At 42.6% G+C, this 51,033-nt stretch overlaps 1 protein-coding gene across 1 annotated transcript; it reads left to right on the top strand.

Annotated features, from left to right (window-relative positions):
- Positions 1 to 28,908: 28,908 nt before the first annotated feature.
- On the top strand, positions 28,909 to 47,868 carry LOC141139616 (transmembrane 4 L6 family member 4-like). The gene is made up of 5 exons (XM_073625919.1): positions 28,909 to 29,226; positions 32,157 to 32,246; positions 33,624 to 33,769; positions 36,081 to 36,285; positions 47,445 to 47,868. The coding sequence occupies exons 1-5, from the start codon at positions 29,053 to 29,055 to the stop codon at positions 47,460 to 47,462; spliced, it is 633 nt and encodes a 210-aa protein (XP_073482020.1). The 5' UTR covers positions 28,909 to 29,052; the 3' UTR covers positions 47,463 to 47,868.
- Positions 47,869 to 51,033: the final 3,165 nt, after the last annotated feature.

The raw sequence follows: 51,033 nt of genomic DNA on the forward strand, positions 1-51,033 counted from the left end.
GGGAGGAGAGTGAAGAGGTGCACAGGACCTTGGCTACCTTCTGGAAGCATCTTTCACTGCACTGTGGCGACTAGGACAGAACCTCAGCACGGAGCCAATCAAAAGAAGGGTTGTGCCTCTGTAACCAAGGATAACCAGTAACCAGCGGAGACTTAGGTGAGGAAATAACTTAGAATTGGATTATCTCATGGTGAAGGGCCACTACGGCCATGGACAATGGAACAGTCTCATGAGTCACATGGGCAGGCTGTAGAGGTTTCCTGTCAAGAGCCTTAATGGCATGTGGAGTGTCATGCAGCTGCAGCGGAATTGAGTGCTTTGATACAAAGGCAGCATCAATGAACAGGCCTGCAGCCTGTATCTCGACGGATGACTCAGCCCAAGACAGGGTAACAGAAACCAGGGGCTTATCTTTCTGGGAAACTGGAGATGAAACAACGCCACCTGGCGTTCCCTGGACGGGTAGGACAAGACTTCAAAAAGTGACCAGCCTGGCCACAATAAAGGCACAATCTCTCCCTCCTCCTAAGGGCTCTCATCTGCAGAGAGACGCGTGAAGACCAAGTGCATAGATTCATCTTCACAAACCGACTCGGTACCAGGAGGCATGGGAGGTGAGGGAGGCAAGGGTGGGACTGCAAAGCTTGGAGACAAATGTACAGGAGACTTGCGCCAGCATTCCTTAAAAGAGAGTCTTTCTCTGAGTCTGGAGTCAATGAGGATGGCAAATGTGATCAACCTCTCCAGCTCAGTGGGTATGTAATCCTGGTCATCCTGGTCATCCAATCTGGAAAAAATATTACCAACAAGTGGACTGACTGCATCTTCTGAATTCATGGCCTTTGCCTACTGTCAGAAACCATGAATCAGACCGAGACAGAAGTACAGTTAATCACACTTGTTTAATAATAATAATAAAAAGGTAAAAAGAGTAAGCGTAATCAATACATAGCCAGAGTTCAGTAACCAGATCGGGTAGTCAGTCAAAGCCAATGTCAGAGAGCCAGAGATCAATGTAGTAGTACAGCAAGCAGGATCAAATCTCAGACATGTCACCAAAGGCGAAGGCAAAGATGAAGTGAACTGGACGGCTTTAAGTAGGCAGGACTGATGAGCACATCATCAACAGCTGAGTCACTGTGGAGAGAAAGGAGCTGGCAATTAGCCAACAGCTGAGCGGCCAGCTCAGAGAAGGAAGGGCTGAGCCCAGCCCTGACAGTGGTGCAGTATAGGTGTAGTATACTTAAAGTCCTGCCCCCAGTAACACAGTCCCTATTAGCAGTGTGAACAATGAGCAGTGAGCCCTCTTACCAGTTCCTGTGGTGCAACGGTATACTCTTTCCGTAGAAGGGGGCTCCCTCAGTCTCTCCACAGTATGCTTCTTGTGATCAACGGTGAGAACGCTGCTGCTAGTGCGGAAGATCTGGATACATGGGGAGCGGGGGGGGGGGGGCTGGCAAACATGTGTTTATCAGCCCCCTTCCTTTCCTGAAAGAAGTGATCACAGTACTGATTGGTTGCTTCTGTATTCATTAATCACTGACACATAATAAACTGTTTATTATTTGTCAGTGTGTGAATGAAATATAGTAAACACTGTTTACTATATTTAACTGTATGAATGAATAGGAGTCTCTATATACTGTACAGTGGAGGGAAAAAAGTATTTGATCCCCTGCTGATTTTGTATGTTTGCCCACTGACAAAGAAATTATCAGTCGATTATTTTATTGGTAGGTTTATTTTAACAGTGAGAGCAGTGGTGCATTTTGGTTTTATGCTTCCCTAGGCAGAATTAAAATTGGGCTCTCCCATCATCTAAATTTGTCTCACGCCTTCCTGTACGCTGACACCCACCACCACCATCCGATCCGATCCTGTCCCCCAAAAACAGAGGGATGGGAGATCCTATCCCCATCTTTTGGTGGATAGGATTGAATGGCAGTCTGTAGGAAATGGACTGGTTACCAGTTTCCATCCAACCGCCCCATAGTGTAGAGTTGGCTGTATACGTGTTCGGTCTGCATAGCGGACAGATCCCCCGCTGAGCAGGAGTATTTGATCCCCTGCTGATTTTGTACGTCTTCCCACTGACAAAGAAATGATCAGTCTATAATTTTAACAGTAGGTTTATTTTAACGGTGAGAGACAGAATAACAACAAAAAAATCCAGAAAAATGCATTTCAAAAAAGTTATAAATTGATTTGCATTTTAACCACTTCAGCCCGGAAGTTTCCCCCCCCCCCCTTGCTGACCAGGCTATTTTTTGCTATAAGGCGTTGCATCGCTTTAACTGACAAATGCGCGGTCGTGTGACATTGTGCCCAGACAAAACTGATGTCCTTTTTTCCACATAAATAGAGCTTTATTTTGGTGGTATTTTATTACCTCTGCGTTTTTTATTTTTTGCGTTATAAACAAAAAAAGAGCGACAATTTAGGAAAAAACACAATATTTTGTACTTTTTGCTATAATAAATATCCCCCCAAAAAATGTAAAAAAACAAATTTCTGCATTAGTTTAGGCCGATATGTATTCTTCTACATATTTTTGGTAAAACAAATCGCAATAAGCGAATATTGATTGGTTTGCGCAAAAGTTATAGCGCCTACAAAATAGGGGAAAGAATTATGTCATTTTTATTATTATTATTTTTTTTACTAGTAATGGTGGCGATCTGCGATTTTTATCGGGACTGCGACATTGCGGTGAGCAGATCGGACACTTTTGACCCTTTTTTGGGACCATTGACATTTATATAGCGATCAGAGCTAAAAATAGCCACTGATTATTGTATAAATGTCATTGGCAGGTAAGGGGTTAACACTAGGGAGCGATCAAGGGGTTAACTGTGTTCCCTATGTGTGTTTCTAACTGTGGGGGGATGGGAGTGACTAGGGGAGGAGACATATCATTGTTCCTACTTAGTAGGAACACACGATCTGTCTCTACCTCCCTGACAGAACCTGGATTTTTGTGTTTTTGTGTTTTCAATGCCCTGGCCGAGGGAGTTTCTCAATCAAGATTTGACGGTACATGGCCCCGTCCATCGTCCCTTTGGTGCGGTGAAGTTGTCCTGGCCTGTTGTCCTGTCCTCTTAGCAGAAACTTACCCCCAAAGCATAATGTTTCCACCTCCATGTTTGACGGTGGGGATGGTGTTCTTGGAGTCAGCATCCCTCCTCTTCCAAACACAGCGAATTGAGTTGATGCCAAAGAGCTCAATTTTGATCTCATCTGACCACAACACTTTCACCCAGTTCTCCTCTAAATCATTCAGATGGTCTTCAGACTGGCCTGTACATGTGCTTTCTTGAGCAGGGGGACACTGCGTGTTGTGTGTTACCAATTGTTTGCTAGGTGACTATGGTCCCAGCTGCCTTAAGATCATTGACAAGATTCTCCTGTGTAGTTCTGGGCTGATTCCTCACCATTCTCATGATCATTGAAACTCCACGAGGTGAGAACTTGCATGGAGCCCCAGACCGAGAGAGATTGACAGTTAATTTGTGTTTCTTCCATTTGCGAATAATCGCACCAACTGTTAACACCCTCTCACCAAGCTGCTTGGCTATGGTCTTGTAGCCCATTCCAGCCTTGTGTAGGTTGTCCCTGACATCCTTGGACAGCTCTTTGGTCTTGACCATGGTGGAGAAATTGGAATCTGATTGATTGCTTCTGTGGACATGAGTCTTTTATACAGGTAACAAGCTGAGATTAGGAGCACTCCCTTTAAGAATGTGCTTCTAATCTCAGCTCGTTACCTGTATAGAAGACACCTGGGAGCCATAAATATTGCTGATTGATAAATATTTATTTCACTCATTAAAATGCAAATCAATTTATAACTTTTTTATAAGGGCAGGACTTTGTGGGGGGCTGCAAGAAAGCACCCCCCCCGTATGCAAACCTCCCCCCGACCCGTCCTCCCGAGTCCCGGCTCCCGCGGCCTCCTCCCGCACAGATACAGCCTCCCGCGCAGTGGCGTATCATTCATGTGTGAGGTGCACATGGCCCCCACCAAGATCAAGTACAATTTTTAATGTGTGCACACACACGGTGTCTATAGATACGGCTGGCACCGCCTACAGCCACTGAGGTGCCTGACCAGTGGCGCAGTGATCTGCAGCCTTGTGTGCTGCGCCAGGGTCTGGGAGCCAAGACGTGTCTTCAGACAAGGGGAAATCCTGCCCACTGTCCCACCATGCAGCGCGACATGCCACCCAGACTCAGGTAGGACACCATTGTAAGGGGAGAATGGAGAGCAGTGTATGGCACCCAAGGATTGTCAGGGGGTGGAAGGCTGTGCAGTCTCCTAATGCTGTGTTTGGAGGACTGGTGGCAGCCGGCTCTGCTGGGACTTGTAGCGCCCTCTGTGGGGGCTGAGATATGGCAGCCTCCTATGCTGGGACTTGTAGTGCCCTAGACTGTGGGGGGACTGAGGAATCCTCAGTCCCCCACAGATGGCACTACAAGTCCCAGCAGAGTGGGCTGCCAATCTTCAGTCCCCTGTAGTGTAGGCCACTACAAGTCCCACCATAGGAGGCTGCCATATCTCAGCCCTCTACAGAGGGCACTACAAGTCCCAGCATATCAGCTCCGAAGGAGCTGGGAGGGGAGAGAAGGAGGCACAGGTTTGAGATGGGGGAGGATTTTTTCTGAGAGCAAGGATTTATGCTGGGGGGGAGATGGGGAGGATTTTTGCTAAGTGGGGGATTTTTTGCTGGGAGGGGGAGAAGGGGGAAAGTTTATTTCTAATGCCGCGTACACACGAGCGGACCTTACGGCAGACTTTGTCCTGCGGACTTTTCGATGGACTTTACGATGGACTTTCCAAATAAACGGACTTGCCTACACACGATCAACCAAATTCCGACGGATTCGTACGTGATGACGTATGACCGGACTAAAACAAGGAAGTTCATAGCCAGGAGCCAATAGCTGCCCTAGTGTCGGTTTTTGTCTGTTGGACTAGCATACAGGCGAGCAGGCTTTTCGACCGGACTCGAGTCCATCGAAAAGATTTGAAACATGTTTAATTTCTAGGTCTGTCAAACTTTTGGGGAAAAAAAGTCTGCTGGAGCCCACACACGATTGAATTGTCCGACGAACTTCGGTCCGCCGGACCAAGTATTGCGCAAAGTCCGGTCGTGTTTACGTGGCATTTAAGGGTGGATTTATGCTGGGAGGGGGAGATGGAAGAGGATTTGTGCTGAGCGGGGGAATTTATGCTGGGAGGGGGAGCTGGGGGAGGATTCTTGCTAAGAGGGGGAATTTTATGCTGGGAAGTGGAGATGGGAAAGGATTTATGCTGGGAGGGGCGCAGAGCGGCCGCACCTCTACTTCAGGGGTCCCCGACCACTGTTCATCTTCTGTGTGTGGCCTCATTGCAAGTCACTTGCTATAGGTTCACATGTGCAGGCTCGCGCCTAAGCCAGATTGTTTGCTCAGCCCCACCCCTCGCTTCCTCATCACAGGATTTGATTGACAGCAGCAAGAGCCCAGTGGCGGTCCATCCATAATGGGTGCAGGGGCACTGCCCCCCCAATACATGCGCCCGGCCCCTAATCTACATGCAGGGCGCCGTATGCATGGATTCCAATGGGGTTTATTTTTTATTTTTAGAAGCACATGATTAGAGCCAGGGCTCTAATTGGCTTCAAAAAAGGGTGGGCTCGGGGCACAGAGCACTGCGCCCCGAGCCCACCCACTTGTGTGACAGTAGCGAATTAATATTCGCTATTGTCTTCCTGATTCTCCTCCCGGCCAATCAGGATGTGGGTCCTGAGACCCGATTGGTCTGAGAGGAGGCCGCAGAGGAGGAGGAGACTCAAGGGAGGCCGCCATGAAACCGTGGAGGAGGAGACCCAGAGTGAAGCCAACGAGGAGAAAGCGCTGCCCGTGACTTAGATGGGGTAAGTGCGGGGGTGGGGGGTGGCGGAAATTTGGGCCTTAGGTGTTGTTGTGGCCTCAACACTGTAAGCCCTCACAGGGCCCTGCTGTGAAATATTAGATCAAGAATTGTAATTACATGCCCCTGTTGAACAGGGCCAGAAAAATTGGGCCTTTGGTGATGGTGGTGGTGGTGCTGGTGCCACAACACTGTAAGTCTTCACAGTTGCTCTTGGTGGGCGCTGGAACGGGCTCTGCTGTGAAATATTAGATCAAGAATTGTAATTACATGCCACTGTTGAACAGGGGCTGAAAAATTGGGTCTTTGGTGGTGGTGGTGGTGGTGGTGCTGGTGCCACAAAACTGTAAGTCCTCACAGTTAATCTTGGTGGGCGCAGAAACGGGCCCTGCTGTGAAATATTCAATCAAGAATTGTAATTACATGCCCCTGTTGAACAGGGCCAGAAAAATTGGGCCTTTGGTGGTGGTGCTGGTGGCACAACACTGTAAGTCCTCACAGTTAATCTTGGTGGGCGCAGAAACGAGCCCTGCTGTGAAATATTCGATCAAGAATTGTAATTACATGCCCCTGTTGAACAGGGGCTGAAAAATTGAGCCTTTGGTGGTGGTGGTGGTGGTGGTGGTGGTGCTGGTGCCACAACACTGTAAGTCCTCACAGTTAATCTTGGTGGGCGCAGAAACAGGCCCTGCTGTGAAATATTAGATCAAGAATCCTAATTACATGTCCCTGTTGAACAGGGGCTGAAAAATTGGGCCTTAGGCACTGGTGCTGGTGCCACAACACTGCAACCCCTCACATATACTCTAGTTGAAACGCAGGAACGAGCCCTGCTGCAAAAGAATTGCATCAAAAACTGTAATTACACGCCCCTGTTAAACAGGGGCTGAAAAATTGGGCCTTAGGTACTGGTGCTGGTGCCACAACACTGCAACCTCTCACAGATACTCTAGTTGGAGCGCAGGAACGAGCCCTGCTGCAAAGTATTTCATCAAAAATTGTAATTACACGTCCCTGTTAAACAGGGGCTGAAAAATTGGGCCTTAGGCACTGGTGGCGGCGCCCAGAACCAAAAATGTTCTTACAAGCTATCAGCATGATCATTGAGGAGGAAGAGGATAATTACTCAGGATAGTCACTCAGCATCAGTATAGGCAGTCTTTGAAGGGATCTGACATTTCAAAAAAAATTATTCAGTTACATCAGTATCAGGTGCTTGGTAACTGGTGGTGATCCAAGACTGATTCATTTTTATGAAGGTCAGTCGATCGACCGAGTCGGTGGACAGACACACCCTGTGATCGGTTACAAAGCCTCCAGCACCACTGAATGTGCGTTCCGAAAGAACGCTGGATGCAGGACAGGCCAGTAGCTCAATTGCATACTGTGCAAGCTCTGGCCAGTGATCCATCCTCAAGACCCAGTAACCCAGAGGATTTTCAGTGGGAAAGGTGTCCAAGTCAGATCTTGCCCCTAGGTATCCTGCACCATGTAAAACAGATGCTGACGATGGTTGCTGGAACCGATCATACCTTGGGGCTGCGGACTAAAAAATTGTCTGAACGCATCGGTCAGATGGCCACCTTCTCCACCGCTCCTTCTTTGACTGACCGAAGCCTCAGCAACACGTTGTCCAGAAACAGGAGTTTGTAATCTTCTAGTCTCTGGGAATGCGTTGCACAGACCTTTCTGCAAGGCCTCCCTCTGTGATGGCAAGATAAGGTCCGCAACCTTACCCTTGTAACGTGGATCAAGGTGGGTTGCCAGCCAGTATTGGTCCTTCTCCTTGATACCACGAATACCAGGATCCTTACGCAGGCTTTGCAGGATCAGGGAGGCCATGCAGCATAGGTTTGCTGAGGCATTCGGTCCAGAGTCTTCTGGGTCACTAAGGACGACATGGTCCGCAGCCACCTCCTCCCAGTCACGTACAAGTCCATGTGTTTCTTGGGACTGATCCCTTTGAGGACTGCTGCTGATGCTGAGTGCCAGGCTCCACCTCCATACTGACACAATCCTCCTCCTCCTCTTCCTGTGTGATCGGCGGGCATGCAGGAACACTGTCTGGATAAAGGGGGCCTTGAGAGCTAAGGAAGTCCTCCTCTTCCTGCCTCTGTTCTGCCTCAAGTGCCCTGTCCATTATTCCACGCAGCGTGTGCTCCAACAGGTGGACAAGGGGGACAGTGTCACTGATGCATGCACTGTCACTGCTCACAATCTTCGTGGCCTCCTCAAATGGTGACAGGACAGTGCATGCAAACTTGATCATGGCCCACTGGCGTGGGGAAAAAAAAACAAGCTCCCCTGACCCTGTCCTGGTGCCATAGTCGCACAGGTACTCATTGATGGCCCTCTGCTGCGTGTGCAGCCGCTGCAGCATGGCCAACGTTGAGTTCCACCTGGTGGGCATGTCACAGATTAGGCGGTTCTTGGGCAGGTTAAACGCCTTTTGGAGGTCTGCCAGCTGAGCACTGGCATTATATGACCGGTGGAAATGCACACAGACTTTCCTGGCCTGCCTCAGGACATCCTGTAAGCCCGGGTACCTGCCCAAGAACCGCTGCACCACCAAGTTAAGGATGTGAGCCAAACAGGGCATATGGGTCAGTTGTCCCTGTCGGAGGGCGGAGAGGAGGTTGATGCCATTGTCGCAAACCACCATTCCTGCCTTAAGTTGGCGTGGCGTCAACCACCTCTGAACCTGCCCCTACAGAGCTGACAGAACCTCTGCCCCAGTGTGGCTCCTGTCCCCCAAGCACACCAGCTGAAGCACCGCATGGCATCTTTTGGCCTGCGTACTTGCGTAGCCCCTTGAACGCCTACAGCGCACCGCTGGTTCCGAGGACAAAGCACAGGAAGAGGCCATGGAGGAAGAAGAAGAGGAGGGGGTGGAGGAGAGAGGTGTGTCACAATCATTAGTAGTGGCATTTTGGAGGCGTGGTGGCGGAACAACCTCCAACGCTACTGCACCTTGTCCTGCATCCTTCCCAGCTGCCAGCAGAGTCACCCAATGCGCGGTGAAACTTAGGTAACGTCCCTGTCCATGCCTGCTGGACCATGAGTCAGCGGTAATATGCACCTTACCGCTGACCGCCCTGTCCAGCGAGGCATGGACATTGCCTTCCACATGCCGGTAGAGAGCTGGAATCGCCTTCCGTGAGAAAAAGTGGCATTTGGGTACCTGCCACTGAGGAACTGCACATTCCACAAACTCACGGAAGGGGGCAGAGTCTACCAACTGAAAAGGTAGCAGTTGAAGTGCTAGCAATTTTGCCAAGCTAGCATTCAACCGCTGGGCATGTGGATGGCTGGGAGCGAACTTCTTTCGGCGGTGCAGCAGCTGGGGCAGGGAAATTCACCTGGTACAATCTGAGGTCGGTGTACCGAAAGCAGATTGCCCACAAGTACTTGGCTGTGACACACCTAATTCTACACCTTCATTCCTCTCAGTGCAGGTCTCAGAGAGGACTGAAGGTATAGTGGGATGGAGATCTCAGCTGATGAGGAGCAAGGAGAGGTCCTCTTTGTTCTTTGGTGTGGGTCTTTTAGATACGCTTGCCAACGAACTGCATGGCAGGTCAACATATGTCTGGTCAAGCATGTGGTGCCCAAGCGGGAGATGTTTTGGCACGCGAGAAACGCTTGAGACATATGTTGCAAATAGCAGTGGTGCGATCTGATGCACTCATCTCAAAAAAGGCCCACACCAAAGAACTTTTGGAATAACATGCAGAGACAGCAGCGCCCTGCACATGCGGAGCTTTGCGGTGTGATGCAGTCAGTGTGCTGCCCTTAGGCTGGCCCCTGGAGGGCGTCCTGCCCTGTTGGTGATGTGCCTCCTCCTTCTCTCTTCTATCAGGCACCCACGTTGAGTCAGTGACCTCATCATCCCCTCCCTCCTCATCACTGGAGCAAACCTGGCAGTATGCTGCAGCAGGGGGAGCATGACTGCCAGATTGCTGTCCTTCTTGGGCAGCCCCTCTGTCCATGCTCACGTTACTGCCTTCATCTAGCTCAGTATCATCATCAGAGCCTTCTAAAGGTTGGGCATCCTCCTGGAGCATGTACCCAACACTGTGGTCAAACAGTTCGAGGGACTCCTCAGGAGGACATGGTGGGGCTAGGGAAGGAGTCACTGATGCCATTGAGCTGAGGGAAGAGGCCGCGTTGGCAGCTGCTTTGCCAGACAAAGTACCCTGAGCATGGGTGAGAGAGGATGAGGAGGATGAGGACAACTTGGTCATCCACTCGACCAAGTCTTACGCATCTTGCGGCTCAACACGGCCAGCTGCCAAAAAAAAGGACAAGCGTGTCCCACGGCCACGTGCTGATGAGGATGCACCGTCTCCACGACCAGCACTGTTGCCTCTAGACACAGAGCCTGCTTGCCCTCTTTTATTGGCTTGTGACAGTCTGCCTCTCCTTGTTGGCCTTCCAGACATACTAATGGCCTGTAGCTGCATTAAACTGGGATATATATATATATATATATATATATATATATATATATATATATATATATATATATATATATATATATATATTGATACTGCAGCTAGCAAAATCAACTGCCTGCCTGTAGTATGAGAACACCACCAACCTTCTACAGGTAGCTTTAGCTGAACACTGTGCAGAGGTCGCAACTACACTAACGTGTAAATAATTTAGCTGCCTGCGGTAGTGATAGGATCAGGAAAACACCACCAACCTTCTACAGGTAGCTTTAGCTGAACACTGTGCAGAGGTCGCACTACACTAACTTGTAGCTTATTTAGCTGCCTGCGGTAGTGATAGGATCAGGAAAACACCACCAACCTTCTACAGGTAGCTTTAGCTGAACACTGTGCAGAGGTCGCACTACACTAACTTGTAGCTTATTTAGCTGCCTGCGGTAGTGATAGGATCAGGAAAACACCACCAACCTTCTACAGGTAGCTTTAGCTGAACACTGTGCAGAGGTCGCACTATACTAACTTGTAGCTTATTTAGCTGCCTGCGGTAGTGATAGGATCAGGAAAACACACCAACCTTCTACAGGTAGCTTTAGCTGAACACTGTGCAGAGGTCGCACTACACTAACGTGTAAATAATTTAGCTGCCTGCGGTAGTGATAGGATCAGGAAAACACCACCAACCTTCTACAGGTAGCTTTAGCTGAACACTGTGCAGGGGTCGCAAAAAGCGAACTTGTAGCTTATTTAGCTGCCTGCGGTAGTGATAGGATCAGGAAAACACCACCAACCTTCTACAGGTAACTTTAGCTGAACACTGTGCAGAGCTCGCAAAAAACTAACTTGTAGTTTATTTAGCTGCCTGCGGTAGTGATAGGATCAGGAAAACACCACCAACCTTCTACAGGTAGCTTTAACTGAACACTGTGCAGAGGTCGCAAAAAACTAACTTATTGTCAGGAAATCCCTTCCAGCAGACGTTCTGGCACTAGAAGAATTCCTGTGCATAGAAGAGCCGTCCGGTGCACGCGCATGTTCAATAGCGCGAATAGCGGCGCACAGGCACGCGCAGGAGCGCGCGCGCCCCCCTTGTGACAGCACTTGGCGCCAACATGGGGCTATTTAAAGGAGACTGATGCCTTGCTTCCTTGCTGTCCGGTCTACAGCGTTTCCTGAAGACCCCTGCTGCCTTGTTACCCAGTTTACCTGAATACTTGGCTTGTTCCTGACTTCCCTGTTTGCTGCCTGCCCTGATTCCGGCTTGGACTCTGACTATTCTTTTGGATTGCCCTTCTGTACCTGATCTGCCTGCCAGTACCTTGACCCGGCTTGTCTGCACCTCCCTGCTATCTGCATCCTGCTACAGGACTACAGTGCACCTCCCTGCTGTCTGCATCCTGCTACGGGACTACAGTGCACCTCCCTGCTGTCTGCATCCTGCTACAGGACTACAGTGCACCTCCCTGCTCTCTGCATCCTGCTACGGGACTACAGTGCACCTCCCTGCTGTCTGCATCCTGCTACAGGACTACAGTGCACCTCCCTGCTGTCTGCATCCTGCTACGGGATTACAGTGCACCTCCCTGCTGTCTGCATCCTGCTACGGGACTACAGTGCACCTCTGTGCTGTCTGCATCCTGCTACGGAACTACAGTGCACTTCCCTGCTGTCTGCATCCTGCTACGGGACTACAGTGCACCTCCCAGCTATCTGCATCCTGCTACGGGACTACAGTGCACCTCCCTGCTGTCTGCATCCTGCTACAGGACTACAGTGCACCTCCCTGCTGTCTGCATCCTGCTACGGGACTACAGTGCACCTCCCTGCTGTCTGCATCCTGCTACGGGACTACAGTGCACCTCCGTACTGTCTGCATCCTGCTATGGGACTACAGTGCACCTCCCTGCTGTCTGCATCCTGCTGCGGGACTACAGTGCACCTCCCAGCTATCTGCATCCTGCTACGGGACTACAGTGCACCTCCCTGCTGTCTGCATCCTGCTACGGGACTACAGTGCACCTCCCTGCTGTCTGCAACCTGCTGCCGAACTACAAGTGCACCTCCCTGCTGACTACAGGATCCAGCCCTCTACTCCAGTGTTCCAGTCAGGCACTTGTGCCTCTTTGCACTCTCGAGCCCCTGTCAACACTACCAGGGGTTCTCGAGTCAGAGGTATACGAGAGGCCATTCTCTGCATTCTGGGCTCTACCTACCAGGTACGTGACAGTACCGGACAGCCATGTCCAAGCCCCACGCAGGGAACGTCGCCTATGGAGGACTTATGCCATCATCTAGCTGGACTCACACAAGGACTTGCAAGACGGTTATAAACGACTAGAAGAACGTGTCCAAGTTCTCTCTACCTCAGCTCCGGGCCCATCCACTGCTCTTTCAGTAGTAGTGTTGCCTCCAGAACCCAAAGTTCCCACACCAGAAAGATTCTCCAGGGACCGCAGCAAGTATAGAGCATTCCGTAATGCCTGTGAACTTCTTTTTGCACTACAACCCAGAACTTTTTCACTAGAAACCACTAAGGTGGGGTTCGTCATTTCTCTCCTACTGGACGAACCCCAGGCATGGGCCCACCGACTCCTGGAGCAGAAGAATAGCTGTCTTAACCAACTGGACACTTTCTTCCAAGCCATGGCCCTTCTCTATGAGGATCCGCAACAAGCGGCTACCGCAGAAGCAGCTTTATTTTCTCTCCAGCAGGGCCGTAGGGCGGCGGAGGACTATGCATCTGAATTCAGGCGTTGGAGTTCCGACACAAACTGGAACGACGCCGCCCTACGTCACCAGTTCCGCATGGGGCTCTCCGAGCCATTAAAAGATGAGTTGGCCTGGGTTGGCATTCCGGCAACACTTGAAGCTCTTATCAACCTATCCATCCAAATAGACAGGCGTTTAAGAGAACGAAGAGCTGAACGGACTGCTGGTCCCGCTCGCCCAGTATGGATGCTTCCACGTGTACCACATCCTCCTGTCCACACTTCTGCTGATACTACTGAGCCAATGTAATTAGGCCTGATCCGTCCCTCTCTGACTCCAGAAGAACGTCAATACCGGCGGGCTAATAACCTTTGCCTTTACTGCGGGGAATCTGGACACTATGTGAGGACTTATCCCGCAAAGATCTGTAAGCACATTACCCTCTCCTCTACCTCTTCACCTGCTGTGTTTGATAATGCAACTCATTTGGCTATCTCCATTTTTCTACAGCTTCCAGAAGGGTATACTCAAGCAACCGCCATAATTGATTCCGGAGCCTGCAGTGGGTTTATGGACTTGTCTTTTGCCCGCAAACTCTGAATCCCTCTACGACCCAGAGCACAGGGACTGTCTGTACACCTGGCCGACGGATCGGCTATTAAATCTGGGCCTGTAACAACACAAGAAACAGTTCCTCTTAACACCATCATTTCCGGCAACCACCAAGAACTACACTGTCTCGACATCATTGAATCTCCCCTGTTTCCCATCATACTGGGTATGCCCTGGCTCAAGGCTCATAATCCACAAATTGACTGGTTTACTGGAAAAATCAGTTTTCATTCTCCCTACTGCCGTCAACATTGCTTACAGGGAGCTACCGATGTCCCGTCTTCCTTGCTGTGTCTGGAAACCAATGCTGAAACCTGCCAAGCAGTTCCTGAGGCATACCATAATTTTCTGGATGTGTTCAGCAAAAAGGGGGCAGAGACACTTCCACCACATAGACCTTATGACTGCCCGATTGAACTTCTCCCCGGAGCAGAAATTCCCTTTGGGAGAATTTTTCCCTTAACCGAACTTGAGCTTGGTACTCTTAAAGAATACATAGATGACAATCTGAAAAAATGGTTTATACGCCCTTCCACCTCCCCAGCAGGAGCAGGGATTTTCTTCGTGGAAAAGAAGGACCACTCCCTACACCCCTGCGTAGATTATCGGGACCTTAATAAAATTACAGTTAAAAACCGGTACCCCCTACTTTTGGTACCTGAACTCTTTCAGCGACTCGGAACTGCATCCATATTTACCAAATTGGACCTTCGCGGAGCCTACAACCTAATCTGGATCCGAAGCGGGGATGAATGAAAAACTGCCTTCCGCACCCGCTTTGGACATTTTGAGTACCTTGTCATGCCCTTTGGGTTATGTAATGCTCCTGCCACTTTCCAGCATTTTGTTAATGATATTTTTAGAGACTACCTTGACCTGTTCATCATAGTTTATCTGGATGACATCTTGATTTTTTCCTCCTTGCTGTCTACCCATCGGGAGCATGTCAGAAATGTGCTAACCCGTCTTCGCCAACACGGTTTGTATGCAAAACCTGAGAAGTGCAAGTTTGAACGCCAAAGCATTCAGTTTCTGGGCCTAATCATTTCTATAGATGGTGTCAAGATGGATCCGCAGAAGATCACCGTCATCCTGGACTGGCCAGCCCCGACTGATAAAAGGGGAGTCCAGCGCTTTGTGGGTTTTGCAAATTTTTATCGCAAGTTCATCAGAGGATTTTCTTCCATCATCTCCCCCATCACAAGTCTTACTCGGCAAAGCACCCGGTTCCAATGGTCTCCTGAGGCTCAAGCAGCTTTCACCTCTTTGAAGGAACAGTTTGTGTCAGCTTCCATCCTAAAACATCCTGACCCAGCTTTACCTTACATACTGGAAGTAGACGCCTCCGAGATAGCAGTAGGGGTGGTTCTTTCACAGAGACAAGGATCCAAGGCTCTATTACACCCAGTGGCGTTCTTCTCCCGCAGGCTAACTGAGGCTGAAAAGAAATATGATGTTGGGGACAGGGAGCTACTTGCAATCAAAGCCGCGCTGGAAGAATGGCGTTACCTCTTGGAAGGAGCGGCCCATCCTATTCTGGTGTACACTGACCACAAGAATTTAGAGTACCTGAAAGTTGCCAAGAGATTGAAACCACGTCAGGCCAGATGGGCACTCTTCTTCACTAGTATAAGAAATAAATAGTTCTGCGCTTAGGAAATAAAGGAACTGCAGTCCCCCCAGCACAGAATAACACCTAGGTGAAATTCTAAAACATAGAGTACTAAATTGGGGTGATTGGCGCTGTTCGACTGGGTCCACTATGATGTGCACAACAATATATAAGTGTGAAATAAAAATAATAAGTAATAAATAATAAATTGTATGTATATAAGAATGATAAAAGTTCCAGACGTGTAGACAAAATATATGTGCATGTATAAAAAACCTGACCACAATCTATAAAGTGCAGTGTGTAGTATCACATAGAATGCAAACACTGAAAAAATTAAGTGATAAAGATAAATGATAAAAATTAAATCATCCCAAAAAGTGAGTATATAAATATGAAGAAAATATAAAATTATTTGAAAAACACTTATTAGTAAAAGTCCTTTGCTGATAAGTACACACAATGGTGCTAAAACATATTGGTAAAACTCCTTTGTTCATATGTACACACAATAGTGCTTAAAACATAAGAAAAGTGATCAGTTCATAAAAACAAGTGTCCCCAAAAAAGAAAAAAAGACAATACTACAGGAAGTGGAGGGCACATGTTTCCTGTACATGAATTCTGTGCAGAGTGGAGCTCCAGTGACTGCAGTCTGCAGCAGATACTGAGCCATTCTGTTGTTCTTATTTATTGAGCCTGGGATTTACAGAAATACAAGATATTTTTGATGTATTGGACCATATGCAGTGCTCTCTGTATGGAAAAAACCCCCTCAGCGTCTCTCAGTGGTCGGCACAGTCAGCAAAAATAGGGGGCAAGGAATTCACCGCTAATACGCGCCTTGCGAGGAGTCACACCATAAGAAATCCCTGGCAGTTGGGGAGGCCCAAGGAGAGGGACAAGTGGAGCCTGTAGCCAAGATGTTTAAACCGGGGAGCGATTGGAGGTGATCGGGACACCAGATAAGGAGAGGAGAACGGAGGATTGTCATCACGGACCATTGCTGCTGGATTCAGTTTACAGGCTTGATACCCCTGCAGGGGTGAATTTTTCCGGTGAGTGAGAGCACAAGTGGGGGTCCTTTGGAAGGCTGGGAGCACTTTCCACACCAGGAATATTGTTATGTGAATGAAGAGACACATCACTACACTTTAAGAAGAACTTTCTATGGAATTTCTTCTTTTTGGGGACACTTGTTTTTATGAACTGATCACTTTTCTTATGTTTTAAGCACTATTGTGTGTACATATGAACAAAGGAGTTTTACCAATATGTTTTAGCACCATTGTGTGTACTTATCAGCAAAGGACTTTTACTAATAAGTGTTTTTCAAATAATTTTATATTTTCTTCATATTTATATACTCACTTTTTGGGATGATTTAATTTTTATCATTTATCTTTATCACTTAATTTTTTCAGTGTTTGCATTCTATGTGATACTACACACTGCACTTTATAGATTGTGGTCAGGTTTTTTATACATGCACATATATTTTGTCTACACGTCTGGAACTTTTATCATTCTTATACACATACAATTTATTATTTATTACTTATTATTTTTATTTCACACTTATATATTGTTGTGCACATCATAGTGGACCCAGTCGAACAGCGCCAATCACCCCAATTTAGTACTCTACTCTTCTTCACTAGATTCACTTTCCACATCACATACAGGCCGGGATCCAAGAATACCAAACCAGACGCGCTGTCCCGGATGTTCAACGAACCTGAAGTTCTTTCTCCTCCAGATACCATCCTTGCTCCTGGAAATTTTCTCATGCTTCAAGGAGACCTACTGTCCCAAATCAAACAGGCCACAACAAACACGGGTTGCCGTCCTCAAATCTTGTCATGACCATGAACTAGCTGGCCACTTTGGTATACACAAGACTTCCTAACTCCTTCAAGGCACGTTCTGGTAGCCTCAGCTACAAAAAGATTACAGATGTTATGTTGAATCATGCATTACCTGCATCCAGAATAAGGGCAGGAAGACCAAGGCTTGGGGGCTGTTAAGGCCTCTACCCATACCTGAAAGATCATGGAGGATGATCTCCATGGATTTCATTGTGGAATTACCACCATCAGAGGATTTCACCACTATCTTCATAGTGGTCGACAGACTTTCCAAGATGGCTCACTTCCTGCCTATGAAGGGTACCCCATCTGCCTCTGAAACTGCAAGGATTTTTATTAAAGATATCGTAAGACTCCACGGTATACCTACAAACATTGTATCTGATTGAGGGATACAATTTACATCCAAATTTTGGAAAGCCCTGTGTGGATCTCTGAAGATTGACCTTTCTTTTTCTTCTGCCTACCATCCCCAGACTAATGGTCAGACTGAATGAACTAATCAGACCCTTGAGCAGTACTTGCGATGCTATTCTTGTTTTTCTCAAGATGACTGGGTGCCCCTGCTACCTCTTTCTGAGTTCGCCTACAATAATTCTGTTCATTCTGCAACCAACCGGTCTCCATTTTTTGCGAACTATGGGTTCCACCCCTTGTTTTTGTCTAACAACATTCCATAGTGTGCAGTACCAGCTGCTCAAGAAGCCTTGAATTTTTTTAGCACAAATAACAAGCTACTTCAAGAGACAATGGCAAAGACCCAAGAACATAACAAAGAGATATTTGACAGAAAGAGGAGAGGGGAGCTTGACCTGAAACCTGGGGATCAAGTCTGGCTGTCCACCCTGAACTTGAAACTAGCATGCCCATCCAGGAAATTGGGCCCTAAGTTTGTGGGTCCCTTCCTTTGGTAAGAAAAATTAATAATGTGGCTTATGAGTTGAAATTACCAGAGTCCTTCCGTATACATCCAGTTTTCCACGTGGCTTTACTTAAACCTTCAGTCCTGGACCCTTTCCTGAACCGGAACTACGGTCCTCCTGAGCCTGTACTTATCAACGGTGAAGAAGAATTCGAGATTGAATCAATCATAGATTGCCGGAAAAGACGTAATCAGGTTCAGTATCTGGTAAAATGGAAGGGTTACGGCCCTGAGGAGAACTCCTGGGAACCAGAGACTAATATCCATGCCAAAAGACTGATCCTAGCCTTTAAAAGATCCCACCCCAATAAATTGGCTCAGTTGGGCACTGGAGGCTGCCCATTGGAGGGGGGCAATGTCAGGAAATCCCTTCCAGCAGACGTTCTGACACTAGAAGAATTCCTGTGCATAGAAGAGCCATCCGGCACACGTGCAATAGCGTGAATAGCAGCGCACGGGCACGCGCGCCCCCCTTGTGACAGCACTTGGCGCCAACATGGGGCTATTTAAAGGAGACTGATGCCTTGCTTCCTTGCTGTCCGGTCTTCAGCGTTTCCTGAAGACCCCTGCTGCTTTGTTACCCAGTTTACCTGAATCCAGTACTTACTTGGCTTGTTCCTGACTTCGCCCGTGCAGGCGGCCTTATATAATATGAGGCGTGTACTAAATCCCTTGAGCCATAATTGGCCAAAGAATCCTTGGCTTTGGCCAATTATGGCTCTCTGTTCAGACGGCGCTGTGATTGGCCAAGCATGCGGGTCATAGTGCATGCTTGGCCAATCATCAGCCAGCAAGTGAATTATGGGCCATGACGCACCACACGAATTTGGCACGAACGGCCCATATCGTTCGCAATTCGGCGAATGGGCGAACAGATGAACATGGGTTCGACTCGAACACGAAGCTCATCCCTAGTCCTGGGTTTAGTAACCTGTTAATGGTTGTTGTAACATGTCTTACTGTATGCTTTTGTGCTGTATTCTGTATTCAGGGATGCTAGACGATTGTGTAATTAGCTGTATTTAGTCTTCTTTTGTCTAATTTGTCTACTGTCTACTTTGCTGTCTCTTTGTATAGCTTACCAAATACTTTCGTAACCCGCAATAAAGTTAAATGAAAAAAAAAAACTGTATAAAAAAGTGTAAAAAAATAAATAAATAAAATAATTAAAATATAAATAGGAGCTGGAGCAAGAGCAATAATTCTAGGGGCATAATTTGTGATGAAAGGGTAACTCCACTTTCGTGGGGAAAAAAAAATAGCAAATAAACAAAAAATAATATAGCGCATATAATTGCGACACTAATCATATTTTTATTGAATGTTATTAAAAATTACCTTTCCTTTTCAATCTGCAGCCAATGTAATTTTTTGAGAATACATATATGGCTATAATATGGCTACCTGAAGTTGTTCTGTATTTGGCGTTTTAGGTCCTCCTGGGAATGCTGTAAGGGGTATAAGGTATCTTCTGCCCGGCTGATTCTGGTCTCCATCTCAGTAACCCGTTCCCGGAGCTTAGTCATGTCTTGCCTTATTAGGGAGATGTCCACTTTCACTTCCTCCAACTTGGTCGTAAGGGTAGACTGACACAGGGAAATCGCCTCCAAGACCTTCACCGTGTCGGCTGCCTCGTGCTCTGTGTGAGGAGCGGTATGTGCTGTTGAGGAGACGCTATCTTGCCCCTCGTTGTCCCGCTCCGTTCTCCGATACCTTTCCAGGGACGGGGAGGCTGTATTGGTTCGCTTCGGTGGGGACATGCCTCGGTTGTAGCAGACTTCAGACTCACAAATACAGTGCCAAAAGTTTGTTTTTAGGTCCCAGGATACCGTGTTCAGGATCTACCACGAGCGGAGCTCTAGTCACTCACGTCCTATCTCATTGCCGTCCAGGCCACGCCCCCACCTGAAGTTGTTCTGTACACAGAATGTGTACTGACCACTCCCCGGAAACATCATTTCCTGCTTGTGTGATTGGCTCACCAATTTTCTCAGAAGTCTGCCTAAGATAAAAGTCAGATTTCAGGCATCCCCTGCAACAAAAATTTTCTTTTGGGTGAGATACTTTCAATAAGAGCATGTCTAAAGGGATGCAGGCCCAGCAGGTTTCCTCATTAGAGCCCTGCAGCTGCACACCTGGTAGTTAATTATGAAACTACTCCCATTAGACCCGCTCAGAACAGAGGCACAGACAAACACACATGGATTTCTTCAGAATAACAAAAGGTAGGAATCTGCAACAAAGTTTGTTACAATCCTTGTATTGTACATAGATCACCCAGAGGGGAATGTTTTTTTAACCAGAAAAGTGGAGTTACACTTTAACTCTAAACTGATAAGCTGTAAAGACTTTTAAAGTATTACAATTTTAAAGATTACATTCACCTTTTCAGGCATAATTTCACTTTTCATAATAAATAGAATCCTATTCTAATGTCCTTTCTGCCCCAGCCATCCACATGTTCTTATCCCTCAATTACCTCACCCACAGAAACTGTCAATTTTCATTTTTCTGTTTGAATTTTAAAAAAATGCTTTTTGCATCCATGACTTCCGTTAGATCATTTCCCATCATGCATTGCCTTAGTGCATCACAGACTAGGCATGTATTCCCACACTGGACCACAACTCTCTCCTACTATACCACCTTTTGTTTTATTTCCACCCACTTTCTGTACAATCTGATTGTACAATCTCCCTTAGATCTACCATCAGGTATGTAGTGCAAGGGCCTTTCTGATTTGATACAAATGTAATATATTTTTTGGGTGGGTCCTCCTATTCCATAGTTATGGTAAATCAGAACCCTGTAACATACATCTCCACATAGCGGGAACTCGTTTCCACTCACACATGGTGCAGCCCATTCAGCCAAGTTACCATTCAGAACTAAAAAATAAAAAAATTGTCCCAGATAAGTGTTTAAATAAAATCTGAATTAAATAAAAATATTTATGCTGTATTTGCTAAAACATAAAAGATGACTACATACAGTATCTCACGAAAGTAAGTACACCCCTCACATTTTTGTAAATACTTTATTACATCTTTTCATGTGACAACACTGAGTGGAACCTGTCCTGTTAAACCACTGTACGGTCTTGGCCACCTTGCTGCAGCTCAGTTTCCATGTCTTGGCAATCTTCTTATAGTCTAGGCCACCTTTATGTAGAGCAACAATTCTTTATTTCAGATCCTCAGAGAGTTCTTTACCATGAGGTGCCATGTTGAACTTCCAGTGACCAGTATGAAAGAGTGAGAGCGATAACATCAAATTTACCACACCTGCTCCCCATTCACACCTGAGACCATGTAACATTAACGAGTCACATGACACCGGGGAGGGAAAATGGCTAGTTGGGCCCAATCTGGAAATTTTCACTTAAGCATGTACTCACTTTTTTTGCCAGTGGTTTAGACATTAATGGCTGTGTGTTGCGTTATTTTGAAGGGACAGCAAATTTACACTGTTATACAAGCTGTACACTTACTACTTTACATTGTAGCAAAGTGTCATTTCTTCAGTGTTCTCACATGAAAAGATATAATAAAATATTTACAAAAATGCGAGGGGTCTACTCACTTTTGTGAGATACTGTATGTTATTTACCATGAGCCTTAAAGGTTAGTGAAAATCAAAATACTAGGTAGGTGTTGTATGGAGAAAAAAAAAATGTATTACCAGATGATTTAGAAAGCCTTAACCTCCCTGGCAGTAATCCCGAGTGTGGCTCGGGGTTAAATTTCAGTACCATTAGCGGTAACCCCGAGCCAAACTCGGGATTGCATTGCAGAATCCTGGTGCGGTGTACTTACCTTGTCACCAGAATCCTGCAATGTCCCCAGCGCTGTGTCCTCTGCCCGATGCCGCTGTGTGCCAGGCTCCGTTCCCTGCGAGCGTCGCAACGCATGGGGGGGGCGGAGCCCGGTGGCAAATTCAAAAAGTTAAAAAAAAAATACAGTACACTGTAATCTCACAGATTACATTACTGTATCAAATGATTTCACATCCCTTTTGTCCCTAGTGGTTTTTCCAGTGCCCTGCATGCAGTTTTATATTATATATACCGTTCTTTCTGCCTGAAAACTTGAGATTATTCATGGCAACCAAAAAGTGTCCCTTTACGTCAAAAGTGGTTTTAGACCAGCTAGAAAACAGCGATAGTAAATTAGAACACTTTCAGGATTGAGTGATAGTGAATAGTGGGGCAATTTATTTTTTTATTATTATATTTTTTTATTATATTATTATATATTTTTTATAATTATTTCTAGTTATTTATTATATTATAATTTATGATTTCGTGTTTCAAACTTTATCATACCCGGGATGTCTACTAGACTCTTGTTTGGACAGATTTAGGTGAGTGATTCCTAAGAATTACAGGCCTACAATATAAAACGCCAAATTTCTATGCAAAACAATGTACCGCTTTGAGATGCAAAAATCTTACATAATCATACCGCCAGGGAGGTTAATGGTGGTTACATTGTTTTCAGAGCAATAAGTTGTAGGTAGAGCAATAATGTACCCCAGATTGAAAAAATACCTGCAACATAGCCACAGGTTTTTAGTGGCTTCTCATTTTATAAGTGGCAATGCCAGTAGCGAAAAAATTTGTTTAATTTTGGATCGATTCGTTAAAGTGGATGTAAACCCTCACATATACCCAGTGAAGTGGACAGCCACAGATGATACACAGAGATGAAACAAATCTCCCTACATACGTTTTATTTGTATATGGGCTTGCTACACTGTTTAAAAAGTAAACATTGTCTTAGAAATGTTTCTTCCTGTTCCACCACTGGGTGTGGAGTCTTGGCATACACTGAGTGACAGCTGATTGGAGGAAAGGCACCCCCCCCCCCACACACATAGGCAGAGGAATGAAGAAGCATGCAGAGCTGTGCTGCAAATAGACAAGCGCTCTGCTAATCTTTTTATAGCACCCTCCCCCACACGCATTTCCAGCTGCTTTTATCTCATGTGTCGGAGAACCTGGGGACATATTGAGGGCATCTGGCATGGTACAGTTTAGGAGGAGGGGAGGGCTCACTTGTCTCCCCCCCATTCCTGGCCTGCCGGGCTGCATGCTTGGATAAGGGTCTGGTATAGATTTTGAGGGGGGCCCCACATTGTTTTTTTTTTTAAATAAAATTGTGCACCGGTGCACTGGTTTGTTCATATACCGAGTCATCAGTTGTTAAGGACACACAACCAGTTATTATCAAGTTAATTAGAATAATTTGTTTCATTCGAATGCTTCTAACATCCAAATGAAACAAATTAATTTAGTTATTTTGTTAATGTTTATTTCAAATTCGTTGAAATCCGTTACTGTTGTATTTGAAAATTCGGATACATCCGGAACGTCTGAATTTCAATTGGGAACAAAACAAACCGCACATGTCTAAATGCCAGTTAAACTTGACAAAAGGAAGAGTACGTTAAATAATGATTACCTTTTACACAACACTCATTTCCACAGAAACGGACTATGTTAGGTAGTAGGAGACAGGGCTCCTAATCTAGTAGCATTGCCTATTAAACAAATACACTCAAAGTGTGAATCAGGAGATCCGGTCCCTTATATCAATAGAGGAAAACATTTGCAATGATGCCCTTTGATTAAATTTTGATTTTGGGACAAAGTAGATTTCACTATTGTGCACGCTACTGACTTTCTCTTACTGGGTCATTTTGTCTAAAGGTACCTGTCTGTTAAAACATACCTAAAAGCAAAAACAAACCTTACCAGTCCTTAGATGTGGCAGCTCCATTAGTTTTTTTATATGAAGCTCTATTTTCCTTTAATTCACCTGGGGACTCTGCCAGTAACACTCCCTGAACTAGGGTGAAAATGCTCACTCACTTTTCAGTATTAGGAAAACAGGACAGAACTACAGGAAACTTCTTCTCATCTACCCCATAATATAGAGGGATGTGGTTCTGTATTCCCCAGAGATAACTGGAATAGATTTTGGCAAGACTGACATGTTTTTCCTGTCAAATAGATATAACAGAAGACTTTTAAAGTGGTCCTAAAGGCAGAAGGTTAATATAATGCATTAAGATAAAGAAAACTCTCCAGCAGCCCCTCTAATACTTACCTGAGCCCCATCTCCATTCAGCAATGTTGCACGAGAACCTTGGCTGCCTTTTCCTCCTGATTGGCTGGGACACTGCAGCGGGAGCCATTCAAAGTCAGTGAGCCAATAGGGAGAGGGGGCGGGGCCGAGCCATGGCTCTGTGTCTGAATGTACACACAGAGCAGCGGCTCAGCTCGGGTGCCCCCATAGCAAGCTGCTTGCAGGGGGGCACTTGGCAGGAAGGAGGCCCTGGAGCGCCAGTGGGGGACCAGAGAAGAGGAGGATCCAGGCTGCTCTGTGCAAATCCACTGGTCAGAGCAGGTAAGTATTAATATGTTTGTTATTTTTAAACAAAAAAAATGAGACTTTAATATTACTTTAACACACAGAAAGGGAACCAAATAGGAGACCTTTCTTCCAGACACAATAAGTAAGTTCCGCTATATGATGGTTGTACTGTATGTCTGAAAAAAAAAATACTATGCAAAGTACATCCTAATTTGTATTGTTTTAAAGTTCTCATGCGTGTTTGGGAAAGATATTTCAAGATTTTCCAAGAAGAGTAACAAAACAGATAGCAAAAAAGATCCAATGCAAAGGCTTGTACAACCTAAAGAGATATTAAATTCAATAGAAAAAATAGAAGGCAAATAGAAAAAAAGACAGAAAGTAGCCCAAACACAATAACAGAGCAAACTGAATCAAACAAATTCCAAAACAAATCTTACAGGAGAACTATAGGCAAAACTTTGTTATTTCAGATAAAGTGTTATATCAGTCAGTTTTTTTGCCATCTGCGTCACATGGGATTTGTCTTTATTTCCTGTCCCATAGCCAAAACAGGAAGGGTGAAGAAATCCCAAACCAAATTAAAGTGATATTAAAATCTTTTTTTTTTTTTTTTTTAAATAACAATCATGTTATACTTTTTATATCATATGTTTTATATGTTTTGAACTGTCTTTGCACAGAGCAGCCCCAATCCTCCTCTTTTCAGGTTGCTTTCTGACGCTCCTGACCCTTCTCTCCTGCTAAGTGCCCCAGAGAAAGCAGCTTGCAATGGGGGCACTCAAGCAGGCTCACTTTCAAGCTGCAGCTCTGCGTGCCCATTCACACATAGAGGCTCGGGCCTGCCCCTCACTCTCTTGATTGGCTCAGTAGCTGTGATTGACAGCAAAGACTCCCGCTGCTGTCTTAGCCAATGAGAAGGCAGAGTCCCCAGGGAGCCAAGGCACTCGTGCACATCACTTGATCGAGATGGGGCTCAGGTAAGTATTGGGGGGGTCTAGGGGGGCTGCTGCATAGAGAAGGTTTTTTACCTTCATGCATAGAATGCATGAAGGTAAAAAACCTTGAACCTTTAGAACCATTTTAAGAGATTCCCTTGGGCCCCCAAGTCCCCAGAACTAGTGTCTCTATTGGAAGATTATTATTATTATTGTAATTATACAGAATTTATAAAGCACTGACAGTTTACACAGCGCTTTTCAACAGACAACCCCAAATTTTGGATTTTCTTTTACTTTTACTTTCAATGATAATGGTAAACAGGACAACCAGAGAGGGTGAATCTCCCTAAGGGGGGCACAGACAGCAATAAAAATCTAATAGGTGTTCTAATCCATCTCTACTCCATCTCTACTCTATCCAAAACTAAGAAAACAGTTTTGCCTTTAGTTATACTAATTACTTAAAGGCATTAACAAATTATGCCTGCTATTTATTAAATATTACAAATTATTGTCTACTTTTAATGGATCCTAAAAACATCTCTAATATCTTAACAGCTCAAAGAAGAAAAAAAAAGCTAACAATTAAATGGGGCAAACTGAGAACTTATTTTTTGTATCAGAGGACTGTTTAAAGTCTTTACATATTTGCAACAAATATAATATATATATATATATATAGACAGGTAACAAAAATGGTAAAAGGTTTGGGGGATAAAACATATTAAAAGCGACTTCAGGAACTTAATATGTACAGTCTGGAGGAAAGAAGGGAAAGGGAAGACATGATTGAAACCTTTGAATACATCAAGGAGGTGAATAAGGTTCAGGAAGGTGGTCTTTTTAATATGATACCAAAATCAAGAACCCGGAGACATGACCTCAAACTAACTGGAGGAAAGTTCAAAACTAATCTTAGAAAGTATTATTTTACTGAAAGGGTGGTTGATGATTGGAATAAACTACCAACAGAGTTAGTGAGACAGTCAACAGTACACGGGTTCAAACATGCTTGGGATAAACATAAGTCTATAGTCAGACAACAAGGTTATTGTTAATAAATAAATGAATAAAAAGATTTAAAAAATGGGCAGACTCGATGGACTACTCAGTCTTTTTCTGCTGTCACTTTTCTATGTGTCTATGTTTCTATGATAATACATGAAAAAAACATTTTTTTTCATTAGAAACAGATTTTAGGAATAGTTTAGTTAGATTCTACTTGCTAGCTAACAGAATTGAGTACTTAGATTTGTTTGTGTATTGTTCATTTTCTATGAACTTCTCTAGCCTTGTACACCTTTTATAAATTATAAAGTTTATAAATGATAAAGTTATAAATGATTTGGATAGCTTGCAGCTTTGATTCTTTTAAAGGCTCTTTTCACCACAATAACACTGAAAAGATAGCAAACTGTAAAAATAAAGATTTACCTTATTAAAATGATGTATTGAACAATTAACAGTTGCTTATGTTTCACAGTGATTGAGCATTTGTGTTACTTTATGAACCTGAGTGACTTGTAAAGTGAGGAAAAAGGTGACATACTTTTTCAGTTTTTTTTTATATGGCTGAAAGTATTTTATGTCAAACAAAGAATAATGTTTTAGCCAAAAAAAAGGAGTATAAGTGGAACATGTCTGAACCTGACTAGTTAAATCTAGATCAGTAGTGGTCAACCGTCCTGATAACTTGGGCCTGAATTGCAGCCCCTGACATTACCAAAGGGCTGTGCATAAGATTCAGTGAATGTATTGCTACAAAACGCTGTTAGACGTGCAACAGAAGATGGTCAAAAACTGCAAACATGCAAAAGGTGTAAGATTGAGGACACACTTCAGGAGAGACATAAACTGGAGACACATTAAACGAAACTGCTAGAGATCACTTCTGATAGAACAGCTAGGTGCTTCCACATTTGTGCCCCCAACCCTAAAATTTACTTGTGCAATAACATCTTCTCTCAGCAAGATCCATTGTAACAGGTCAGAAAAAAACAATAAAATAAAATAATAAAAAGGGGAATGGACAGCACAGAAAAAAATAGTATGTTTCCCTCAAAAAGGGATATTCCCCTTCACTGGCCTTTGTAAGCATCTAAGTAAGGAAAATATTGATTACCGTCAGCAGGGGCCTCAAAGACTGCACAATAATTGTAAAAAAAAAAAAAAACACACCTCCTGGACAGCAGATTGGGCAGCAGGAATTTAGATAATATGCAGTAACCTTTTTCACTTGAGATAAAAACCCACACGTTTACATAGGCTTTCTAGCAGTGTACAGCCAGGATCCAAGGAATCTACAGCTGGATTCACCAGATAGAAGGATTCTATATTTATGTATTTATTTATTTTTAACATACTGGTTATTGCTCTCTAAACATGTAATACAATACATTTGCAAAAAAGCATACAGTCTCGTGTCCTTATGTATGCAGTGGAATGACAGTGGTGACAGTACATTCAATTTGATATATATTCATTTATAAAATGTGTATGGTCAGAGAAATTAGCGATTTTTTAAGGATTATGTTGGGGTTAGGTTGTGAAAGGGGAACAGGTCCAAAGGCTCCAGATTTTGTCAAAAAGCTCTTAGGGTATCCAGAAAGGAGGATTCTTGATGCAGGTGGTGAATTTACATATTCTGACTAATATACAATCTAGTACCTCAGGATTATTATGGTCTTGTGTGGAGAATTTCTATAGAGTCAATTTGTCTACTGGCCCCCATGTTTAATAGATAGTACAAGGTGCCACTAATTTTGATAATATGTCAATTATTTTGTACTAGTATTCATGTCGCAGCAAGTAGGCAGTTACCGATCTGTGTCTTGGCTGGAACAGAGCTCAAGTAACCCATACAGAATATAAGAGCTCCTAGCAAAAAAGACGTGGAAAGATTACAGAAATTGATTGCCTTTAAGTATATATATGTGTCTGTGCTTTATTTACAGATTACTTATAAAGAAAGATTTTCTCTCTATCTTGGAATTACCAAAATTAGTGTTTCCTGTGGTGATGTAAGTTTCTATAGTAAACGTCTCTGAAATATTTTTTTCCCAATGGCCCTGTTTTGGCAACGTTTGGGACCTTCAACTTTAATTTTACTCCATTTTCAGTACAGTTTTGCATGTGTGCTGAATTTATTGACCAGACAGTCAAAAAAGAAGTAATTGAACAGTTTCAAGTTTCAATTTAAATTTGGCACAAAACGTTTAAAAGTTAATAGGAAACAACAAAAAAAATAAAATTTTTGTACAATGAACCCAAAGAAATGTCTTTAGAACAAAATCTATAGGCTTTTGAGTTTGTGACATCAATACAATACTGCTGTGTGACTTTTGAGGAAGCATTATATATTCATGTTGTAGGAAAAATGAAAAGTCTATGTGATTGTCCTGGATCCTTAAGTAGAATATTAACAGGGGTTATTAGTTGTCATGACAAACTATTGCTCGGAGCATTATGTCATAGGATTTATCCACAAGCTGTGGGACATATAAATTACCAGGTCACCATAAAAGCACAGACAATAGTAAGCTTTTCAGTAGTGGATAACAGTACACTGGACTGTCTTTCACAGGAGAGCAGTATTTTATAAGTGGTGACATTTTGATATATAAAGGCCAGTTACCTGTTGAGGTCAAAGATGTGCACAGGAGGTTGTGCCAAGTGCCTAGGTATTACCCTAATTCCTTTAGCCATTCTATGTCTACTGGCCAACATTTTACTGTTTTTTCCTGCTGGAAAGGTTGCAGAGAGCAATGATCACATATCGAGGGAAGTTTTCTACCTTGGCGGACTGTTGGGATCTGGAGTGCTGGTGAGTAGGGCACAATATACCAATATGTATGAACTGTGAAACCTTTGTTAGACTGAAGATTAAAGAAATGATAAGGGAGTATTTTAGGAGGCTTTCTGAAAAATAAAGGAGACCTTAACTGAAGTCCTATGTAAACAGCAGTTATTTACTAGCGCATGGGGTCTTCACATTATTTGTCATCATACCATAGCGATAGCAAAGCAATAATAGCACAATTATAGGGTTCTTGCAGTTGATTATAAGCTCAATTCTAAAAACATATTACATGCAGTATTTTCATAAACAAGGTTATTTGTTTTAAAAAAAATAAATGCATAGGTATCAGATGAATTTACCACACTTATTTTATAAAAACATTTCAGCGAAGAATTGAAAATATAACCCTGTGAGATGTGGATAAAAATCATATTTAAGAGATAAAATGCATTAAAATAGAGATAGTAAATGGGTGCAATGTTTTACATGTTTTTAATATTTTTGAGTCACTAATGCATCACTGGTTGGAGATTTAGATATCCAACAAACTATCAGGTTTATGCCAAAGCAAAGAAGGTAAGAGGAGATGGGTTATGCTGCTTAAAGTAGATTTAAACCCAAACACTAATATTTAATATATATATTTTAACATGTTATTGCGATTTCAGAAGCTATGTTCAATAGTTTTAATCAGCAGTTTTTATTAAAATATCCCCCATGCTGGTCCTTGTCCAAGCACTGCCATAGGGTAACAACACTCTGCCCTTGTCTCCCACCCATGTTCTTGCTTCATCACCCTGTCACATGTACCTCTGCTAAAGACTTCAACCAGCAATACTAACAAACAATTTGCATGCATGGCCCGTCAGGAAGGCGGGCCGGAGTAATGATATGTACTTGCCGGAGTAATGAATGTACTTGCTGGAGCAAGTACATTCAGGCTGGGTTCACATGGGTACAACAAACGCTCCGACATTGGGAGCTCATGTCGCATGACGTGTGAAAATTAATGATTCCCTATGAGAGCTGTCCTAACTGTTCCGACACAAGTCGGTCCGACTTTGAAAAAGGTTCCTGCACTACTTTGGTCCGACTTTGGTCCTACTTCAGCCCATTGAATATTATTGAAGTCGGACCAAAGTCAGATCCTTGTCCTAACCATCCGACTTGTGACATCCGACATGGTGATTACAGCAGCAGTAAAACGAATTTATGTCACACTGGGATCGTTTTGTCATACTAGCACAAAGTTGGATCAAAGTAGTATCCTGTTCATTCAAGTCGGATGGATGTGGGATCGATGTAGGACTGATGTCGCAGAGCAAAGTAGGATGACAGTCGTATAGTATCAGTGTGAAACACAGCCTAATGGCCCGAATATCGTACGACCGATCGTACGACCCTTCTCGCTTAATAGTCGCAAATAGAAATTGAATAGCTAAATAAAGTTAAGAAAATTCTCGTACGACAGACAAAAAAATCGGAAGTGATGTCATGTGTTGTAATTTATTTGTATTGTATTTTCGGACGACAACTATACTGACTAAATGAAAATCGTACGATTTGGAATCATACGAGGAAATTTTTCGGGTATTTCCGATCGAATAATATCGGATGAACGGTCGTGATTGGCTGTCGAAAGCAGTGTACACACAATCCGAATATCGCACGATCCTTCCTCGGACGACCATTTTGTACGATATTCGGATCGTGTGTACGGGCCATTAGACAGGAATTTCTGAAAGGGGCTATAGGAGATCAGCAGGTGCAGTGTAAGGTAAAAAAGTGGAAAACAGTATTTTGAGAAATAAAGGGCAATCGGTTATAGTAAGCAGGGCAGAGAGAAAGCTAAATGGCTTGCCCCCCCTCAAGAAAGCTAAATTACTTGCATCCATTCAAGCAAGCTAAATGACCTGCCCCCCTCAATAGCTCTTGACCAGCAGAAGTCTGTCTGCCATGACAGACCTGACAAAAACCGTAATCAATTACTGAGTACGTAAGGCTGTTCTTCATTTCTAGTATTCCTCCCAAAACAGCATAAAATACCCAGCTGTGTACACTTCCCCCAATTCATTCACATTTTGTAGTAATATTTCTCTACTTTTTATTTCACTTTCAGTAAATTATTTGCTAAAAAACTGCTGATTGGGTCCTGCAGTTCTGCAGTCAACAGCCCATCAACACTGAGGCTTGCCTATTCTTATATACCAAGGGTATATCTAGATTTTCTTTGAGTGACTTTTATTATGCAAAAACCCTTTACATTTATCATGGCAGCCGTAATCATTCCCTAATAGGGAGGATAGGGACATCAGGAGAGGCGTGGTCTCCCCAAATCTGAGTGCATATGATTCAATCAATCTTCACGAAGAAAATCTAGTAGTTACCAGGTCTTTACACCCATACCTTGTCCTCAACCCCTTACCCCATTTTCCCTCTCCCACCTCCATCATCTCCTGCCTGCCCCAACTTCATGTGTTGTAACGTGGAAGAAAAGACAAAAAAAAAACAACCCAATAGTGATATTGGGGAAGAAAAAACTGAGAATAACTTTTTTCCTTCCCTATCCCCTTTCCCATCTCTTACTATATAATCACACCCTTCCATCCCCTATATACTCCCTTCCCTAATACCCAGGCAGGCCCATAATAGGCATGCTATTAACAGTGAATAAATAAACCTCCATAGCCATGTTTATTTTATACTCAATAATAATAAAGAGAATTTGGGCAAAACTCCCAAGAGAATTTTTTAGGTTAATTTTCACAATTATTTATTGCAACTAAACACTCAACCCTAATGGATGCTACAGTCTAGGACAACTGGCAACAGTGAAAGAATGAGAGATGAAGCCTCTCCTGTTATAAGGCACAAGCCATATTATGCAAATATATACTTTAAATTAAGAGACCTCTACATCATTAATTATTTCACCAATGGTTTCCATTTTATAGATGATTTTTCCTGCGCTGGTATTTTTGGGTATGAAGAAAAATGACTGCTGTGGGTGCTGTGGCAATGAAAGCTGTGGCAAGAGATTTGCAGTAAGTACATACAAACATGGCTAGACATTTTCCTATACACTGTGTTCGTTATAAACAATGATTACTTTCAGTGGGTAAGCAACATCAAATGTTATGTTACTCTATGCAGAAATATATGTGGTTTGTTAGACTGAGTTTTCCAACCCTACAGCTGCCCAATCATTTTTACAGCGCTTGGAAGGGCTACCCCCCTACCGCTGTTGCCTGTTTCCATCCCCTGGATCCCCCATTCCACCAGGGAGCCCAGGACTTCTGTAAGCAGTTAGGATGGCTGTGATGAATGAAGACAGAAGTGGAGGATTTCGTCACTTCGGTTTTAGTGCTGTCACTGCTACAGTGAGGGGAAGCATCTGATCAAACAGATCTGTGTTTGATCAAATGTTTTGAAGGGCAATGGAGATATCAAGGGTCTAGTAGACCCCTGATGTCTCAATAAAGGGTACCTGTAACTCCTAAAACTATCACAAGGGACATGTTCACCCTTTGTGATAGCAGTAAACTTCAATTAAAAAGTGTAAAAAAATTTTTAAATATAATAATAAAAAAAAAATTTAGAAGCACCCTCGTCCTCCAATGCTCACATGCAAATGCAAATGTGCACATAGGTCTGGCACGCATATGTAAATAGTGATTGCACCACACATGTGAGGTATTACTGCGAACATCAGAGTGAAAGCAGTAAATCTAGTGCTAAAACTCCTGATTAACTCTAAATTGATAACCTGTAAAGGCTTTTAAAGCATTGCCTATCAACAATTTTAGGTACCGTAGTTTGTTGCTATTTCACAGGCATATACAAGTTTAAATCTTGGCAGGATTGGTATCTATTTACTTGACGCAACCTCATATTTCATACTTTCAAAAAATGGGTGTTATATTGTGTTTGTGTGCATTAAAGTTAATTTCAGTGTAATTTTTTTCTAGAAATTTTTGATTTGATGTTTAATAAATGGCTGCGCAAATATCATGTTATATAAAAAAACTGCAACAGCCATAATTTTATCCTCCGGGGCCTTTGGTTTCAGATAATATATAATGTTTGGGGGTTTTCTATAAAACATGCAGATTTTAACATGTATGTGAAAAATTAACAAATGTCCCCGGTAGGAATTGAATTGAAAGCAACCATAGGTGCTGAGATTTATAGCACATAGCACATATGTGCTTTATAGGGTTTAATAATACTGTATTTCAAACATGACAGTGTGGAGCTTAAACCTCACTTATTAAAATGCAACTTTAATCTGCAATAATTAATCTTTCGTTTTTATACTCTGCTCACTTGCATGATTATTTTAGCTATTGATTTACAAATTAACAATTTTGCTATTTATCTGTAAAAGAAGTTTGATAAACCTGTTTATTATTTCTCTACAGAGTTTTTCTTCCATCCTGTTTGCTGCTATCGGATTTGTCGGAGCCGGCTACAATTTTATTGTTTCTATAGTGGCTATCAATAAAGGACCAATATGTTATTTCGAAAAAGAAGGTCAACCTACCTGGGATTATCCTTTTAGTGAAGGGTAGGCTTAAATTAATATTGTCCATATAAGTGTGATATTCTAAAGATAAAATAAGAAAATGAAATTAAAAATATAGAAACATTTTAAAAAATAGAAGAAGGTTGCATTATCAGAATTTATTTTTATTTTCTCTCTCTATTTTTCAGTTCTTAGTGTACTTTCTTTTTATTGTCCCAGCATGGGCACATAACAGCAAATGACATGCTAAATTATATAACAAATATTATTTTCAGCAATGAGAGCCAACGTGAGTTGATACATGACTGAAAATAACCATGTATTATAGTGTACTGAACTGTAAGATAAAATAAAATAATGATTTATGAGAAAATAAAACTTTCAACAGTTAATTGTTAATTTAATGCAAAACAAAAAAAACCCTAAATCATATTTATGTTTGTAAACTTTGAGATTAAATAAATAATTGAACTAAAGCCCATCTTTGGCAAATTAGAGTCCCCACCAATCCCACCCCTTCTAACCCAATTACAAGATAAAAAAATAAAAAAACAAAAAGGATTTCCTAATGTTTTCTATCTGTATCCCTCGCTGGCATTGTTTTAAGACGTAAGAGAATGGTGATCTAGCACTGCAGTCTGTGCCTGCGCTGGCTGGACCAATCTTCATGGCGTCATCAAGCTGGGCAATCTTTTCAGAGGACCTGTCGCTGAACAGCTAATATAAAGTGCCCACGTCATTTAGGCACCAAAACCATTTTATGTGGCAAAAGCAATTTAGATTATCACATGGTAACCACATAATATATGACAGAGCGGCTCATCTCCAGTCTTATCCACCACTGGTTCCCCTCATGTACTCCCTTCTATATGCAACCACCATCAGCCTTCTTATGTTTAGTACCTACAACTTCCTAAAGTACAACCCTTCATATTCAGCTACTACAAGCCCCCTTCTCCAATTTGAAGCCCCCTCACATCCAGGTCCATTATATTCACATACTAGCTGCCTTTCCCAAATGAAAACCCAGTAAAAATGTGAATTACCAGTCCCACATCCCTAATGTCATTCTTTTTATACTCCACCAGTCTCCCCTATGGTAAAGCACCCTCATATTCAGACACCACTGGACCCATCATATTCAAATACCAGCTGCCCCCCCCCCCCCCCCAGCCCACGGTAAACCACTTCATATTCACACATCACCACGCTCCCTAATGTTCAGCCCCCTCAAATAAAGTCACCATCAACTCCCCTCATTTAAAACCTTAAATATATACAAAAACTGCAACTCACTGCCACTTATTATAGCCCCTGTAAAATTGTACTTAATATAAATGTCCTTCAATACATGGTAACTAGTGTAAATTCAGAAGAAACATGGTGATGAGTGTAAATGTTATTGATAATTTGACTGTCAATGTAAATGCAACATTATTGGTTGGAGCAGAATTAAATTGTGAAATTGGTGATCAGAGTACCCCCATTAGATTTGCAAATGTCCCTCTTTATATTATTATTGCATGAAAATGATCATGTCACAGGGGTGGTCAGTTTAGATGTCCCCCTTACATAGTTGGCCACTGCAGAATCCCCTTGTTAAAGTGGTGGTCCATGAAAATGCTCACATTACATTGGTGGTCATTGCAAAATCTCTGACCACCAATTTCACAAAAACATTCTTTACTGACCACAAATAGCCCGAATATAATAATGGTCAGTGTAAATACCTCCCTTACATTGGTAATAATGGTGAAAATCCCCCTTTTGTTGATAGTCAATGGCAGGAAGCCTCCTATTATTACTGTCATTGGGAAAAGGGCACCCATTCAATGGTGTTCAGCAGTTACTTATCTGAAGAAAAACCTGTGAAATCAGCATAGGAGTTCACTCTGTTGGCTTCTATAGTTGATGTTAGTGCTGTAACTACACCATTAGGCAGAAATCAATCCACCTACAGAGCAGGAACTGAAGCTCTATGCAAGTACCTCAGATGGCGTCCAGCCTCCGAGGTTTTGGGGCCTGCTACAGACAGCGACCGATGCCCCCTTCTTTTAATGGACCCCAGGATCTGAGAGGCCCCTTTGTGCTTATACAGGGGTTTATCCACCATTGCCAATAGATTAACCATTGTAAAATAACCCATTACTAGGATACCTGCTACATACATAAGCAGAAATTGAAAAGTGATGGAGCATTTTTGATTGAATGGCCTTTCATTTGATAGTAAATTTAGAGTAAGCAAGGCAACATTACTAAATCTGCTTTAAACATCAGTAATGTATGCATGCATATGGAATTGTTTTTGTGAGAAATAAGGCTGCATTTTTAATTTAACATTTTTTTTTTTAAGCAATTACCTTGGAAACCACACATTATGGGAAACATGTACAAAATTTAAAGACATAGATACAAAAATCACCATAACCTGGAACCTGACCCTCTTCTGTATGCTTCTGATTATGGGTGGGGTACAAGCTGTACTCTGTGCTATACAAGCTATCAATGGATTAATAGGGACAATCTGTGGAGATTGCAAGTGCTGTGGGTGCTGTGGGGTAAGTTGAAACAACTTTCCTAGTAATACTTCTTAGTAAAAAAAATCAGATTTTTTTTTTTTTTATCTGTTTTATATACACATAAAAGTTTTGCAGCTAAACAGAGAAGTACAATATTAAAAGTTGTTAAACAGGCAAAAAAGTTTACATTTGCATGGGACAGACCAAGCCTACTGCTCCCAAATAAAATCCACTCACATACTAAATGGGCAGAATGAAGATTTTTAGCCATGACACAGCCACATGCATTGTTCTCCTCATAAGCTGGATACACACTATACAACTTTTGTTGTTCGATTCCCTTTAGATTTACCTTCAACTATGTAGTAGAAGGGCCTGCCTGATTGCATACGAATTGAACATGTTTAGGTTTGACCTAATATTGTATGGTTTTGTTAACCTAAAGGAAAAAAATCTAAAGAAAATAGATATTGTATAGTGTGTATCCCTCTATAGTGTAGTAGACTAGCTTTAACTGCTTGGATTTGTAAGATTTTACCATATACAGTATGTATCTACTAAACATCAGGTTGCTTGGTTTGGAGTCAGGATAAATCGAGTTTTCTTTTTTTATTTTCTCAACTCCTAATTAGAACACACAATACATTACTAGGTTCTAAACTACTTATGTACTGGAAAACATCAAATGCTACACTTGTGAGCATCCAGTGTCTAAATACTTTTCATGATAAGCACTTTCATAAAATAACTCATGACTAATATTGAATATTTATTGTAACGCAATTGATGGAAACCTCTGCAACATTAAATGCTCAAAAGAGACAATGCATACACAGTAAAAAACAAACAAATCCAGCGATATAGCTAAAAATCGAGGCAGGTCAATGGTGAGTTTTTGATTGAACAGCCTTTCATCTTATAGTTTGGGTGTGGTTCATACATTTAGAGTAAATAGGATGAGATTACTAAATCTACTTTAAACATCAGTAATTCATAATGTATGTGACTTTTTTTTTTTGTTAGAAATAAGACCACCACGTTTTTAATTTGTCAATTTTTTGAAGGCCTTACCTTAGAACCACACATTAAAAAAAAATTATAAGGAATGTTTTACCTGTCAAATGATGTGCGAAGTAATGCACATACTCTTATGATTCACATAACCATGCTACCTCAGATATACAGTATTTCACAAAAATGAGTACACCCCTCACATTTTTGTAAATATTATATTATATCTTTTCATGTGACAACACTGAAGAAATGACACTTTGCTGCAATTTAAAGTAGTAAGTGTACAGCTTGTATAACAGTGTATATTTGCTGTACCCTCAAAATAACTCAACACACAGCCATTAATGTCTAAACCGCTGGCAACAAAAGTGAGTACACCCCTAAGTGAAAATGTCCAAATTGGGCCCAAAGTGTCAATATTTTCCATTATTTTCCAGCACTGCCTTAACCCTCTTGGACATGGAGTTCAACAGAGCTTCACAGGTTGCCACTGGAGTCCTCTTCCACTCCCCCATGTTGACATTACGGAGCTGGTGGATGTTAGAGACCTTGCGCTCCTCCACCTTCCGTTTGAGGATGCCCCACAGATGCTCAATAGGGTTTAGGTCTGGAGACATGCTTGGCCAGTCCATCACCCTTACCCTCAGCTTCTATAGCAAGGCAGTGGTCATCGTGGAGGTGTGTTTGGGGTCGTTATCATGTTGGAATACTGCCCTGCGGCCCAGTCTCCAATGGGAGGGGATCATGCTCTGCTTCAGTATGTCAAAGTACATGTTGGCATTCATGGTTCCCTCAATGAACTGTAGTTCCCCAGTGCCAGCAGCACTCATGCAGCACCAGACCATGACACTCCCACCACCATGCTTGACTGTAGACAAGACACACTTGTCTTTGTACTCACCTGGTTGTCACCACACACGCTTGACACCATCTGAACCAAATAAGTTTATCTTGGCCTCATCAGACCACAGGATATGGTTCCAGTAATCCATGTCCTTAGTCTGCTTGTCTTCAGCAAACTGTGTGCGGGCTTTCTTGTGCATCATCTTTCGAAGAGGCTTCCTTCTGGGATGGCAGCCATGCAGACCAATTTGATGCAGTGTGTGGAGTATGGTCTGACCACTGACAGGCTGACCCACCACCCCTTCAACCTCTGCAGCAATGCTGGCAGCACTCATACATCTAATTCCCAAAGACAACCTCTGGATATGACGCTGAGCACATGCACTCAACTTCTTTGGTCGACCATGGCGAGGCCTGTTCTGAGTGCAACCTGTCCTGTTAAACAGCTGTATGGTCTTTGCCACTGTGCTGCAACTCAGTTTCAGGGTCTTGGCAATCTTCTTATAGCCTAGGCCATCTTTATGTAGAGCAACAATTCTTTTTTTCAGATCCTCAGAGGGTTCTTTGCCATAAGGTGGCATGTTGAACTTCCAGTGACCAGAATGAGAGAGTGAGAGCAATAACACTACATTTAACACACCTGCTCCCCATTCACACCTGTCACCTTGTAACACTAACGAGACACATGACACCAGGGAGGGAAAATAGCTATTTGGGCCCAGTTTGGACATTTTCACTTAGGGGTGTACTCACTTTTGTTGCCAGCGGTTTAGACATTAATGGCTGTGTTAAGTTATTTTGAGGGGACAGCAAATTCACACTGTTATACAAGCTGTACACTCACTACTTTATATTGTAGCAAAGTGTAATTTCTTCAGTGTTGTCACATGAAAAGATATAATAATATATTTACAAAAATATGAGAGGTGTACTCACTTTTGTGAGATACTGTATGTATAGAGGAACAATTATTTCAGAACCTCCTGCTAGCTCTTTGTACTACAAGTAAACATCGCTAGTGATGTCCTGCCTGTGCTTCTCTACTGTAAGCCCTCCTAAGTTCCTCCCTCATTTATAACTTGCTGAACTGGCAAGTAACAACTCTATCACAGAAATACACATCCAGAAAGTGTGGTCCTGCACTTTAATACATGTGAGCATATAAGTGGGGTGCAGCGTGGTGTGGTGGTGATAACACACACATAGTCCTGGTGCCATGAATGAACTTGTATTGAAATAATGCAAAGACTGTGTATAAGTAACCTAGTGGGAAGGTAGCCCAACTGGGAACACTCACAGTTCCAACAGCACGTAGAGAGCAGGATTCAGTCGAACTGACAGCGCCCGTTGAGAGGGGCAGAATGCAGCCTGGCCATTTTGTGCCCTAGCAGGAAGATGTCCAGAGAAGTTGCAAGTCCTATGCTTTTCCTTCTCGTCAGGAATCTTTACCTGCTGCGAGTTCTGTCCCTACCAGGCAGGGTACCTACCAATTTGCAAAATACATCTCAAACCTGGGAGCCAGGGCTTAAAAAGGCTCTGTCTGACCCAAGATAGCTGCTGGAATCTCATGGGTCGGCAGCATCCAAGCAGATAGCTTCCCCAGTGACCCAGGAAACCATAGAGCAGTGGTTCTCAACTCCGGTCCTCAGGACCCACTAACAGGCCAGAATTTAAGTATTACCTTGGGGAGATGCAGACTAGAATACTGCAATCACTGAGCAGCAAATTATATCACCTGTGATGTATTTCAGTTATCTTGCAAACCTGGCCTGTTAGTGGGTCCCAAGGACAGGAGTTGAGAACCACTGCCATAGAGGAACCATGTTCCTCTTGACTTCCTCTCTAACTGCAGTGCCACTGCAGAAGAGCACCACTTGCAGTGGAGAAAGTAAACTGCACCTGCCTACAAGCATCAAAATGGGGGTATTAATCAAGCAGTGAAAATATGGAAACACGGACTTGCCCAATGTAAATAAGATCCTTAGTGTGTGTCTGCATCAAATAGAACATACCAGAAACTGGTGTCTGCTCAAATCAATAACTAGCAGCGACCACGTGCATGTGGTTGAAGCAATCCTTTACATATTAAAAAAATGTATTGCCACTCAGTCCAGCTAGTTAGAAAACTGGAAAAATTTGAAACCAAACTTGAATGATCGGTTTAAACAATGTCTTTTTTTTAGAGGTTTGCTAAAGTAAATCCAATTAGAGCTCAGTCCCTAATTACTGACTAGATTGGACTGCCGAATGGATTCACTGATTCTCTGGTTAAGCCTCTTAACATGCCTGGCATGGAACTTTACAAGATTGTCACCAATAAGGGTTACTTTAGGGTTTTTCCACACACAAAAGTACCTTCTGCCCAGTGTTATGGCACAGTTTCACAGAGTGAACAGGATACAGACCTGCTGAAACACATATCTGCACAAGCCTAATGTGAACCTCCACCTCTACCTATCAAATGCCAGAAGGTCCAGTTCTCTAAGAAGAAATGACTCCAGTGTAGCTAACACCACACTCTGCCTAAGTGTCAAGATAAAAAATAATAAAAAAATAAAAAAATGTTTTGTCTATAGTTCTACGTTTACTGTATATTTAGCCCCTTAATCTAATGGGCATGGTGCAATGACAAGATTTAATGTCCACTAGTAATTTTTATCCTATGTTTACAACATCTAGATCAGCAGCCATACTGTGAACTAAAGTTCTTGAGAATTATTTAAACAAATAGCTTTCAAAAAGTGCCACATCCAGGAAAATAATAGCAAAAAACATATTGACAAGATTAGCTTAAATTAGATTAGCTTGCATTTTAAAAGCACAATATGAGACACACCCAATTATATAAAAAAATATGCATTTTATTGTAGACATGTTAAAAAAAAATAGTATTTAAAAAACAGTTAATAACGACATGAAGGGGGGATACATCCCCATATAAAAAGGGAGCCCCCCCCATGTATTTCTCCCTCAAACAATACAGGACATAAATAACCATATGATTAAATAATATGGCAATTATGCATGTAATCCAAGTAGTCTTGTTCAATTCTTTATGGTCAACACACTTCGCTTGAATTGTAGCTTCTTCAGGACCGTTTGACTTTGAGACTACATAGCTTACATAAAATGGCAATAATCAATGGAGTCCACAGGAACCAGTCTAGGGGGCGGGCAAAGGGGACCCAGGTAAAGCCAACCCCAAAGAAGAGCAGAACAGGAAAGGACGGGACTGCTTATGAGATAAATAGGCCCCAGGTATACATGTTACTCTACAGGTACACACAGGTTATGTTTAATACCTCCCATCGGTAATGTTCAAAGGATTACTAACAAGAATTCTATTCTGTAAGCTATGAAGTCTCTGTATTTAGCTATTTATAAGACTGATGTAATATATATACAGTACAAGTCTAATTTTTGCTCATTTGTTTGATAATAACAGAGTTGTTAGGTTGACCGTAAAGAATTGGACAAGACTACTTGGATTACATGCATAACTGCCATATTATTTATTCATATGGTTATTTATGTCCTCTATTGTATGAGGAAGAAATACATAAAGGAAGCCCCTGTTTATATAGGGATGTATGTTTAAATTCTAGCTTTTTAACATGTCTACAATAAGATGTATATTTTTTATATAATTGGGTGTGTCTCATATTGTGCCTTTAAAATCCATTATTGACCGCACAAGCTATTTTCATCGGTATGTTTTTTGCTTTTTTCATGAGAATGAAGTTTGCTTATTAAGAAGGAACAAATAGTTTGCTTATTAAGAAGGAACAAATGGCATAGCTGAAGCAAGGTTTCGTTAATAATTTAATGATGTGTTCTTTGTAAAACTGATCTCCTGTCCAAATATTATCTAGACCAGGGGTCTGCAAACTTTCCAAACAAAAGGCCAGTCTACTGTCCATCAAACTTTAGGGGGGGCAGGACTGTGGCCAGTGGGAGTAAAAAATGACCTGGTGTCAGTGAGAGTAAACAGTTCCCCATCTTTGGTATCAGTGGGAGGAATAGTGCCCCATCATTGGTGTCAGTGGAAGGAATAGCACCCCATCATTGGTGTCAGTAACAAAGGAATACGTGCCCAATCGTTGTTGTCAGTGGGAGGAATAGTGCTCCATCATTGGTGTCAGTAGGAAGAATAGTATCCCATCATTGGTGTCATTGGGAGGAATAGAGCCCCATCACTGGTGTCAGTGGGAGGAATAGAGTAGCAGGAACTATGGCCCACTGTGGCTGACAGTAGAGGAATAATGCCTCAAGGGCCTCAATGCAGGAGGAATAGTGCCCCATCATTGGTGTCAGTGGGAGGGGTAGTGCCCCATCATTGGTGTCAGTGGGAGGAATAGTGCCCCATCATTGGTGTCAGTGGGAGGAATAGTGCCCAATCATTGGTGTCAGTGGGAGGAATAGTGCCCCATCATTTTGTGTCAGTGGGAGGAATAGTGCTTCATCGTTGGTGTCAATGGGAGGAATAGCACCTCATCATTGGTGTCAGTAACAAAGGAATAGTGCCTAATCGTTTGTGTCAGTGGGAGGAATAGTGCCCCATCATTGGTGTCAGTGGGGGAAAATAGTGCCTCATCGTTGGTGTCAATGGGAGGAATAGTACCTCATTAATGATGTTAGTGGGAGGAATAGAGTAACAGAAACTATGGCCCACTGTGGCTGACAATGGGGGAATAAGGCCTCAAGGGCTGGATAAAAGCAAGGAAAGGGCCACATCCGCCCCCCCGAGCCATAGTTTGGAGACCACTGATCTAGACTAATGTTTCATTGACATGGTTGCTTCCATGGTGAAAGTTAAATGGTCTATATTATAACTAATTATGTTTCATGACATTTAAAACGATTTGACCTTATGTTATGGATCAAGAGAACCTGTTTGCACTGTACATATTGAGTTTACATATAGAAAACAATAAAATAATGATTTAACAATTCTACATTGGCATTACTACATTTTCAGAAGTGGACATCTTAAAGTGGCTGTCTTTAAAGGAAAGTAAGGGAGCTGCCATTGCTGGCTCTCTTTTGAAAATACCAACTGCCTTGCTTTGTCTATCTTTAATACCTTTGAGTCACAGGCCTGAAACAACATGATTTAAATGAGTGTCATTATATCCTTATGGTAATCCTTAATATATCCGTATATTTTTCTAAGTCAGAGATTTAGAAAGCATAGAGGCCAAAGCATTAGCATGGTCAAGAAACAAATCTGTCCTTTTTTCATCAATATTAAGTCCCTGGAAAAGTATTGACAGCGTATCAGATAAATTATTACTGTATTACTGTACAAGAAAAGCTTAAAGAACTCATATGTAATATGAAAATGGATCCATACATTTTATTTTTTTTTTTGCTAAAAACCTGGGACATTTATTTATTTGATTAATTATGCTGTGTGCACAAAATGTATGTTGACATAATATATTCCTAGCATTCTAGATGGCCTGTAGGCTTGCTTATATTACATTGTACATTTTCTTTACTCTGTGCACACCAAGTTTTAAATCAGGTCGATATTGTGAGTTTTCTTTTCTTTTTTGCCATCGAAGTCCTGTTCAGGAGATTTCCTATCACGTTTTGTCCAGGAGACACAAAAAAAGTGTCAGGAAATCTACTCTCATGCCACGTACACACGAGCGGAATTTCGGCCCGCAAAAGAACAATGAGATTTTTTTGTAGAAAAATGCGACCGTGTGTATGCTCCATCTGACTTTTGTTGGCCGAATTCCAGCCAGCAAAATTTTTCTTAATTTTTCGGTCGGAAAAAGTTCCTAGCCAAAAATGCAATCGTCTGTGGCACGTCTGTGGCAATTCCGATGCACAAAATTCCTATGCATAGTCAGAAACAATTTGACACATGCTCAGCAGAATTGAACTTCATTTTCTCGGCTCGTCGTAGTGTTGTACGGCACCGTGTTATTGACGGTCGTAAATTCAGCGAACTTTTGCGTGACCATGTGTATGCAAGGCAAACTTGAGCGGAATCCCATCAGAAAAGCCATCATATCTTTTTCCGTTGAGAAGTCCGACTGCGTGTACGCTGCATTAGTGAGTGAAAATCAGGAGACAGATAGGCAATGAAAATTTGACAGAGGTCCCAGCAATTCTCATCTTTATCCGAAATGAAAAAAAAAGTTAGGGCGTTGGATACAGTGAATCTGGAAAGTATTCACAGCGCTTCACTTTTTCCACATTTTGTTATGTTGCAGCCTTATTCCAAAATGTATTACATTCATTATTTTCCTCACAATGCTACAAACAATACCCCATAATGACAACATGAAAGAAGTTTGTTTAAAATCTTTGCAAGTTTAGTAAAAATAAAAAAAATTAAAGAAATCCCATATACATAAGTATTCACAGCCTTTGCTCAATACTTTGTTGAAGCACCTTTGGCACCAATTACAGCCTCACGTCTTTTTGAGTATGATGCTATAAGCTTGGCACACCTATTTTTGGGCAATTTTTCCCAATGTTCTTTGCAGGACCTCTCAAGCTCCATCAGATTGGATGGGGAACGTCGGTGCACAGCCATTTTCAGATCTCTCCAGAGATGTTCAATCGCGTTCAAGTCTGGGCTCTGGCTGGGCCACTCAAGGACATTCACAGGGTTGTCCCGTAGCCACTCCTTTGTTATCTTGGCTGTGTGCTTAGGGTCGTTGTCCTGTTGGAAGATGAACCTTCGCCCCAGTCTGAGGGCCAGAGCACTCTGGAGCAGGTTTTCTTTAAGGATGTCTCTGTACATTGCCGCATTCAACTTTTCCTCGATCCTGACTAGTCTCCCAGTTCCTGCCACTGAAAATCATCCTCACGGCATGATGCTGCCACGACCATGCTTCACTGTAGGGATGGTATTGGCCAGGTGATGAGCGGTGCCTGGTTTCCTCCAAACATGAGGCTTGACATTCAGGCCAAAAAGTAAAATCTTTGTTTCATCAGACCAGAGAATTTTGTTTCTTCATGATCTGAGAGTCCTTCAGCTCTTTTTGGCAAACTCTAGGTGGGCTGCCATGTGCCTTTTACTAAGGAGTGACTTCTGTCTGGCCACTCTACCATACAGGCCTGATTGGTGGAGGGCTGCAGAGATGGTTGTTGTTCTTGAAGGGTCTTTTCTCTCCACAGAAAAATGCTGGAGCTCTGTCAGAGTGACCATCTGATTCTTGGTCATCTCCCTGACTAAGGCCCTTCTCCCCCAATCACTTAGTTTGGCTGGGCAGCCCACTCTAGGAAGAGTCCTGGTGGTTACAAACTTCTCCCATTTATGGTTGATGGAGGCCACTGTGCACCCTTCCCCAGATCTGTGCCTTTGTGCCAATCGGGTCTCGGAGGTCTACAGACAATTCCTTAGACTTCCTGGCTTGGTTTTAGCTCTGAAATGCCCTGTTAACTGTGGGACCCTATATAGACAGGTGTGTGAATTTCCAAATGATGTCCAATCAACTGAGTTTACCACAGGTGGACTCCAATCAAGTTGTAGAAATATCTCAAAGATGATCAGTGGAAACAGGATGCACCTGAGCTCAATTTTGGGTGTCATGGCAAAGGCTGTGAATACTTATGTACATTGGATTTTTTCATTTTTTATCTTTAATAAATTTGCAAAGATTTCAAACAAACTTCTTTCACATTGTCATTATGGGGTATTGTTTGTAGAATGTTGAGAAAAATAATGAACGTAATCCATTTTGGAATAAGGCTGTAACTTAAAAAAATGTGGAAAAAGTGAAGCGCTGTGAATACTTTCCAGATTCCCTGTATATTCCCTTTAACTATCATGTGTGACTGGAGGCCGGCTTCAACCTTTAGTGAAGTACAAAAGATCTACAGTGACAGAAGGGTAGGAATAATAGGTGTTAAACAATGAGAAGAGATGTACATATGCCAGTGTTTCTCAACCTTCTATTCAGACAAGGCACCCTTTAAATTTTAGCACAAACCCCATGCACCCTATTCTAAAATGAAAAAAACGAAAGTAATAGTTTTACATAATGCGGCAGCATTCACACACGTAGGACACCCATCATGATTTATTCTTCCAAAGCAAAATACACCTTTGCACACTGGTATTGACTAGTATTCCAATGTTTTTCTTCTCCCTCAGTTTCTCTCCCTCACTCAGCTAATGTGACCCCAGTGCTAACAGGCAGGGGAGGGGCAAACAAGTATACTGAGAAGGCACCCAACGTCCCCCTTAAAGCAGAGTTCCACCCAAAAATGGAACTTCCCCCCCTCTGGTAACACATTTGGCACCTTTTAGGGGGGAGGGGGGAACAGATGCCTGTATAATCCAGGTATTTGCTCCCACTTCCGTGCATAGATCGCCGCAGTATCCATGGCTATCTATGCCATGTCCGGCCCCTCCTCTGCCCCCCCATGTCTTCTGGGAGACACACAGGTCCCAGAAGACAGGAGGGACCAGTGGCATCGCGCAGCGCAACTCGTGCATGCGCAGTAGGGAACCAGACTGTGAAGCCGCAAGGCTTCACTTCCTGATTCCCTTACCGAAGATGCTGGCACCTCCACCCGGGAGCTGAGGGACAGATCGGCTTCGGATGAGGACATCGCGGGCCCCCTGGGCAGGTAGGTGTCCTTATATTAAAAGTCAGCATCTGCAGTATTTGTAGCTGCTGACTTTTTATTTATTTTTTTTTTCGGCGGAACTCTGCTTTAACAACCGATGATGTCATTGGTTGATAAGGGCGATTTTGGGTGCCTGCACAGGGTTTTCAAGAGGCTAGAGGCTGGAAGGTTGTATTGGTGCACAATGAAAACCATAGACTTTGTGTAATTAAAAGACAGGCTTGATCTACCCGTTGGCTTGTATACAATTTTTGGGCAATTTTTAGGCATTTTGCCAAGGCACCCCTGAAGAAAGCTGAAGGCACTCTGGTTTAAAAAGGCTCATATATGCCTTCTGTTTTTACTCTGTTGGCATTAGCAGAGGGTTCCTAGCCTCAATCAGACTAGTTAAAGGCTGGGTTACCTGGGGTATATTATGTTTGTTTTTAAACAAGTATCAAAATGTTAAACCACTAGAAAAAAAGGTCTGGCTTACACCATTACAGAAATGAAGACTGGAGAATGACTGAAAACAGCTAATGGTGAAGAAATATACAATGTAACATTGTTTTAAGGAACCAACAAGTGCTGCATTTTGTATTTTCTGAACTCTTTAGGCTACATTCTTTGTCTTTCCCTACATTATATTTACTAAACAAATAATTTATACCAAATTTGTGCCTCCTGTTTTTGCCCATTGGTCACAGGTGTAATATGCATTAACATTTTTTCAGTAACAGAAAACTCTATTTTCTCTCACTCAGAATGATGGACCTGTTTAAATCCTGGTGATTTCTGAATTACACGACTCGTGTGCCTTATGTACAAATATCATCAAGCAAAGAAAGTGGAGCCAGACTACGGATGAAGAGCCTGTATGACTCTGACTGAATGTTATGTTGTACAACACCAGAAAATCTTGTGATATTGTAAACAATGAATTTGATACTACAACTGTTACCCACTGTACCTGTACATCTCACTATTATCTGTATTTATTTTGCACTAGGACTGTCATTGCCAAAAAAAAATGGCCTGTGTGCTACATGAGGCTCTCAGCTCCCTCCGATATTGCTGGGCAACCTCTAGGCAGGTACTTTCCAAAATTATTGTCTGAACATATATATTATACTTAACATAAGCATTATAGCAACATGATTATTTTTAATAAAAGCTTATTAAGTCTTATTTTGTTTTGTAGTGTGCCCCAAAAAGTTATTATATCCGAATGGGCATTATCAACTGTTGTTATATTATACTGGCTTTTATGATTACCTTTCACCCACAAAAGCAGCATGCAAAGCTAGTTATTTTATGGTCCTACAATGTTAGAAGAGCGAGAACTTGCAGAGCCGAAGTGGGCAGAGACAATAAGAAGATCCAGGAACCTGGTGAAAGGTCAGGACAGGAGTCAGACAGATGAATCCAGAGAGAGAGATATGAGGTGGGTACACAGGAAGTCAGTCCAACAAAGAAACAGACAGGGGGTAGGTGGACATACGGGTGTCACAGAGAATGTGAGGGACCAGACACACAGGAGTGACAGGATAGAGTAGGGTCTCAGAAGGTCAGAATCTAGGAACATAAACTGTAGCTAGGAACTCTTGGAGCAGGGGCCTATGGCTAGAGCTTATCTGAGCATGACTTAAATAACAATGTAGATTGTGAGGCCAGGCAGGAAGTGGCCATGAAGCAAGGTATATTAATCAGCAGGTGAGTTGAGTGATGCCCCTAGCTACCAGCTCTGCACAGCAAGGAAGCAAGAACAAAGAACATATTTGTAGAACCACAGGTGTTAGCAGAACCACCAAGAAGCCACTTACCTGGATGTCAGAAAGAAATATACTGTATAAGTCAAATACATTTAAAGTGTGATTCAATTATTATTATTATTATTATACAGGATTTATATAGCGCCAACAGTTTACGCAGCGCTTTACAATATAAAAGGGAGACAATACAGTTATAATACAATAAAATACAAGAGGATTAAGAGGGCCCTGCTCAGAAGAGCTTACAATCTAATAAATCTTATTCTATGTTGTTTTCAGAAATAAAGAAACGCCAGAGCTCACTAATTTTAATACATACAGTAATTAAATTAAATTACAAGGAGATACACTGTAAGGTAAATTACATTTGCTTAGATATTGTTATATCCAGTTGGAGAATTGGATTTGATTGCTCTCCCTCACACAACGTCCTTCAGCCCTTTCGTATGAGATGTTCTAAAGATACAATACTCAGTCTGAGTGCATTTAATTACTCATAATAGTCTGGGAGAGTCTACAGAATAGTAACTAGCAGAGATAAGGAAAACTTTGTTGGCATGCAGCTCTATAAGACATCTTGTAGCTATAAATAATTATAATACTCAGTAAATATTTGTTATATTATGGGGAACATCTAGAAAGGTTAATTGCAACCTTGAATACGTTCTAAGAAACAATAGTGTACTTCCTGATATACAACTGTGCCTAGGCACGTCTGTTCTCTTAGTCTCATAGTTGCATACTGCATCTGAAGTGTTCAACTGAGGCGCTGTTGCCTTTGGATGTTAGTCTCACAAGATTAGGATTATTATTTTGTGATGTCATCACTGAGCTGCTCACTATTCTGATTAGAATTTACAGGAGAAAAAACTGTACCTAAGAAACTGTAGTGCAACCATCTCTCTATTTGTTTCTCTGCTTCTACTTCATCCATTTAGGAGACCTATGTCTTCTCCACCTCCTTTGCTGCTTTTTTATCATTCTCTCAGTCCCCATATCATTGCTTATCAAGAGTCAGGTCTAAAAGTCTCAGTCAGAAAGTAAAGCTATCCTTCCCTACCAAGATGGCTACATCCACAAAGAGACACAACCTTGTTTAATCAGTCCTTGGAAAAAGATTTTGATGCAGAGAAACTAAAGGTAATTTTCTGGCCATGGCTTCCTCAAATGATTGTATCAAATCCTGAATCCTGTGGTAACTGATTTTTTTTTCATCATATAAGTACTGAGAAGTTCAACGAGAAATTAGATAAATCTATGAATAGAATACAAAAGCACAAGCATAGCAATTGCTGTCAGACCTGAGCTGCATTGCAATGCTATACCTATACCATATACTATTTTTCACTGCATTGCGGACTGTTGGAGCCCATTTAAAAAAAATGGGCTGCACTAACACAACACACAATAACACTTGACACAGCAGGCATTAATAAACATGTGGAAATGTATTGCTGAGGTGTGGTGTTTACTTAGATTGAAGTAAAATCATCTCAAGATCCATTTATTTAATTTGACTTTAACTGAATTTAATTGGGTGAAAGTGAAATATCCAAAATAAAAAAAAATTAAAAAGTTTTGACGTTACATACACTTTATTGGCTACATTTGCACAAGCACTTCAGTTTTGGGTTATTCTATCAGTTTACATAACCCACCGAATGACTAACTGGGACCAAGCATTGCACTTGAGTATCCCAGTTCTACCTACAGTCACTGAGAATAAAAGAGCAGAAACACAGTGCCGCACGGTTACCAACCAAACAGTCGAGTAGGCAGATTTTTTTTTTCTGTTTTTTCTGAAAGTTGTAAGAAGCCAGCATATCATTTAAACTGTCAGCACCCACCCTTCATGCCACCACCCACCAGGACAGTTTTGAATGGGCTTAGCTTTTAAAACACAGTTGTAACGGTCACAAATTGAAGGTCGCACTTCAATGACGTCACTTGCTTGTAAAAACTTTATTTAGTCAAACCCAACTTCTTCAAGTCCCCACTTGAGAAATGTCCATTCTAAAGCATTTCACCCTAACAGGATTAGTCTTATAGGGCGTACACACGGTCGGACTTTGTTCGGACATTCCGACAACAAAATCCTAGGATTTTTTCAGACGGATGTTGGCTCAAACTTGTCTTGCATACACACGGTCACACAAAGTTGTCGGAAAATCCGATCGTTCTAAACGCGGTGACGTAAAACATGTACGTCGGGACTATAAACGGGGCAGTGGCCAATAGCTTTCATCTCTTTATTTATTCTGAGCATGCGTGGCACTTTGTCCGTCGGATTTGTGTACACACGATCGGAATTTCCGACAACGGATTTTGTTGTCGGAAAATTTTTATCTCCTGCTCTCCAACTTTGTGTGTCGGAAAATCCGATGGAAAATGTCCGATGGAGCCCACACACGGTCGGACAACACGCTCCGATCGGACATTTTCCATCGGAAAATCCGACCGTGTGTACGGGGCATAAGAGTGTCATAGAGGGCTGAATAAATGTTTACAAGGAAGTGATGTCATTGGAGTGCGGCCTTCTGTTTGTCACAGTTACGGCTCTAAGAGCTTCTTTAGCTGGTAC

The sequence above is a fragment of the Aquarana catesbeiana genome, linkage group LG04 (genome assembly GCF_042186555.1).
Source record: "Aquarana catesbeiana isolate 2022-GZ linkage group LG04, ASM4218655v1, whole genome shotgun sequence".
NCBI lineage: Eukaryota > Metazoa > Chordata > Amphibia > Anura > Ranidae > Aquarana > Aquarana catesbeiana.

Coding starts and splice junctions, on each gene's coding strand:
- LOC141139616 (XM_073625919.1), top strand. CDS start 29,053: ATGTGCACAGGAGGTTGTGCCAAGTGCCTAGGTATTACCCTAATTCCT. Junction 29,227..32,156: donor TGTTGGGATCTGGAGTGCTG/GTGAGTAGGGCA, acceptor TCCATTTTATAG/ATGATTTTTCCTGCGCTGGT. Junction 32,247..33,623: donor GCTGTGGCAAGAGATTTGCA/GTAAGTACATAC, acceptor ATTTCTCTACAG/AGTTTTTCTTCCATCCTGTT.